Genomic DNA, 61,725 nt, shown 5'->3' with positions numbered 1-61,725 from the left:
CACACACATATAAATATACACACACACACACACATATAAATATACACACCATATATATCATAAAAATATACACACACACACATACATACATACATATATATATATATATATATATATATATATATATAATTGCACATTTCACAGTTTAGTTACATTAAACGTAACAGGTGAAATACAATTTTTTTTTTTCTGGATCATCACTCTATAGCTAATTACCTAAAATTATCATAGAATGGGGAAAACACACACACACACACACACATGTTACTTTATTGTTTGAAACTATGCATTGGGTTTCTATTGAGCAACTGTAGTTTTCCAGTGTTTATAACTTTTAGAGAGAAAATAAACACTTTAGTATTACTGCGCTATGACTTAAATGTATTTTTAAACGGACAGCCCTAAGCTCGTTCCCGTGAAATATCTATTTGAATATTTAAGAGTAGTTCCGATATCACTATCATATCACATTACAGTTCATGGCGCTCAATGCATCCTCTTTTCACCCACATGAAGTCTGATTATTTAAGATTTAAAGAAGATATACACCATGTATTCGTTGCGAAGTACTTAAACCGTTAGAAGTGTTGAATAGAAGTAGTTTGGTTGCAGTGTCCCACCGTTGCGAAGCCCAGCGAGTTGAGCTAAACAAAGGTTCATCCCAGTGTAACTCGTGGCGGATCTCTTTATCTCTCCCATTCGAGGCAATCCCGATGCGCGGGACAACTAACCTACTGCACGACATCTCTACAGTTTAGCACTCGGTAAAGTTCACCTACCTGTTAATCTTATGCGCAAAAGCCCTCCGTTCGCTGGGTAAAGTTGCCATCCCATCTAGACAGGGAGAGCTCCTTACAGTTTCCCTGTACTTTGGTAATATTATTGTGGAGTCGTAAGCTTCCTTGTGTCAGTTTGCGCATAATAGCGCCTCCTCGCGGCCTGGGGGCGAATGGCGCTGTTGACTAGCTCACCAAACCGGTTTCCAACGACGCTCCTGTCTCCGTCTCTGGGGATCTGCGATGGTTAACGTTTCTAGATAATTCAAGGTGATGAATGTACATAAAAGGGGAATAATGCCAACTCTGCAGACTACCAAGAACACCACAAGTCTACTTAAGTGTTAACAAGGCTTTCCATTTCTTTAATGCTGTTCAAAAACAGCATGTTAAAGAAATATTTAAATGTTTATTATTACGTTAAGTAATACAGCCAACTGTAGGTTCTTAATGCCAGGCGATATAATATAAAATTGAATATGAATATAAAATATATCACAATGGTTGGTTGGTTGAAATGAAAGTGGATTTGTGTGATTTTGCCTGAGGCGAGGAGCACGTTTTTTTTTTGTTACCGTTTTCTCTGGTTTCTCGTGGATGTTTTTGACGATGAGGAAACATAAACCCCGGAGTGGAGCAGGACCGGAGTGATTACAGAACGCTTTGAGTTGGGAGGAGAACATCTCTGTCGATCCGCTCCACTCAAACACGCTGATCCAGACCGGCCTTCGGTCTGTGTGTTACGTGTTAACATACAAGCGAAGCTTTGTTTTCGCTTCGCCTGATTGAGAAGAATCGAGGAATAGGAAGCAAGTAACCTATTTTTTGTCTGAAAAGTAAATTACTTCATGAAATGCTTGTTGAAGAACTGTTTGTATAGAAACAAATGCCACACTCACTCACAATCGTGATGTCCGCGCTATTTAGTTCACCCTAACAGAATTTAAAGTCAAGATTTTATGAAGTAAAAGCAAGGCCATATGCTAAGGACATTGCGATATTTAGCAATATATATTATGTGTTAATCGTGGTCATTTAGGACTACCTTTTCAGCACAGCATAACAAAGTTTTCAGAATAAAAAAATGCATTCTTGTGACAATCATTACTAATTTTTCATAGCCAAGAATTTAGCTCTTAAATATTTAGAGATATAATCCATCACAAAATAGCATTAAAGCGTTGGAGTGCTGCTGGTGCACTCATATAATGCAATTAGTACGATGTAGAGCTAAATCTATTTATCACAGCTATTTATGCATGTACATATCTTTCATTCATCCAATACCCTGTGATAATCCTGTGAAATTATTTTTATTCAAAGCACATGCATACATAAACGTCAATTTATAGTTAAACTGACCTATATGCATATCCATATACCTATTTTGCACATTGCTTGCACAACTGATGCATCCACTCCGGGCCTTTTGAACAATTTACAGTACTTTCTATCTGAGCCTTTTTTTCTAAATATTTTTGTTTTTATGTGTTTATATTTTTATATTGTCTTTACTCAGAGACCCATATTATTCTGTCCCTGTGTTTTATGTTTAATGCAGCAGTGCTTCAATTTCCCCCAGAGGATCACTGGAGTTATATTGCCTTATCTTTTTTATTGGCCCACACTTTGATGTGTGTTATATTGCTGTATGGCCACCAGAGAGCGATGTGCTCCAAAAGTGCCGGAGACTTAGTGCCTGAAAAGGCGGTGGCCAGGAAATAATGACTCAACCCTCCACCTTATTGTCTAGATGCAGCATTGACCAGAAGTAAAATATCACATAGCCAGATTTCATTAATATTTTCTGAATAATTCTACAAATAACCTAATACTGCAATAATATCGATATGCAAGCTCAGTATCATTTAGTTTAACAATAGGTCTGAAACAAAGCCATTGTTGCAATTCAGGATTCTTCAGATTTCATAGATAGTTCTTCTACTGTTAGGTGAACGGACATAGTCTGTAAAAACGCATAATATTACTTCAAATAGCAAGACATCTATGTTTATTTCCCATAAATCAAGTCCCACACCCGAAAGCAGATTACCAGAAGACATTTATTGACATTTTCCTTCACCCAAGGACACACATTTATCAAGTCTAGATCGAAGCCATCACTCCTCTCTCCTTCTCCTCGCTGTAACCTCTCCCCATCCCCCACGGTCGGTCAGTGAGGTATGACCATACAGTGCAGGCTGCCTCCTCCCTATAGCTCAGCTCAGCACCATGCCCCATTAATTCAGCACCAAGGAGAGCTGCTAGCGCAGGTACAACAAGCCAGCACTGACCTAAGGAATGACTCTGGTGGTGTGTCTGTGTGTGTGTCTTTTCCCGTTTGTTAAGCTCTCAGAGCGAACAAGGGCATTTCAGGAGACACGTCTGTCATGTATGTTGTGTGCTTTATATGTTTTTGTGCAGTCTATTCACCTCACAGCAGTCTGTTCTCCAGGGCTGATCCCATGCTAATGAAGATTAATGAATCTCTCTCCTCTCTTTGGCTTTCAAATACGAAAACCTGATGCTTGGTATCACAAGGAATAAATATAGATCTAAAAAAAAAAAAAACAGTGTTGTGAAGCTTTAGGGTTTTTTCTACGCAGCCTTACTGGGGATTTTCATGACATTTGTTAGGGAGTGTGTGTTACGCTGGGTCTGAAGGATGAGCAGCCTGTACCGATGGGAGTGGACTGGCTCTGAGATGTAATGGACCATCATTCGAGCAATTACATTAAGAGAATTACCGCATTGCGACTGTCATGCAAACCCAGTACATACATCCATGGCGTGTGCAATATACACGCATCCTTGAACTCTGAGGCACTCTTTTGGCAGTGATGGGATGCAACATGTGACATTCAGATGGAGAAATATAAATAGTTTTGCATTTTGAGTTGATTGCGTTCACTGTAGGCAGGCGGCGTTTCCATCATGTCTTTCTTTTCTTCCCTTTCCTTCTGCCTCTCCACGTCGAAGGCTTTCAGTTCCTCGACCAGCACTATTGTTTGGCTGCCCCTCCCCGCACGGGCAGGAGAGCACCCCCCATCCCTGCTGCATTACCAAAGAACAAAAGGGAGAGTGTCAGACGCCACCCTCTAGATCTCTTTCACGCCCCAGCCCCCACCTCGCTTCCAGCTGGGGCTGCCTTTTTTTCAGGGTCTCTCTGAACCCCAAGAGTCCTCCAAAATTGACACGCCCCTCCCCCTCTCCCCACTCTTCAGCTGCCCGTCATCCACCTGCTCTCTCTGCCACGCGCCTGTGCCCAGAGCACGCCCCCTTCCCCGTCCCACCCTCGCAGCCAGCTCCATTCAAATTGTTAACCACTTGCTTGCTATGGCCTTGCTCCAAGACATTACTTTTGCAGCTGTAAACCTTCTTTTTCTGATATGCAGTCCTCGGAGGGGGGGGGGGGGGGGGGGGTGATCATGTTTGCATGTGAAACGGTGTGTGATGAAGCAGTGTTACTCAACTGGTTTTACTTAAGGACACAGAATTTAGATTCAATATCATAACAACCCAAGACAATACAAAAATATAGTAGTATATAAAATATATAAGTAACAAATATATAAGTAACAAAAATCTCCTTATGAAATGCAATATGCTAAATATTGTATTCTATTTTTTGGCCAATGAATCACACTCAAAATATGAGTGCAGGGAGAAAGTTTGTAACCATAACTGTTCAAAAGCATACAAAAAAAACTTAACTTGTGATCTGTACTTCCTGCTGGCTGGAGTGTCTTAACATCCCATCTTTTTTTACGAAATCCAAAAAACTTGGACACTGGCGAGTTAACTGTTCTTGAGATCAGGTGGAGTGTCTTGCTTTCACCTGTCTTATCCTTCAGCATGATTTTGTGGGACAGTAGCAGCTACACACTGCATTGTCGTCATATTTTCCCCCGAAAAGATCATTACTGGTGCAGGATTATTTACAATATTATCATACGGTATATTGCGTACCTCTACCCTTGTGAAAAAGTACACTTTAGCATACTTTAAAGTACTTATTATGGAAATAATATACTTTTGAATTTCAGAGTGCTTTTTTGGCCTAATTAAGTAGAACTTAAGTGCATTTTTTATCTGTAATTTCATAATTAAGCATATTGTCTTTGAAATATTGTTAAAGTGTATTTTAGAATGTACTGACAAGCAATTATGGTAAACTAAAATATACTTTACTGGCATTTCTATTGAAACTGACATGTCATGTATTTAAATATATGTGTAATGACACATTTATAATGATGAAATTGCAATTTACTACATTTAAAATGTTAACACACTACATTTAAAATTATAAGGAAGTACTTTAGTCAACACATCGATTATTTTATCTGCAAGAACAGTTTTTAAAATATATACTTATATAAGATTTGAAATACAATACACATGTACATTTAATACAATTAAGTCTCTAGTCCAAGGGTAATCCAAAACCACATTAGGCCCCACTGACAAGTAACATTACGGCAAGAAAATGATGACAGAATGTAAATTTTTGGGTGAACTATCCCTTTAACATGACATAGGCTGAATAAAAAAAATAATAACAGTATTGTAAATGCATAAACAACAGCAGAAGTGTGATTTACCACCATAACACATGGAACAAACACTAGGCAAAATATTGAATTAGTATGTTGTCAAGACGCCGATGATTTGAAGCCAAAATATCATAGTTCTTTTAGTTTTATTGGGCACACAGCCTTTGACGTCAACAAAGTTAATAAGCCTAAGCATGCACGATTATATGCTTAGTTGCATTGTATTATTTGCGTTAGCATAGTTTTTCCTTGCTGTCCGTGACCGTATCAGACCTGTGACCCCTTTTTGCACTGTAATCCACTACTGCAATGAAGGACAGGACAGTATGAAAACTACATAGAGTGCTTGTAGACGCAGTGAGATCAGAACATTACGGGAAATGTTTGAAAATCAGTACACTTATTTTTGAACCGAATGATTTCAGAATGAGTCATTACGTCTGCAGTAAGATCACGGTTTGCTTCTTAAAGTCTGCAGCGGTAAGCGGTGATGCTGGCTCATGCGTGAGGAGGGGGCAGATGCTCATTTGATTGTGTTGCATCCTCCGAGTCATATTTGCTCTAGCCTCCCCCCCCACAGCGCCCTCCCGAGCCCTCAAGGGAACGGTGGAGAGGAGCGGCACTGGCCCGCATCTGTCACGGGGCAGCTGTTGGTCACTTAATGGAATTTGTCCTGTTGCTGATGGGCCAGGGGCAGTGGGAGGTTGGGCTAATGACTCCTGAATCTATCAAATCTTGCCAATTACTCAGAGATAGTGAAATCTATACTGCCATTTTAGCTTCTACTGTCACATTCTCTTTAAAAGCTGATTTGTATTAAACCGTGATTGATAATGTTTACGGTATGTGCACTGTAGTCACACATTCCTGTATTTAACTTCTAGAACATGAACTACTTTTGCTGTAATTTAGAGAAATTAATTTCTGGTTCCTGCCTATGCTTACTGAATTAAGATTCTGCTGAATTGACTACATTTTGCAGCATCACAGGAGTAAAGAAGACAATATTCAAACTTTCGATGTAATAAGTGGATAAATGGCAGAGCTTGAGTTTTCCATGTAGGTGCAAGCTCCAGAAATGGGATAAAAAATATTTCCAATAGCGTCAAAGACAAAAATCAATGGGAATTTATTTAATATAGATGGACACATTTATTTACCAAATAATATTATTGTATATTTCAGTATAATGTCTGTGTAGACTTTGTCAGATATAGGTATTAAATATATTAAGCAACTGATTAGTGATTTTGCACTTTACTGTCAGTTTAGAGAAAACAGTAAATAATTTTTATATATTTGAAGAATGAATCCCTATTTATAAATATTTATGTTGTTTTGTTTGTTTATTATAGGTTTTAAACATTTATTTCTGTAATATCTGGAACCAGACTTATTAATTTACTTATAGTAATTTTCTAACATTTTTTAGGTTCAATAAAAATTATGTATATATTTTTATATATATATGTATGCACACACACACAGTAATAAATAAATTACATTATCCTTTAATCTTACGGACATTTCATTTCTGTTAACTCTAAAACAAAATGCAATGGAGTGTAAACTTCAAAATACAGGTAAAACACCTGTAAAAAAATGATTTTTCAAGAATATATATACATACAGTACATACACTATACAGTATGCATATATATATATATATATATATATAAAAGAAAAATTAACAATTTAATATCAGTTCAGTTCAGTTCAGATTGTCAAAATTGGCACTGTTGTATGATTTTACAAAAAAGACACTGAAACCTGTAAATAAATAAAAAATAAAATCCATGTGCACGTGGCAGGCTGATGCAAGTATTAAAGTAATGGGTTCCTTTGCAATTAAGCCACCATAAGTGCCTTCTCTTGCCTTCATTCTAGGACATTGTGTTTTCAAAAGCTTTTGTCTGTAACTCTTTGACTGTAAGACAATAAGCATTAAGCCACTAAGCATTACTCTGATTTGCATGACTCTGATTTTTCCCCCCTGACCTGCAGGAAACACCAACCCCCACAGCCCTGCTCGCCATCCATGAGAGTTCAAACAGCCAAATCAATGAGAAGAAAGAGAAGTGGGCCCTGTTCCTCCCTTTGCATCTGTCAAGGAGCAGGAGAGGGAGGGGTTCACTCGTGGGATGGGGAAGGGAACAATATCAGTCCATCTGTCACAAACAGCCTCATCTCTGTTAAGATGAAATGTAGCTCCAAAGTAAATCAAACAACGTGTTACTCCAGCACATCTGAGCATTATTGATGGATTGAGCCATAAAACTGATCAAAGCCAATGGCATTCAATTTTCTGAGCACCCTGCACTGACCGGTCCACTTAAATGACTGTCAACCAGGGTCACGCAAAATAGCCGCATATATCATATGTGTGATTTAAGAAGGACACTTGGTGCGCTTTAAAATTTGAAGAGCCATTCTCGACTTTTACCTGATAAAACCTCGGTAGCATGTAACACACCCCAACGTGATGGTTTGTCTCATAAGTGGGATATTTACAGTCTCCCCTCCCCCTCCAAGGCCTCATCCTGCACTCTCAGTGGCAGGTACAGCTGCAATCTCAGTCATTCATATTTAATCCTAGCAGAGTTTCCGGCCAGACTAATGCGCTATTGATTGCAAGTCTCCCATTACAGTAGGGCGAGAGCAAAGTGGGAAGGGAAAGAGAAGGGAAAAGAATACCAAAGACCGAATGCAGGCACGAACGAGAAAGAAGAGGTGGTTCGGGAAAGACTATAAGTCAGACATGAGCGGGGGTAGCTAGCGATCTGACATTTAAGAAATATGACCATACTTTTAATAAATATAGAAAATGGATGGCGTATGTGCAGTGTTGTGGAGTTTTTCGCTCTCAAATCCTCAAACACAATTATTTTTAGGCCCGAAACAGTTGAGGAACCCCCAATTCCATTAAGGCCAGAGTCAGTCAGTCAACGGCGCATGTGTTGAATGCAAAAGCATGCGAATGCATTTAAGTGTAATTAAAGTCAAGTACATTGATATGTTAGAGAGGAGCTTTGCTTTCTTTAGCGCAAGCTACATCTAGATGTGCTCATTTATCTGTTATGAGAGAGAGCCTGAATGCTTGTGCAAGTGGAAGAGATGGAAAAGCGAATGAGAGAAAGAAAGAAAGAGGGCATTCTGGTGCTTTGTGTATTTAAGGTTTTCTCCCTGGATACTATCGCAGACGAGGCGAGATGAAAGATTAATAACTGAATCTCTATATTTAACAAGATCGGGTGTAAAACATGCTCCCTAGCAGACATGAGGCCTTCACTGCCACCCACAGCCACCGTCGTATGAACAAATGTATAGGCGAGGAACTGGGAAATATCTTCAATGTTTATGCACGCGTTTGTTGTGCCTCATGCGCTAACGTGTGCGTGCCAACACATGAATGCGTCGCATGGCAAGCTGAAGAGAATCAATAAGTAAAAAGATGACAAGAAAAGTCAGATTCTTCCTCCCACCAGCCTGTCTGCTCTAATAATAGCCCGGAGAAAAAACAGAAAAGCAGATGAGGAAAAACAAAGTGAGGGGGAGAAAATGCCAAATAATGTATGCGAGGCCGAATTAGGCCAATATCCATTACCTGAAAATGGCCCAGAACTATATGCGGAGAGGCTAGGAGCTGCCGTACCAACCCAACCACAACCCCCGCCCTCTTGCTCCCACAAGCCCATGCCACCCTGAGGGGCGGGGAGTGTTACCCTAGGGCTCAGAGCCCACTAAACGGTGGGAGCACAGGCCCAGCGTGCCCATCTCTCACTGTTCTAATCCAATCAGACTCAGCAGCTCTGACTCTCTCCTAAAAGCACAGCAAAATCACATCAGCCTCTCAAACGCAAAAAAAACACTCCACTACATGAAAGCTGCTGTGTCGTTTGTAATGCATGAGCGTTAGTAGGTTATATGTGGTAAATGAAAATGAGGTTGTAGACACAATGAAGGGAGATGGTGGACATGCAAAGAATTCTTTATTAATTATGAGTGTTTATTATAACCGCCTAATCTTGTAAGCATTCTTATCACACCTCATCATGAATGTGCTAAAGTGCTAAAGAGAAAGCCAACAAATATGTCCAAATCCCGTTTTCGTTTTGCAAATTGTTGCTTGTAAACTGGAAACCAGCTGCACTTAATGTAGTTTGATTATTATATTAAATTTCACAGAAAAGCATCACAGAACATACTTATACTTATGACTATATTTATAGTGACTCCAAAGTCTGAGGTAATGCTAGTGAAAATCATTCCTTAGATAGATAACAAATGTGTGAATAATATGCGTGACAATGTATTTGTACATGAATTTCAGAATTTCTCAGTATGCATAACATTAATGTAAATGTGAAAAAGTTTTGAGTCTTTCCTGTTTATGCTTTATTGGCAGCAGCACTCGAGCTACATGAACTTCGTCAGTTTGTGTCAAACCTGATGATCATGTTCTCCAGCACATGATGAACATCACAAATCTAGAAATAGAATCTGAAATATTTCCTATCCATTTTACATTATATAAGATTTCTTTGTGTTATATTCATCAAAATCTTAAAGCTTTGATTTTATAAGTTTAAATAAATTTTAAAAACACCTCAAATTTTCAAGTGGTCTCATACTTTTGGACCCCACATATTTAAGACGCACTTTGAGTAGTGCGATTTACAGCTTGCACATATTGTTGTAGGTGTCACCAAGTTACATATAAACTCAACAGCATTCTATGAGGACCCTTCATGAGATACTGTCATAACAAATGCCAAACAGCGTATTGACTATGATTATATGAGCCGTCACGCTCCGCATAGCTGGGTAATGAGATTCATCTTCATTATATGTTCTTACATCCCGAACTACTGCTTTCAGTACGTGAACAGAGGTCCAAATTATGCTGAAATGTTGTACTCAGGTCGAGTTACTATTAATTCATAAGACGTCTGTAAAAGAGGCAGAACTAATATTGAAGCACTGGAATAAATATTTGAGAATACTCAAGAGTATTCTACAGTGGTCATGATACTGATGATATTGAAATGAAATAGAAACCATTAAACTGGTTTCAGAACAGTACATGGTGAAGGATAGTAGTTTTTAATTTACATTTTACACATTTGCCTGATATTTTCATCTATAGTGACCTGTCATACATACATGGTATTCATTTAACTATAGTAATTTAGTTATTATTGTGAGTTAAAATTCCTAGCTCAAGAAGTACAGCATGGTGCAAACAATATTAATATATTACATCTAATTACTTAATAATGTATAGTATCTATTAGTATTAACTCACTAACTCTACATTTTTATATAGGGTAAAAGAATACATTAATTTAATTTAAAGGATTATATATGTATTTATTATATATTATAGTTAATGTCCCTAGCTCAAGTAGTATAGCATGGTGATAACAATATTAATATATTACATATTATTACATTTTTAAATTTATTTTAATTTGCATTATCATGGTTAAATTAATACAGGTTTATTTATTTTGTGTGTTAATATCACTAATTCTATTGTACAGCATAATGATAACAATATTAATGCAATATATTTATTATATTTTTACATAGTTTTTTAATTTTATTTTAATTCACACCTTTCGAAGTAGTAGCATGTTTCACATTGTATTTAAATTAAATAATATAAAAATATTTCAATTAAAAATATAGATCCAAAAAGCGAATACTAAAGTCGGATGGATGGTGTACAGTAATGTTTTACAGTATAATGTACAGTATACAGTATAATGTTGTACACGTATATTTTCATTTGCATATGGTAATGAAGACATTTTAAGGTAAGGAATAACATTACAAGCTTTATAGAAGCTATTTTAAAATACTGCCAATTGAAAATATGAATCCAGGAAAAATCTTCTTTAGCACAGACATTTGAGCCATTCTAATCCGTTACCTCAGACCATAATAAGGGGAATAACGCTAGCTGCAGCAATGGAACACATCTGTTTCACACAATCATAATCTCCTGCACTAGTGCTAAGTAGATTCAGTGCGATCATAACATGCTTTCTTCCCATAAATGTAAATCCACAATTTGCTAATGTAAAACAGACATTTTTGAGTTATTAGATAAAAAACAAGTGCATAGTTGCCCGTTTCATCCACCAGCGATCTCCACAACAGCCACGTTTGGATGGCCATAAAAAAGTGACTAAGATCAATGATCATTGAAAGAGCAATAGAGAGCCTTAGAGTCTCTTATGCTGTAATGCCATGAGGGACAAAAGCGCCAGTCTCTTAATCAGCTCTTCTGGAGGAGCTCCTGAACATTAAAAATCATCAGTGAAATTACTGAAAGGTTTTCAAGCAACTGCCATGCTTGATCCTCTGAATCAGGGTGGTGAATAGGTGCTTCAGATGATGCCCTCTTACCCACGGGCTGGACTCAGCTGCCCTGCTGCCAGCAAAGACCCCTAATGAGCCTCTGCAATTAAGCCGGTTTATTCACGCTAAGTGTGAACAGGGTGCGTGTGGAACCGTAGGCAGCTAACAGACCTGGGCTCTTTGTGCCACAAGTGGTGCTTTCACTCAGCTCACAAAGCAGAAAACAACACCCGCACCTTTAATGGCGAAGACTTTCCCCCTCACTCGGTCGCGACTTGACAGAGTGGGTGGGGTTAAGACAGAGTGACAGCGGGGCCCATCTCTATCCTCTTATTAACGCTTAACGAGTGCCTTCCTCATGCAATATTCATCGCCACTAATATCATCCAAGCTCTGAGCTGAGCTGGCTACTTATGTAAGGCAATTATGTAAAATATCAGACAGGGCCCACACTCAGAATCTGACTGGGGTAGAGATGCGGGACAAGAACCGAGAGGAGGAAGAACTGAAAGTGAAAGAGAGCATGACAGAGGAGGACGAAGGGCAGGATGTTTCGCAAGCCAGGGTTATTATACTAAAACTAAAACCAAAACCATTATGTTACTTGAAATAAAACAAACTTGAACTGAAATAGAATATAGAAAATGTATTTTATTTCAGCTAGTTGCCAAGGCAACATTTCTCATTTTCATTTAGTTTAATGTGATGTACTAAAATAACTAAGACTAAAACTGAAATAAAATGAATAAAAACTATATGTAAATGATAAAAACACACAACAAAATTACTAAATCTCTGAAGAAATATTCCATACTAAATTTTAAAACTTGTCATAATTTACTCACCCTCATTTCATTTCAAACCTGTATGACTTTCTTTCTTCTATGAAACACAAAAGAAGATATTTTGAAAAGTGTCAGTAACCAAACAGTTTTGGTTCCCATTGACTTTCATAGTATTTTTATTTCTATTCAGTGGGACCCGAACCCATTTGTTTACCAACATTTACTAAAACAACTTTTATGTTCCACAGAAAGACAGTCAGTCATACAGGATTCAAACAACATAATGAATGACAGAATGATCATTTTTGGATGGATTATTGCTTTGGCTAAAATTACAATGCAAATATACAAATCAAAATCTTAATAAATGATACTAAAATAACACTGGTCGCAGTCACATTGCCATCCACTCCAGAGCACCCGATTGAGTCAAGATTACCAGAGAATGCTTGGCCTTCACTGATGACCCGTAACCCAGAAATGCACAACGATCGGCGCTCTCGAGATGATCAATAGGTTAACGAGTTTGAACGCATCTGCCCACTCGCCCATCTCCAATGGTCTCCTAAGAACTCATCAGCCAAAATATATATAATTTTATATATTACTCAGAGTAGACACGTCGAGAAAATGCTGTTTTTCTGATCTGCATTATAGTGCATTTGCCCGCCAACGACAATACCACCCACTCTGTACCTCTCTGACTCCTGATGCCTGATACCTGTGCTGTGACTGTCTACAATCTGCATAATCACAGAGAACTTCTGCTGAAGACGCGCGCGCACATAGCGCTCCACTTCCACAAGGTCAACCAAGGCCGATGCGGATGTATGTGAGTTCCAGTGACCTGTGGTCTCCAGCGCGCACATAAACAGACTAAAATAAACACATCCTCTTGTGGGAATGACATCCCCCTCACACCTCATCGGCTAAAGCGTACATTTCCATAAGCCTACATGCTCTGCAACCATCTCCTCCAACTTCACCCATTGGAGACTCGCACCTATGAAAGTGCCAACGACATCCGCGTAACAGAGATACACCGAGCGCGCTCCCTCAGGTCAAGGGCCTGTGGGGGTCTGTGCAGAAATAGGTCATTTGTCACACATCAAGTCCTGGGGCAGGAGATGCATTATAGATGAGACCAAACAGCCCGTCTCAGTGAGCTCTACCCACTCCCTGAGACTGGAAACGGGGGGAAGGGAGCTTGAGATAACAACCGCTGCAATCAGTGTGTGTCGATGTATAATATCAGCTCCAATGAGCAACAATAAGCAGACATGTGCATTCATTCTCAAGTCTCTGATTTTAGGTGTCGCTGGGCATTATGTCAATGACATTATACAACAACATTAATAATGCATGACATCTATATGACATTGACAACCAAAATGATGTCTTAATCCATATTGTAAGCATTGGCCAGTGTGCGATTATGTAACATACGCATTCAACACACACCTGACATGATAATATGGTTGAATAAGTACGGGCAGGTATTCAAACAGTGGGCTGTGTTATGACCTTCACACAGTAATGCCTTCACACAGCCATTCTGCCTGTGAACAAACGCCGGACTCATTCACGGCATTCTTAGAAATGCAACGCGTCAGACTAAGAAGATGGAATTTGTAAAGAAGAGCTGCGTTGCAAGGACAAATAATCAAGAAAGGAAAAAAACTAGGCTTGAGTAAGGGGATGAGAGAGATAGAGTGAGGGGTAAAGAGAAGGAGAAAGCATGGCTCCTGTCTTTTTCTGCACCCATCTGTTCGGAGTGCAGGTGGAGCTCTATTCACTCAGCGCTGCATGTGTGTTGGAGGGGGGCAGGAAGAAAGGGAGGGCAAAAGGAAGAGTGGAGAGATGGTGGAGGGTGGAGGGACGGGGGGCTCTCGGTGATCTCTCCTGAAGGGGATAATGGGAGAGGAGCGCATTGCAATGGCTGCCATGTAGTACCCTCCCTGCACAATTAGCCAATCAGCAGCAAGCTCTGCCAGCCAGAAGGACACATAAAAGAAGAACATTGCAGCAGAGGCACAGAAGGAGCCTGCGAGGAGCTGGGAAATACACAACAGCAGAACCACAACACCCTCCCCTGGACACACCCTACTGGGGATCACTGCTTCTCTTTTTTTCTGAACCATCGCCCACGCCACACGGAGAGAAATCTCTCTCTCATCATCGTCCTGAAGAAAACCCCCTTCTCCTCATTTTCACACTGCTGAGGAAACCTACAATCGCACGGGCTGAGCTGTCCTGCCGAAGACTGTCGTTTTTTCCTTTTTCTTTTTTTTTTCTTTTCGTTTGGAAACTGACATTTGCGATTCTCGAGCCACGCCACGGCGTAATATCTGCAAGACGGCCTGAAGACCTGCGAATTGAAGGACCTAGATCACTATCATCTTTGTACATCAAGAATGGTTACTGTAAGTATATCCCTTTTTCGGTCTATCTCATGAAAAACAATAACAGCATCACCACAAAATCAATTTGAACACCCTCAAAACAGACAGCAAATATATAACAGTCATCTTAAAATATAGGGTATTTAAATACAAGCTAGCCAAAACATACACACAGCATTTGGTCAAACATACTGGCACATCTAATTCCGTAAACAAGATGAACGATTAGCCCAGGGTATAAGTAATGTGATACAGGCATGCAAGAGCATCGCTACAGACGAGCTCGCTTGGCTTTCTGAAGAGAATCAAAACAATGCTTTCTCCTGCCGTACGAGCCATTCGTCATAAATCGCAATACCCTTCGCAACATACATTTATTCCTACATCCGCTAATTAAACGCATTCAAGCGATAATTAGCCATTGTTAACAAAGAGCGCTGAGGAATTCCTCAGAAATAGCTGAGGTGCGGCGGAGGCAGAAGGGCGTAAGAAGGCACAAGCCTCGCTCGGAAAGGATGCTCGAGACTGAATCTCGGAGACAAAACACGATGCCTCGGAGGCTGAGAGCCCATCCAGAGCAAAGGCAAAGAAAAGGGTCGAGTCACTCAGAGGGGGAGGGGAGATATTATGCATCCGTTGGCTTGGATTGAATCAGGCAGGACGACATTCCTAAGGCTTGGGATGCTATATAAGAGACCGCGAGAGAGGAAAAGGCGAGAAGGCATGTGATGTATGGGAAAGGCTAAATATCACACATTTCTAGCGATATCTTAGCGAGTTGCGCCTTTTCCTTTTCCTCTCCAAAAAATATAAACACACCGAGAGTGTAAATAAGCAATAGGAGGGGAATACAAAGGCCTTGAGGGAAAGCGTTTTGGGCGTGTCTTCTCTAAAAGAAGACAGCGATGCTGGCACTCGCACAGAATCAACATCTCCACGTACACATGTCTGTGTGAAAACATTTACAGAACAGCTTATTTGAATACAAACAGGTATTTGAAACGGACCCGCGGGCGACCGTTTAAAATGTTAAGATTAATTAATGAAGTTAAATTCTTCAGGCCTGCTCTGCATGACGCGTAGTATTGTCAGGATGACCGTCTTTGTTTCTTGTCCGAAAGAGGTGATCATACTAAACGCCGGATTCGTTCTAATGGCGACTCGTTCAGTAATAATTCATTTGAACACTTTTGGAAAATTACACTAAACCTTTGGCAGCCACACAACATTTTGCGTTTGAGGTTAGAGGCCTCTGGTCCAGGCAAATATATTTATTCGTCTGCTGTGAAGGACAGCCTGCCTTGTTTTAGACTGACCTCAAACAAAAGGCGATACGAAACGACGCGCTTCTCTTTCATTTTAAGTCTCAGTCGATGGTGTGATGAATGAATGCGGGCCCTTCCTTCGGCGTGCTGTTCCGCAGTCCTCCGTGAGCACGAGCCTCTACCGCAGTGCCAAGCTCATAAAACCGTTGAGTCAGATAACCTTCTCCAGGCGCGAATACGCAATTCAAGGACAAGGACATCACAACGATACACACAGCAGCACAACACAACACAACACAACACAACCGTCTGAACACACGAGCTCGTCATTAATTGTTAATAAAGAGGTTTGCCAATTAAAGAATAAGACGGCGTTAAAAAAAATTATAATAATAATACGTTTGACAGTAACTTGTATACGGCCAGGCCGTTAATTGCGCACGTTAAAGGATCACCGGGCCTCGTCTATTGTGAATTTAACAATTGAACAGGAGCAGTACAGAAACTAATTTTACAGACAATAATAATCAAATTATAGCTGCTAAATATTACGACCAGGCCATTTAAATATGGATTTCGGTTAAGAAAAAGAAACTGCCAACTACCTAGAACGGAATATTATACAGTTGTTATATAATTAGCTAGAGACATTTCTTCGATGACATTATTTAAATGCACATTTTTTTATTATGTTTGCTATTATTGTAATTATTGTTATTTTTAAATGGTCTTGTAGAATAGAGTAAAAGTGAAGACAGTTGCAATGTTCATTGTTCCCGGAGAGTCCCGCAGCCTCTGGCCTCGACACAAAGCGCTACTGTTTACATTAATATTCATAGTGCTGCCATGGTCTCTGTAGAGGAGGAACGGGTGGCTCTTTTGTTCGCTCGTGTCAATACGTTTATTCAGCAAAAAGGAGCTCGGATTTGTGAATGCCCACAGAGCACACGCGCACTTGTCCAATCAAAGGACGAGAGGATAACGAGTTCAAACGATTCGATTAAACGTGTTTATTTGTGAAGACGACATCAAGAGCTTAATGCCCACTTGATAAAACGGAGCCCGCGGCACCAAGGCTATCTTGTAGGTAGTTGTGCATGTTGAGCCACTCCCGAATTCAGCACCCTGGATAGCGACCGAACAGGAATACCGGAATAGCCTACTGCATGCGCCTTTTTTTTTCTCCCGTTAAACGAAACGTTTCTGGCGTTCTTGCAGGCTTTTAATAATTTACATAAAATGGCAATAAATAAATACTTTTTAAATAAAATAACGCTATTTGGGGAAACACAAGAGAGACTTGTTGTATTCGCGTGATAAATCAATGATCTTTCGCGCTGCAGATTTTTCACGAGTGAAATTAACCCAATTCACCGACAAAAATAAATAACAAAGGAAAGGGTTTATCCGTTCAGTTTTGACTTGTGTCCTGTTGTTTTACAGCTGCCACTGTGATCCCTTAAGCTGCAGTGAGAGTGTGGCTAATGCCCTTTGTTTAGGATAATCCTGTAATCTGTTACTGAAACAGCCTATTGGCAATCCAACATTCCCTTTTCAGTCAGGAGGCCCGTCCAGACACGTACGTTTATGAATTACAAATGATAAAATTAAAGTCTGCATTAGGCGTCAGAAATGTCACGAGCACAGATTCATTTCCCAACGTTTACAGATAATGCTGGGAATCGCTACAATGGCAGTCTGCAAATTAATGTTTACATGTTACATACAGCTACACATTAGATCAGCCTGATGCTTTATTTGTTTACCTCGCCGGATCTTGTGCGAGGCTGTGTTTATTTTAAGAAAATGGCTCCCTCACTACACAGGGACATGAAGGAAGTGACGTGAGCCGATAGTCTTCACAGTCTGATTGCTTTTGATCTCATGCTGCTTTCAGGCCTGTTTTTTAAAAAGCTTTATCTGGCATGATGCGTTTAACATAGTAAATGTATTTTAATTTATTGTAATATTTTAAAGTCATCTACATTTTTATTGAAGTCAGTCTCATCAAGAAAATAAATGACGGTAGGTATACCATATGGCTTTTCTATAATATAGCTATGTTTTTTCTTACATTTGTATATTGTGACATTCAACAGGACAATTTTCTAAAACAAAAAGTTTGACAAGGCTTGACGGTCATTTCTGCAGACTCTAATTACAGACTCACTAAGAGGAATCTTTGCAGTCATTTATCCTTATCAGCGCGCTGGTGGGAAGGTAATAGGTTTTGCGTATGAGATGCAGGGCTCTTGTTTGCGTGTGAGTCTGGACCCTTGTGTAGGCGGTGCTGATGCAGTGCATTAAATATTAAGGGAGAACTCTCCTAGAAATAGAAAAGTACAGGCTGGGACGGGAATGTCAAAGCCCGCTCTGTGGCCACATTTTGTTTCGTAAGGCCTATTTTTAATAGCGTACATTCAGGGACAGTTGAGAAGGTGTGTGATGTTTAAGCAGTGCAGTGGAAGGAACTCCAGCAGTAAGCAGTCTCTCACCTGTCTCTGTGAGTCATGTATTTTGGGATGAAGTGCTCTTCCACCTCTACCTCTGCTGTGCTGGTGCCAGTATCTGGGCTGTAAGATAGTGTACGTGTCAGTCTGTGTGGCCGAAGAGCCTGTGCGTTGTGTAACTCACTACATTCATCGCTGAGGATGGGTGGCTTGCCATAGGGAGGTTTACTTCAGTTCACGAATCCCATTTGCCCTGATCCTGTCACTTTGTGTCAAGACTCACTCTGTTTGTGTCAACACGTAGACAGTGCTCGTTTGAGTAGGTTTGAGTATGATATTTCCCAGGCTATACAGGCTATGGGCTACTGCCCAAGCAAAATGTGCCATTTTATTGCCATTTGTGATCAAACGAACACTCTTTTCTTGGAAATTCCTGCTCGGGTGACAGTGAAATTGTCAGTTTTGCCTAGATCCATGTTTGCAGTGCTTTAATAACTCAGCTCTCTGAGCTTTCTCCTTGTCAGTGTCAATTTTCCAGAGATATAAATTCTGGCTGCCCCGAAAGCTTATTTTATTAATGCAAGACAAAAAGTGATTTTAACCGAGTGCTCGAACTTGCACATATACATGCGACGTTTGCTAAAAGTCAAGAAGCCAGCCAATAGCAACAGTCGTCAAGCTGCTGTTACCTGGGCAACCTGGTTAGAGGTAGGGCTCAAGGCAAGAATAAATCATTCCACCGAAGAGGCAGCATTACAGAGAGATGAGAGTAAGAGGCAATACTGAAGGGAGAACAAAGGATCAGACTTCCCGCACTACTATAAATTCTCCTGTGCAACTGAACGTAAATTTTTTAATAAAGTGCTTAATTAGATATCAGATACAATTTCATGTATTTCCAATTACATTCCTGGAAGGATCATAAAAACAAAGAGAGACACTTGTAGCATATCATTCTGCCTGTTGATCGTGGGACTCCAACAAAAAGATCACGGATGCATTGTTAATTAAGTTGGTGAGACACCCTGTTCCACCCCAGGGGCCGTTCTGGGGAAAGAGTGCTTTCAGTCAAATAAGGATGACTAATACATGAACATACATTACATATGCCAATTTGTAAATTCTGGAGAGTAGCAGCCTTGGGAAAAATACAAAGAAAAATAAAAATTACAAAAGAGATAAAAATGACAGATCGCTTATGGTACGGTGCAGAGCACTGGCTTTGAGAACTCCAGTCGTGCGTTGTGACAGAAAGGGACCGTTAAAGACTGAAGTAGCGTCTACAACCTGCATACATCTGCTCTTTGAAAATCCCCTATAGGCCAAATTAAGCATCATGCTGTGCTCCACAGCAACACGGATGATCCGAAGACCCAGACACACGCGCACACTCACGCTTTTCACATAAACAAGGTGCCAAAGCCATCTTCTGATCTTTATTTGTCTGAACCTCATTTTCTTAAAAAGAAATTAAAAAAAATTAGTGTTAGCATTTACGTGTACTTTCATGCCCATCCTCTTGGAGGCTTGTGATGTAACGCTGTTTGACCCTGGATAGCATAAAGGGGGCTGGGTAAGAGTGAAAGGACTCCGACTGCTATTGTCCTAATCGTCTTGTTTGTTCAGTGCATTCATCCAGCTTTGCCACTGTTCTCTGACATTCAACGTTCGTGTGCCCACTGCCCTCAAATCCTTAAGCTGGGCAAATGTCATATTTTCCATGTCAATACAGCATTGTTATAAAGGTAGAGGGCCGATAGCGAGGATGGAAGGGAGGGCGTGAGCGAGGGAGGGAGACGGGGCGCAGGAGCAAAGGCTAGGAAGGAGCCGAATGCCAATGACAGGATTAGGGGCCATATGGGCTGCAGGCACCATCTGTACTGTGGGAGAGACAGGGAGAGGGTTAATTATGGGGCAGCAGCCCATCCCTCCAATACATCTCCCCCCTCTAGTCTCTGCTGTACACTCACCCACTCACTGCACAATTACACCCCTACCTCAACAATACCGCTGCTTAGTCATACTGGCCTGCAAGACGCAAACACACATATGGTGGAAAAACACATCGTTCTGCCAAGGTCTCATGGCGAAACATGCAATAACTTGGTTGGGCGTCATAAAATGGCTTGAACGCATTTAAAATAGACTCTTGTTTATGATAAAAACAAGTTTACTTGCTTAAATTTTTTTTGTTGTTGTTGCTGTAATCGCTTACATAAAGGTCATCAGATTCAAATATGCCAATGTGTGTTGAAAAAAATTAAATGAAATGCTTTGTTATAGAGCCCATTATTTAATAAAAAGGGTTACAGACAGAAATAAATTATTTCTTCTCATTTATATAATTTAAATAAATTCTAAATAATGTAAAAACGAGTATTGGTAAAAAAGAGTATAAGGCTATATGGTGCTATAAATGTTTAGAAAAATGATTGTATTATATATGCAATATAACGTTAATTAAATTATATATTAAAACAATATATTAGTAAATAAGTAAAAAAAAAAAAGAACATTAGTAAAAAGACTAAGACTACATGGCAATACAAAAAAAATACAATATATATTATATTACATTATTAGTAATTAGTATTGGGGAAAAGGCTATAAGTCACTATAAATGTTAAGAAAAACAACAAAAAGTACATTATATTACATTATATTATTATGTATATAAAGTTGATTCAATTCTATATACATAAAAAGTATATTTGTGAATAAGTAATAAAAAAAAAAAGACAGATTACATAGCAATATAATTTGTTTGAAAAATATATAAAGTATATATTATATATGCAATTTAAAGGTAAATCAATAATAGATCACAAATAAAAAATAAATGAAATAATACAAATTTAAGTTCTAGATAAAACATGCCCATATATAAATGAGAAGTATTAATTGTATGTGTAATACTGTTGAACAGAAACAATCATACTAGAATATTCCAGAGTTTTCAGAAAATGAGTGTGTCACATTTCCATTAGCATGAATTGGTATTGTGCTTTTTATTTTATTTGCTTTGTTTGTTTTTTTTTTCATGGGGAATTTTGTGAGGACATGTGTTGGGGAGTTGTCAGGGACGCTGGACATCTTGTAATCTGTTTACTTGATTCGCTGGTTGCCAGAGGAGCAGTTTCCCCTTGAGAGAGAACACAAAGGAGAGATGGAAGAGAAGGAGGGGCCAATCTCTTTTTCTCAAAAAACCACATGTGCACAAACTGACACCATCAATCAAAGTCAGCCCCTTTCAACCAGAAACTCATAAATATACATATTTTATGAGAAAAATCTGTTCGCATCTCAAATACAACCAAGACGGCTTGGTGGGGGATTTTTAGGAAATATAGAAGGGAATATAAAAATGAGATGAATATTTGAACGTCAAAACAAATGCCTAATTGGACTTGATATTACATGACACGTCCCAAAGCGGAAAATGTTCTAAATACTGCTGTCTTGTGGAAAATCTCTGGCTAGAATAACAGCCCATGATATCAAATTTTCCTCATGACTCCCTGAGGGAGCTGGTCTCAAATCAGCACAGAGGGTGTCGATGGATCTGGGGGGGGGGTGAATGTGAGAGTGGGTTCGTGTTTCTGCTGTCAGGAGCAGAGTGAAGCTGAAGTAGCGTTTAATAAGGGAACCGGGTTTGGTTCGAGTGAAGTGCGCGTAAGAGACGTGGATTTCAAGGAAGGAGGGATGAGAGAGAGTGGGCGGATGTCTCGCCTTTTAGTGTGGCAGTGCTGTGACATATCTGCTTCGACTACACTTGAAAGTTTGCACTGCTGGGAGTTTTAGGACTGTCACAGCTGTCTTGATGCATGCTTCTTAATATTTCTATGAAAAGAAATCCTAAACTGCAGCTCGTTGTTTTGTGTGTGTGTGTGTGTGTGCGTGATGTAGGTGTCCTATGCCAGACCAAGCTCAGCTTCTATACGTGATGCCAACCTGTACGTGAGCGGGCTGCCCAAAACCATGAGTCAGAAAGACATGGAGCAGTTGTTTTCCCAGTATGGAAGGATCATCACTTCACGCATCCTGGTAGACCAGGTCACAGGTAAACGTTACCTCACTTCCACAAACTGCGTAGGCACCCTGGGGGAGGATTAAAAATCTAATTAAAGCTCTGGATGTGACGCAAAATAGCACAAAAAAAAAGCAATATGCTTCACAGTCAACATGAAACCAAAATGGACCCCCCTTTTTTTTTTTTTTACATTTTTAATGCACATTCCTGGCAGTTTTATTTTGATATTTTGAATAAGTTTAATTTCAGTCACAGTTTTAGTAATAATTTATGTACATGTTATTATTATTTTTTAAATATGACTATATCTTTTTTATTAATTTTGGTATGTTAGGTTAAACTAAATGAAAATGATAAATGTTTTCTTGGCAACTAGCTTAAATAAAAGTTTTTTATATTTTATATTTTAATTTAGATAGATAGGTAGATAGATAGATTGATAAACATTATGAGCAAAATCACAAATCCTTTGGCGATAAAGGGATTAAATGGATAAAATGAATTAAATAAAAAATACAAGGCAGATCAAATTAAAATTAAAACTACAACCTAATTAAAATTAAAGAATAAAAATGTCTATTTAAATATACAATTATGCATTATTCATCTGTGCATTTGAAAAAAAACATCTAAATGTCAAAAACCATTTGTCCTTTTTCACTGATATTAATAACATTGTGTTAATCAAAAGCCAACTTCCCAATGCATAAAATCAAATCCCGCTTCACTGAGAAATGTGTCACAGTATGGAAATAAAATGGTTTGCATTGAAAAGTTATCATTTTTGTCTGCTTTGTAAAGTAGATCATAAAGTACTAAAGTATCTAGTCTGGTTTACCCCTGTGACCACATAACTCACTTATCTGCCATTCATTTGTGTGACGGTGCTAACATTGCCTTGCTTTCTGTCTGGAGCAGGTATATCGCGCGGAGTAGGCTTCATTCGGTTCGACAAAAGAAATGAGGCCGAGGAAGCCATCAAAGGCCTGAATGGTCAAAAGCCGCTGGGCGCCGCCGAGCCCATCACCGTGAAGTTCGCCAACAACCCCAGTCAGAAGACGGGACAGGCCTTGCTTACCCAGCTTTACCAGACAGCTGCTCGCCGCTTCACAGGCCCTCTGCACCACCAGACTCAGCGCTTCAGGTACTGCTCCCACCTGCAGCCCTCACCCCTCACCCCTGCCACTCCCTACTCTTCCTCTGCCGTTTTTCACGTTCACGCCATCAGGGGGATTTAGACAAATCCCAGCGGGTCTAGCTGAGGCAGTGCGTAAATTTTTAAAAGAACTGCCCTGCTTAGAGATAAAACACTGCATGTGACTCAGTCATGGCATGTATGCATTCACAAGCATTCATCGCAGTACTCTCAATCCATCGCCTGAGGGCTCTGTAAGCACTGCATTGGGCGAGCCGCTGCCTACTGATTGGTGGATGCAGTGCCCAGTAAAGAGCTCCCCCTGGTGGCTGAAGTGGCTGCTTGAAAACGCTTTGCTCTTGTTGTTGGATCTTGCAACTAATATCTTCACCTCCGTCACTCTCCCTCTTGCATTGCAGACTCGACAATTTACTAAACGCCAGCTACGGAGTCAAGAGGTAATTTCTGAAAAAAGGTGTCCTTTCAAAAGCATCCATGCCTAAACAAGCTCAAACAAAGTACCCGGAATACCACCTGCTGACTTAAGCATTAACATTACAGATGAGATTTGAGAAAACACTTGTTTCAGTAGAGTAGCTTGATGTAGCTGATATCACAGCAGGACATTCTGGCATGGCTTTGTTGAACCTTTTTGTTCTTTTGGTTGATTCCTTGATTGAACTGATTTGTATGTATTTCTGTATTGAACTAACATTTTTTTTTTTTTCAGTTTTGGTTGCTTTAATGTCTTTTTTCCACCAGCATGGACATACAAGATTCCTTTTGCGTCTCCTCTGTTCGTTCCAATTTTCCGTTGATTTGTTTCTGATTTGCCTTCATCCCTCTCTAGGTTTCTGTTTTGCTAAGTATCGTGATTTTGTTGGACATTGTGAATTCTGTGTCCTATTTCAAACAGGGACTAGAGTTTGGCTTGGTCATCCTAGTTAATACAATAGTTGCCCATTTTCTTACCTACTTAAGGCTGTGGAGATCGAGTGTCTGGTCCTCAAAGAGACAAAAATTGCAGGAACATGTGGTAATAAGAAGCACGCTGTGCTGAACTTCAGAATGACACCCATGGTAGCTCTCCTTCTTTCCTCCCCAGATTCTCCCCCATAACCATTGACAGCATGACCAGTCTAGCCGGCGTCAACTTGACCGGACCCACCGGAGCCGGCTGGTGCATCTTCGTCTACAACCTGTCCCCAGAAGCCGACGAAAGCGTCCTGTGGCAGCTCTTCGGGCCATTCGGCGCCGTCACAAACGTCAAGGTCATCCGTGACTTCACCACCAACAAATGTAAGGGCTTTGGCTTTGTCACCATGACCAACTACGACGAGGCAGCCATGGCTATCGCCAGCCTCAACGGCTACCGCCTGGGCGACCGCGTGCTGCAGGTCTCCTTCAAGACCAGCAAGCAGCACAAGGCTTGAAGGAAGGCCTAGTCACTACTGCTCTTTAACATGCAGGGGGAGCTACTGAGCTCCCTGTACATTCACTCTACATGGGCCTGGACTGAGTCTCTCTCTAACACACATTCGACACACACACATACACACACACACACACACACGTTTAGTTGTTTTGAGCAAAAATACACGAGTAGAGTCATTTTTCTTTTCTCTTTACACAACATGCTAGTCCTTCCTAACATTTGCCTGCATTGAATTAGCAGAGTTGTGAGGCGGGGCTGAGGAAATCCATGAGGAGGGACAGTCTAATGAATGTGACAGAGAATGTCTGCAGAGATTTAATTTAATTCAGGCAAAGAAAGAGAACTGGTCAATGAAAGGAAAAAAGTAAATCAAATATGTGCAATTTACCCAAAATCTTGCCCTGGTAACTCTCCTGTCTGGCTTCAGAGGATGTAGTCACTTTTTTACACTTGGGCATTTTGAATCAGTGATTTTTTTAAAAAGAAAAATTATTAAAACAGTGTTCTCGTATATATATATATATTATGATATAACTATATATTCAACATTTAAGGTGGTTATAATAGCCAAATATGTAAGCATTTTATAGAACTTTGATTACGGTTTCCTGGCTCTACATTTGGTTGCAACCTTGCCTTATGGCACCACACACACCTTACTTGAGGTCCAACCCAACAGCCACTGAACAAACTGTGGATGGTAGTCACAAATCGAGAGGTCACTCGGGGGCCATCACAATCACTTCAGCACACTGAAAGACAACATTCATCACAGAGACACTCGCACATAAATGCACATGCACATACGCACCTCCACCGGAGGGCATAGCAAAACATCACAAAACATGGCAACCTAGAATCTCCTCATATCTTTCCACTCTGAGTTTTATATAGTTAGAATTTAGAATCAATTCCACCACATGCAGTTGTCTGTGTAACTAGGGGCATTTCGACAGTGTTCCCATGGCGATGGCATTTGGAATTCTTTTGAAAGTCTTTCAAACCAATTACGAAGGCCGACTGCAAAATCCAGAACCATATTAGATCATTTTAAAGAGGTTTGAATGGCTCGGGAATAGGAAAGACTGTGTGTCAGCTCTTTGAGCTGCCCATTTTATAGTGAATGAGCTGTTATGAAGGTCAGGGGCCACTGGGATTGGTCATCCTTGGTCTTCATAACTTCTTAGATACATTTAGCTCCATTCACTAAGCAGAATTGCATTATAATTCGTTTTCCCAAACAGGTTTTAGCAGCCCTTACATATCTAAACAGCTACATATCAAGCAAAAGCAAAAAAAACTAAAACAAATTTTGTGTACTCATGGCCCTTTAAAGCAAGTCGCAGCCATGAGCTACACAAAAATTCATCTTTTTTTTTTTTTTTATAAATACTCATCTCATAAATTAAAAATTCCCTAGATACATTAAAGACAATGCCCAAGCTGTCCACAGCCCTGTGATAAAACAAACGAAAACTGTTCCATGGGGAGAGACATTGCTGTAAAATCGCAAAACTTCACATTATATGAAGAAAAGAACTGAAAGTTGTAAATGTGTGTTCAAATCAAGTGACATTTTGCTTTTCTAAATAACGCTGTGTTAGCCAAAGAGGATAATGATCTCTTTGAAAGGATTACATTAGAGATTAATATATTTTTATATATACGGGGAAAAAAACAAGACCTTGTGCAACATTTTTACAGATTCTTAAATCGTGGAAATCTTTGGACACACCGCATGGCTTTTATTTTCAGAGTTTTCAACTTTGGGGAGAGAGGGCCAGTCTGCGGTGTAAGGGAGGGGATCGGAGGGTTGGGGACTAAGACTTACATGCAGTGAAACCATTTCATTTTCAAAAATACAACAAAACAAAAAAAGAGAAACATGTGAAACATTTAAAAAAAGAATCAGCAGATAGGTACATGTATGCATTACGCAGGAAAAACGACGTTACCGTTTCTCTAAAGTGATGAAAAAAATCAAGTGTTGCTTCAATGGCGGTGCAGTGAAGCTCGAAAAGGCATCACATCAAACACCCAGAGCATCTCATCTTGTATTGGCAAAAACAAAAAAGAAAAATCACCTTAACGCTTCAGCATGTTCAGTGCACCAAAAAAAGTTGCAAACTGACATAATATAACGTAGCTGCACTTATCAATGTAATCAATTCTCACACAATAATCCATAACAAATTATATTCGCCAGTATGTCAACACAACAAGCAAATGTCTATCATTGTACGGTCTAGATTTTTTTCGGTTTTGTTTAATTTCCGCTCCACATATCTTCTGTATTCCACCATCATATCGTTGACACCTAATTTTGCTCCTTTGCACAAGCACTAACCAACCAAGGGATCTTAGCTTTGTCACTGATGAAGGGAAAAAAGTGTGCACACACATATACACTTACACTTACACACAACACATATCAAAGTGTCTCTAAGCCTTCAACAGCATTCCCATTGTATCAAAACTGTGATACACCTTGAACTAACCCCTCTCAGTTTACGCCACATTAACATCGCAACACATTTTTCTTTCGCTAACGCAACTTATCCTGGAACTCATCGGTGGTGTGCCCTAGAGGGGACAAACATCCTAGACGTAAAGATTGGTCCACTCTCTAAAATGAGCGATGGGGTAGATACAGTGACCAGGGCAACCCTGTAGTGCACCTGGTGACCATAGGGAGGTTTTAGCATCATCCCTCTGAGTGTCCCAACGAACTCTTTAGCTACACCACTCCCCCATCCCCTCAGAGAGCCAATGACAATGGCAGGAAACAAACATAGGCTACTGCACCGCTTGAGCAACTACAATAATAATCATTAAAAAAAAAGACAAAAAAAACAAAACAACTTTCCTATGGAACAGTAAGTGCAATGTGCTTCGTTTTTATATTGACTGAGAACAAAATATATATATATTTTTTAAAAAAGAAATTAAACCTCACACTGAAATGGTTTGCAGAATAGGATCAAATGTAATGAACAACAACAAAATGAAAAAAGTGTTAACTAACAGATTCATTAGGAGAATCAAACAAGCACCAAGAGCTCTGGTCTCTAAAAATGTCCATTATCCCTTCCTCCGCCCCCTTATCAGTGCTCTGACCATGCAAGCTAAAACAAACAGCCATCTATGGTAGCGAAAAGAGCAATTCTAAAAGACCGTGAATGGAATACTGTCTAAAATTTCATCGGTTTTAGCCCATGTTGATTTCAGAATATCGTTTTTCCTGTAATTTATTGATTTACTTTACATATCAGAATCACACGTTAACTTAGCGTATTTGTGTTGTTGATGTTGCCATAGAGGACACACGTGGGTCGAATATTTTGTTTTGGTTCCTTTTATTGGGTACGATTTCTTATATCTGTTTCCATTATTTATAATTAGTTGCTGTTCTTACAGTGTATGCAGGTTTTAGAATTAGTTAGAATTATTTCTTTTCAATCAAAATGTGTTTAATTGTGTTTGTAAAAGTCTGTGGTAGCTTTTGTTGCAACATAAATAATTTAAACTGAAAAAAATATCAATATAGCGCCAATGAACTTGTATTATTTGGGCGACTTTAAGCTTGTAGTTTTAACTTATTGTTAACTTAAAAACTATTTATTATCATTATTATGATTATTATTATTGCCTCGTATGAAAGTATGTTTTGTGTATATTTATGGTTTATTTCATTATATTTGCAAGTTTAAATACTTTTCGTTTTGCCAAAATGTGGTTACACCTTTTTGTTTTTCTTTAAAGGGAACAAATAGATTTAAAAAAAATAAATAAAAAACAAAACAACAAAAAAAACTGCTTTAGAATTACAATTTGGAAAAGTTCTTCATAGGCAAAGAATGCACTGCTATATTAATTGAAGTGTATAAACATACATGCTGTGTGCTAGATGTTATGCCTTTAATGCCTGTGTTTTGTTTGTCTTGTTAAATGAAAACCTTTTGATTATTTAATCTAATCACAGTCTTGTTTTTCCAGCCACGTTCAGAACCCCATAGCGAGTCAGGGCCCGGGGCGAGGCCTGGGGCAGGTCGAGGCGCGGTCCGGTCTATGGTCTGGACCCGCAGCTAGGCCTTAGGCTCAGCATCCCTCGCCATGAAACCAACTGAGAGAGTGGTCTAGAAAATAAAACAGTCAGTGGGAGGGCTAGAGCGCAACGTTTAGCAGACGTGGGCGAAGAAAGCGCAGCGGGGGGAGACGGGCCAGGCGAGGCGCTGAGCTAGATAAAGGGGTCAGTGGTCACTCTGTTTCTCAACCAGTTGTATTTTGTGTCAATTAATTTAGGAGGGACACAGAGTTACTTAGCAACGTTCTTCTAAAACCATTTTCCAGGAATAACAGAACAATAACAGAATAAAACAAACGAACAACAATAATAAAAAAACAAAAGATCAAAAGCAGAACTCCTGATCTCAGTGTCTGTGTGTCACGAATAAAAAATCTCATACTTCCAAACACGAACAAACAAAGACAAACACATAACAAAGGGGAAAAAAATAATAAACCTTTCAGTTTAGTTTAGGATATTTATTACTGGGATTTCAGCTGAAGACGCTTGAGGATTTTTCATGGAATTGTTTAATTATTTGTACTTTACATGCCAGAAAAAAAAATAAAAGATATGAATCTCAGTGTTTTCTTTGTGCCTGCCTTTTTTTTTTTTGGAGCGGGATTGAGGGGTTTTGTAGACAAACATCACATGCATTCATTCAGGATAAAATGAAATGTCTTCATTTACTAAAATCATGGTCAGTTAAGAAACAGCTTATTCCTACAGTAAAGATGTGTAATTATGCACTACTCCAAGCTGTTTTGTAGTATGAATAGTGTCAGCAGTGTGTTCACTGAACACTCCAAAATGAAAAAAGTGCACTTCAAATAACCAGATGATGCACTTAATTAACTGTTGCAGTCATCCTTACATTACACAGCTGAGGGGAAGAGGCTATTAGAATTCATACACTACACAGTAGAGTAAATAGTATATAAGTGCATACTGAATAGAGCTGGGTAGATTACTTACAAATTGTAGTCCATTACTGATTCCAAATTGCATGACGAGTTAGTAACATTACACATTTCAGGTATAACTAGACTACTTTTGATTACGTTTTACCTAACTCGTCCATCACATTGATTTAAATGAGAATTTTGTACCATACTGATATAAAAATACAAACAGAAGGAAAATTCATTTGTTCCATTCATTGTTATTATTAACACGAAATGCATTAAAAATTACATTATGTCAAGGTTTCCCAAACTGGGGTGCATGAGTTTAATGAAAAGCTAGTAATTAATTAAACCTCAAATTAAAATAAATCATTGTAAAATAAAACTTACTAAAAAAGATAAAATATTTCATTTGTTTTTAAGCAATGTGTTATTGATTTAAAATATCAGTGGGTACTTCAAATAAATATATTAGGTGAAAGAGGTTCAGCTGACAAAAAAACTTTGAGAATTCCTGTATTAAAACTGGAAGACTTTCTGAATGCATATAAGCAGTAGGCTATTTTAGAGAGGAAAAGATGAAAATGAAGATTTAGCGAGAATCAAAAAATTATGAATGATTGCCATTGTGTGAATAATATGTAATCATGTAATAACTGTATAATCATAACTCTAGTCTGATTACAAATATTTGTAATATAATCTAATTACAAGTACTTCATTTTTGGAACCTGATTACATAATCCAGATTACTTGTAGTTACTACCCAGCACTGATATCGAATAGTGCATCATTTGGGGCACAACTGAGGTCTTTTTTCAACAAGCCACAACATTTTTTTTTTTAAATATAACGATTCATTTATTTCAACAGTGCTTAACTTTCACAGTTTTTCTTATGTATGAATGAAAGGGGAATTTATATAGCGCTTTATTGTGTATTGCTGTACACCCAAAGCGCTTTACAATCATGAGGGGGGGGGGGGGGGGTTTAAAACCATTTTCCAGGAATAACAGAACAATAACAGAATAAAACAAACGAACAACAATAATAAAAAAACAAAAGATCAAAAGCAGAACTCCTGATCTCAGTGTCTGTGTGTCACGAATAAAAAATCTCATACTTCCAAACACGAACAAACAAAGACAAACACATAACAAAGGGGAAAAAAATAATAAACCTTTCAGTTTAGTTTAGGATATTTATTACTGGGATTTCAGCTGAAGACGCTTGAGGATTTTTCATGGAATTGTTTAATTATTTGTACTTTACATGCCAGAAAAAAAAATAAAAGATATGAATCTCAGTGTTTTCTTTGTGCCTGCCTTTTTTTTTTTTGGAGCGGGATTGAGGGGTTTTGTAGACAAACATCACATGCATTCATTCAGGATAAAATGAAATGTCTTCATCCAATGTGATCATGGTCAGTTAAGAAACAGCTTATTCCTACAGTAAAGATGTGTAATTATGCACTACTCCAAGCTGTTTTGTAGTATGAATAGTGTCAGCAGTGTGTTCACTGAACACTCCAAAATGAAAAAAGTGCACTTCAAATAACCAGATGATGCACTTAATTAACTGTTGCAGTCATCCTTACATTACACAGCTGAGGGGAAGAGGCTATTAGAATTCATACACTACACAGTAGAGTAAATAGTATATAAGTGCATACTGAATAGAGCTGGGTAGATTACTTACAAATTGTAGTCCATTACTGATTCCAAATTGCATGACGAGTTAGTAACATTACACATTTCAGGTATAACTAGACTACTTTTGATTACGTTTTACCTAACTCGTCCATCACATTGATTTAAATGAGAATTTTGTACCATACTGATATAAAAATACAAACAGAAGGAAAATTCATTTGTTCCATTCATTGTTATTATTAACACGAAATGCATTAAAAATTACATTATGTCAAGGTTTCCCAAACTGGGGTGCATGAGTTTAATGAAAAGCTAGTAATTAATTAAACCTCAAATTAAAATAAATCATTGTAAAATAAAACACTTACTAAAAAAGATAAAATATTTCATTTGTTTTTAAGCAATGTGTTATTGATTTAAAATATCAGTGGGTACTTCAAATAAATATATTAGGTGAAAGAGGTTCAGCTGACAAAAAAACTTTGAGAATTCCTGTATTAAAACTGGAAGACTTTCTGAATGCATATAAGCAGTAGGCTATTTTAGAGAGGAAAAGATGAAAATGAAGATTTAGCGAGAATCAAAAAATTATGAATGATTGCCATTGTGTGAATAATATGTAATCATGTAATAACTGTATAAGCATAACTCTAGTCTGATTACAAATATTTGTAATATAATCTAATTACAAGTACTTCATTTTTGGAACCTGATTACATAATCCAGATTACTTGTAGTTACTACCCAGCACTGATATCGAATAGTGCATCATTTGGGACACAACTGAGGTCTTTTTTCAACAAGCCACAACATTTGTTTTTTAAATATAACGATTCATTTATTTCAACAGTGCTTAACTTTCACAGTTTTTCTTATGTATGAATGAATGGGGAATTTATATAGCGCTTTATTGTGTATTGCTGTACACCCAAAGCGCTTTACAATCATGAGGGGGGGGGGGGGGTCTCTCCTCAACCACCCCACCACCAGAGTGCAGCATCCACCTGGATGAGGCGACGGCAGCCACAGGACAACGGTGCCAGTGCGCTCACCACACCAGCTACAGGTGGAAAAGAGTGATAGAGCCAATTCAATGGATAGGGATTATTAGAAGGCCATGATTGACAAGGGCCAGTAGAGGGAATTTGGCCAGGACACCAGGGTTACACCACGGTGCCATGCGATTTTTAGTGACCACAGAGAGTCAGGACCTCGGTTTAACGTCTCATCTGAAGGATGGTGCTTTTTACAGTATAGTGTCCCCATCACTACACTGGGGCATTAGGACCCACACAGACCACAGGGTGAGCACCCCCTGCTGGTCTCACTAACACTTCTTCCAGCAGTAACCTAGTTTTCCCAGGGGGTCTTCTATCTCAACCCTGCTTGGCTTCAGTGGGCAACCAGTCTTGGGCCACAGGGTGATATGGCTTGACTGTTATGTAGCCAAACAGAAAGGGTTAATGCTGATGTGTTCATATACTAGACAGTAGAGTACACAGTGCATAGCATATAGTGTAAAATTTGAGACGCAACAATTTTTTTGAAGTTGCATTTATTTCAACACTATCCATGGAATGTAAAGAGATCAGATTTAACCCCAGTAAAAACAATAACAGAAAAACATTAGTTTACCAAACTTAATGCTCTCCCATCGTCCAGCCTCATTTAGCTGATCCAAAACTAATGGAAGAGGTTCTTAAACAGCCTGAACAGGAAATGAAGTTAATGTTCCCACAGAGCAACAACCTACAGACCAGGAGACAGAGGGGGGAGAAAAAGGTTAATATTGATTTGTGACCACACACAAGCATTTAATGTGTTTTGAAGAACATAATACACAATGAACTGCATTTTGGGGTCATAAATTGATGATAATGCAGTGTGCATCAGTATGAATGAAAAAGCTGATTTCAGGAAATTTGCAAGCTGGGCTAATCGTAATCTGAAAAAAGTCAGACTTTTAAGAACTCCAGTTCTTTTGTATATAACACCCGAGACATGCACACTTGTTCAAGGCAGCTAAAGGTTTTCCAAATTTGATATTAAACAGAATGCGAATGTTGTTGATCATTGGTGCATTCATTGGTGGAACAAATCAATATTAGATCAACATTATATACATAACTGTCTGCAGTATTAAACCACTGTTGTTTGTTGTAAGTTGCACTTATATAAAGGCTAACTGAATCTATTAACAAAACAGGCAGTAAACGGTCATCACTATGGCAAAACCCAGACCTCATTAAATTCAAAGTGTGAAAAATATGTAAAAACATTTTAGACCCTATGATAGTTGAATAATTAAGCCTTGTTTATTTTCTATTAAGAGTGTTTTAAACATCTAAAATAAAGTTTGCATTTATTTTGTGGCACACCATGCATCAAAAAGCGGAGCGTGGAGTCTAGAGCTCCACGTGGTCATGTGGTGAGAGGTCAGTGTTGGCTGGCTCTTGGCACACTGCAGGAGTGGTGAATTCCATTAGGTATTCACAGCGACTCGGCTCCGATGTCGAGGTCACCACAGTCTCCTTCCCACAAGTCAGTTTCACCTACCACACAAAGATACACTTAGCAGAAAGCTCCCAGCGTGAATGGCACAGTGGAAGTAATGAAAGAGCTGGTACTTACTGTAGTTGATCTGTTTGGACCTTGCCAGCACCCAGTGCCATGCTCGTATTTCATCAACAAGTACTTATTATTTTCAGGCCCTGACCAACTTCCCCATGTCCTGGAAACATGAGCATCTCTCATTAAAGACTGTCAATAACATAAAATAAAACACTAAAATAAATGTTAAATCAATAAATGCTAGAAGTGAATTAAGACATTGAGGCAGAACAACATTATAATGGATAGAATGACAAAAGGATATTCATTCTTTATAAAAGTCTTTACTGTTGCTATTGATCAATTTAATGCAGCTTTACAGAATAAAAGTATGAATTTCTTTTATACTCCAATTGGAAAGTGCCCAAAAACCTCTAAAACTAAACCACCTTGGTCTGGTTCAAGAAGTTTTTTTTTGTCCACAATGCCTCTTACCCAAGGTTGGTCTCTGAGCCACCATACTTGGGTTTCTGTGAAACCCGGTTGAAAGGACAGAGCCTGTAGATGTACCTAAAGGCAAACAGAACATAGAAATAAATCACAGCACAAAAATATCTTTCCAAAACAACAAACGCTGGTTTCACTTACTCGCCAGTGGTAAGTTCGTAGCACTGACTGTACAGGTAAGTGAATTCAGCATCAGGGCCGAAATCAAAGGACAGCTCTTTTTCAATATTTCTGCAACACAATCAAAGGGAAAACTCAACACAGTGCTCAGCAGCAGGGTCCCCACACACCAGCGTCAGAGAACTCTGCAGATGCATAGAATTCAAGGATGCAAGAACAGAAGGGTTTGCAAAAGTGATGCAACCATGAGCTGAACAAACACATCACACTCTGATATAGGCATACATGGACCAATGAGAATTTCAGGTGCATACGAGAAACCAGTTCACTACACTCCCACTCGATTTCAAACTCAACTTCTTTTGGCCGTTTTCTGGAAGACAGTAGAATTGAACAAACCTGATTTGATCATCCATCTCCCGAAGAGCTTTCTCAGCCTCCTCAAAGTCATCTCTGGCCTTCTGAGCAGCTGTGAACCAGAGAACGGTCGGGTTAGCATAAGGAAACAAAGAACAACTAGATGAAACGTATGAAGTACAACTGTATTTCTCTGTAACGTATCGATAAAAAGCCTCTGAAGGCAGTTGAACCAACCATCGATGAGGGCCTGGGTGTCTGCATCATAAGGTGGCATGGCATCCTCGTCTTCATGGCTCTTCTCTGGAGTCTTAATAGTGGGCGGCGCCTGCACAACACACAACCACACTCACATAAAGACATAATTTTTTACACCTGCACAGTACAGTGAACATGAGTTATAGCACACTTTGTTGTAAGACCTTTAACATTGTGCCTTAGGACATGAGTTAAAGGTTAAGGACTTTAAATGTCAAGTGGAGAAGTGTTAATGGAAGACTAAAAATGTCACTGTGGATCTAAACATCACTGAAGTTAACACTTGCTCAGGTTTTCTGTGTGATATACCTTATCATCGTCTTCATGATAATCATCCTCATCCTCGTCATCCTCGTCCTCTTCCTCAGAGATGTCGTCTTCTGGGTACGGCTCAGAGTCATTGTCTACAACTGGTTCCTTCACTTCATCTGGAGGCGTTTCCACTGGGGCAGGTTCCTCAGGCTGGGACTAAGAGAGAACGGAGGAACACATTCAAAATGCATGTTAATGGGCCATTTTGTGTTCAAGGATAGTGGAATTTAAAAAAATCATTAAATACACAGATTTGTTATTTTCACCAATGTCTGGGTGATTTTATTGGGAAGCAATAAACCTCAAATTAACAAAAATGTAATGTAAAAATGTAAATGTAGTTAAAAGACAATTAAAAGTAGAAAACTAATACAGCTACTTACACTACTAGACTCTTACATTGTTACAAAAGTTCAAATAAATGCTGATAAATGAGAATTCAGCTTTGCCATCACAGGAATTAATTACATTTTAAAATATATTGATATAGAAAACAGTTATTTTTAATTGCCCCACTCGTCACAATATGAATAACAAAATGTAGTTAACTGGCTACTTGTCATACTCAATGTTTTCATTTTCATTGTTAATTTTATTATAGTTTATCTAATAGTTATACATTTACTTGCATATTGATTGCTTTAAAGAAAATTAATAGGACAAAGTTTTACAACAGAGTTTAAAAAAAAAAAGAATTTACCAAAAGGAACTTCAGAAGACACTAAACATGACATGTCTGCTTCTTCTCTACTGACCTCTGAGTGGTACTTGTCTTTAATGTTGGGCCAAACACTCTCAAATGTTGACATGTCCACCTGCTCGGCTCCTCCCATCAGTCCCTGAATAAATCACAAAGCAGACAGCTAAATTAGTGGCAATTCATTCACTCACTGCATTTGGATGGGTGGCACATTTTGACTGAAATATGATTCAATTCAAAAATACCTGGGCCTCAGTTTCAGTAAGTGTGCCATCAGCATCTGCATCCAATTCAGCATGGGACTGAAGCTCAGAGACCGACACACTGACACACAGAGACAACAAGCCAGTTCATATTCATTCTCTATATGCAAAACAAGTTCATCAAACAACTGTGGTAAGTTGGAATCATTCAACAATCATGGTGAGTCATGGCTTCTTCTCCTGTTATTGGCACCTGCACTGCTTGCCACATGTATAGTGTAGATTTCTCTGTCAGCGGCAAGGGATTCACATGTGATAAATGCAGGAAATAGTTAGGCTGACAGAGAAGATTTCAGAACTAGAGACACGCATCCAAACTTTAATTGAGGATAGTAAGAATGTGAGGGCCTTATATATGGCTTTGGATGTGACTAGCTTAGCAAGTCCCATACATTGTTCGGTTCCAGTTACAGAGCCCCCGCAGAAAGGCGACTGGGTCACTGTGAGGCGGCATAGTCGCGGGACAAAGCACAGCTCTTGTGTTCCGATAAAAAATGTAAACAGGTTCTTCCCACTCAGTGACGCACCCACTGAGAAACCTGATGAAAGTGCTCTAGTTATTGGCAATTCTATTGTACGGAACGTAAAAATGGAGACACCAGCCACCATAGTTCAATGTTTAGCGGGACCCAGAGCGCCTGATATCTTGGCATATTTAAAAGTGCTGGCTAATGCTCAACTTAAATTCAGTAAGATTGTTATTCCCGTCGAAACTAATGATGTTCGACTTCTCCAGTCGGAGATCACTAAAAATAACGTTAGAGGTGTGTGACCTAGCAAGTACAATGTCAGACACTGTAATATGCATATAAGACTGTCGTCGCTTGATGGCTGCTCTGTCAATTCTTCATCATCAGTTAGGAATCTGGGTGTGCTATTTGATAGCAATCTTTCCTTTGAAAGCCACGTTTCAAGCATTTGAAAAAAAAAGCTTTTTTCAATCTTAAAAACATATCTAAATTACAACCTATGCTCTCAATGCAATATGTAGAAACGTTAAGTCATGCATTCATGACCTCAAGGTTAGATTATTGTAACGCTTTATTGGGTGGTTTTTCTGAACGCTTAAAGGAACACTCCACTATTTTTGAAAATAGGCTAATTTTCCAACTCCCCTAGAGTTAAACAGTTGAGTTTTACCATTTTCGAATCCATTCAGCCGATCTCCGGGTCTGGCGGTAGCACTTTTAGCTTAGCTTAGCATAGATAATTGAATCTGATTAGACTGTTAGCATCTCACTCAAAAACCAAAGAGTTTCTAAATTTTTCCTATTTAAAACTTGACTATTCTGTATGATATTACGCAGCGCCTGAAAATAGTCCCAGCTAGGTAACTTCCAATATGCCTATTTTCAGGCGCTGCGTAATATCATTGCGCCTGCTGCACCCATGGTATGGCAGCAAAGTTCCTTGATTATTACACCGGAATGAGAGTATAGTTCCTAGCCATATCGGCTTACAAAATCGCAACTTTTCATTTCCGTCGGTCTTAGTCAGACCCGGAGATCGGCTGAATGGATTTGAAAACGGTAAAACGCAACCATTTAACTCTAGGGGAGTTGGAAAATTAGCCTATTTTCAAAAATAGTGGAGTGTTCCTTTAATAAACAAATTCCAGCTGGTCCAAAATGCAGCAGCTAGAGTTCTTACTAGAACCAGGAAGTACGACCATATTAGCCCGGTTCTGTCAACTCTGCACTGGCTTCCTATTGAATATCGAATACATTTTAAAATCTTGCTAATTACTTATGAAGCCCTGAATGGTTTAGCTCCTCAGTACTTGAGTGAGCTCATATTGCATTATAGTCCTATAAGTCCACTGCGATCTCAAAACTCTGGCCATTTGATAATACCTAGAATATCAAAATCAACTGCGGGCGGCAGATCCTTTTCCTATTTAGCGCCCAAACTCTGGAACAGTCTTCTTGGTGTTGTTTGGGAGGCAAACACAATCTGTCTAGTTTAAAGTTTAAATCTAGATGAAAGACCCATCTGTTTAACCTGGCATATACATAACACACAAATCACTTTTGAATAATTCAGATCCGTTAAAGGATTGTTAGGCTGCATTCATTAGGTCAACCGGAACCGGGAACACTTATACACCCATAACCCTGATGTATTCGTTACATCATAAGAAGAATGGCATCTACGCTAATATTAGTCGGTTTCATTCTTATTCTGAGGTCACCCTAGCCACCAGATCCAGTCCATATCCAGTCCAGATGGGGGATCAGCATCTAGAGACGACCTCTACAGATGAACCCTAGAGACAAATCCCTTGTGAAGACGTCATCAACTAGACGGCCATCAGGACAAGACCATGAGAACCAGAGGAGTCCTCTGCACAATCTGACTCGTGTTGCAGCCTGGAATTAAACCACACCATGCTGGTTTCATCTGGCCAGAGGAGAACTGGCCCCCCGACTGAGCCTGGTTTCTCCCAAGGTTTTTTTCTCCATTTCTGTCACTGATGGAGTTTTGGTTCCTTGCCACTGCCGCCTTTAGCTTGCTTCATTGGGGACACTTAATTTCTGACAATATTGTCAACTTGATAGCACAAACACTATTCGAAGAGAACTGAACTGAGCTGGACGATGACATCACTGAATCAAAGATGAACTGACTTTAACAGAAAAATGTACGGTTTAATATTGTCCTCCTGCATTACCGACACACTGTTTCCCTGTTTAATACTGTAAAGCTGCTTTGACACAATCTGTGTTCTATAAAGCGCTATATAAATAAAGGTGACTTAACTTGACTTCCAGAGAAAGAGAGAGAGAGGGGAAAAAAAACAACAAAAAAAACATACTCATTGGCACTTACAAGCCATCTGCATTGTCATCCAGCTCCAAAAAGGCTTCTGCCATTTTGGCTTTGTCCTTCTCCAAACGAATAGCTGCCTTTTGCTCTGTAATGAAGTGAAAAAACAGATTCGATCTATATAAATGCCAAATCACTGATGAAATGAGCCAACCTGCAAACTAAACACCTCAAGGCAATTTTCATATAATTAATGTGTAAATGATTTTGCATATATATATATATATATGTATATGGCTTAAAGAGATATAACCTTGCTTTGATTCGGAATATAAACAGCTGCACTCACCTTCCCAGGCCTTGAGATGGCGCTCTTTAGCTTCCTTCTCAGGCTGCTCTGCTGTCTCTTTCACTGTCCTCAGCACTTCAACTTTCTCATCGAGCTGTTTCTTATTTTCCTGCATATCAGTCACTTTAATCTACAGAAGAGACACAGCATTTTACACTTTCCAAAACTTTAAAAACTGCAGCATATCCAAGCAATTATTCAATGCCAGAACTAGATGATTTCTGTTGCATGTGAGAGTCAAAAAAAAGCAAAGCAAATATGATGGCAGCATTTCATCATGCTTGAAAACTGACATTCGCTAAGATTTCTGCAACACTAGCAGCTGAACAAACAGAAACATACTGTATAACCGGGTATAAAATATGAAACCAAAGCATTCTGACATCCCTGATGAGTGGGTTCATACAAAGCAAATCTTACCTGCTTTTCTTGATGTCCTTTCTTGGCTTCCTCAATGAGGTGCTGTTTTAGGAGAAAGCCCTCTTTGGTGATCTCAGTCATCTTCTGCAGAACTTCCCTCTCTTTACGTCCTAGTTCCCTGAGAACCAAACAAATCTCATACACTTCAATGTGTTTACAGCCATTGCATCATAAGTAAAAACGGAAATTAAAACAATGAAACAAAACAAATTGTTACATTTTCTCTCAGTTCTATGTTGTCATAAAAACAAATGTTTTTTGCATTTATTTATACAAAAAAACCTACAGTTGAAGAACATGCATTTTCACATTTAAACAGCTAGAAGGTGTGTTATTTAATATTTTATAGACTTCCATAGATTGATAGTTTACACAGTCAAGATGATTAAAACTGACATTGATCTGCTGCCATCAAACATTTCACTTTTTTTTTTTAAACAGGGAATCTTGGCACAACATTGAGATGCGGCACAATGGCCAAAGACAGTTACATTTTCTCTCAGTTCTATGTTGTCATAAAAACAAATGTTTTTTGCATTTATTTATACAAAAAAACCTACAGTTGAAGAACATGCATTTTCACATTTAAAAAGCTAGAAGGTGTGTTATTTAATATTTTATAGACTTCCATAGATTGATAGTTTACACAGTCAAGATGATTAAAACTGACATTGATCTGCTGCTATCAAACATTTCACTTTTTTTTTTTAAACAGGGAATCTTGGCACAACATTGAGATGCGGCACAATGGCCAAAGACATCTGTCTGGTGCACATGTATGCAATGGAGCACAAGAATGCGTCCCGTGTGAACGTCTCTTAATGTGCTTCTCTCTGGAAAGTAATTACTTTGGATCAGAACTCACTTGCAGGTATTTTCACATTTGGCTCCACTGTTGTACTCATCAGTAGTATCGCAGCAATCTGTGGAGAGGAAAGATTTCAAATGCAATGCCATTCCATTCACAGAACACTGCTGTGGAGAAATGTCCAAATGCAGAGTCATCTTACCACAGATGCCATCATTAATACGGGAGGATGGGATAAACATGGTCCTGTAACCAGCATTGGTGCAATGGAAGCTGCCATTCGGACAAGCAGCAGTGCCTGAGGACAGACATAAACAACTGTTATGCACACCATCTCCATGATACCATCAAACTGTACCGTATCACCGCTTTCTACCGGTCATGGACTTAAGAAAGATAGCTTACACAAAATATTACAATTCTGAGATTTGTTGTACTCAATCTCTCATCGAACACAAAATATTTAGCAGAATGTCCAAGCTGTTTTGTTCAACACAATGAAAGAGAATGTGGAACAGAAACAGCCATAGTCTCCATTCACTTTTATTGAATGAAAAAAAGAGTAGCTTTTGTATTCTGTTAGATATCTTCCTTTGTGTTCCATGCAAGTCATAAGGGATTGAATTTTCATCTTTTGGAGAACCCTGTAGCTTATCCCTTTGCAAACTTTATCCACATATACTTTACACATGTTAAAGATTGATTTATTTATCTTAACCTATACAGATATTAGCCTTTATTTGTTCTGTTTTTAGCACATTTTTAACTGCACAAATACAGTTCTGTTCATGAGTGTCTCGCAAGCATGCCAAAACTTCCGTTTACCGGATTTGATGTGCTATTTATATACACGTGTTGATCAATGTTTATATGTGAATAAAAGTAAAAACTAAATTAAATCTGCTTTTTGACCACGTCTCTTCAGAAGACTTGTATTAAACCAATGGATTACTTCTACAATGTATTGTGAAAGTTTCGGTCGCATGAATTTTCAAAGGAAGAATACAAAAATCTCTCAGATTTAATTTTCAGTATGTTTTTCTTTTGTGTTTTGAAGATCAACTAATGTCTTACGGTTAGGAACAACATGAGGATGAGTAATTGATCACGATTTTTGGGTGAACTAACACTTTAAATGTACAAACTAGACTTTTCAGGAAAACGTTTCACTGCTAAATGACTTTGAACATAAATCAGAGGTGAAAAGCTTTCAATTAAAGACCGGTAAACTAATCCATCTTAAATTATAAACTAAATTAAAAAAAAAAAAGAGTTCTGTAAGTACCTGGCTCATCTGAACCATCTTTGCAGTCACAGTAGTCATCATTCACTCGGTCAAAAGGAATAGTCCGGGATCCATCGAGACAGGTGAAAGGCTTGTTCTCCACATAAAACTGTTTCTCTATTTATTTATTTAGACAAAATAAGAGTTAAACCAGTATAAGAGTATACAGAATATACAATAAATTATATGACTTGTATACTTGTCAGTGGCACTCCACGGGGCCCTTGAATTTCTACAGGTGTCCCCAAGCTGACAGCAAAGACCAAAGTCAACAGCAGGTGCACGCAGGTCATGATGCCTCAGGAAATGTAGGAACAAAATGCAAACTCCCACTAGAGGCGCGTGACCTTGGAGCAAACTAAACAAATGCATTGTTCAACTGAACATCACAGTATATCTAATCATTCATAAATATACATCTCATACCAAACGTTTACAAAAGGCTAAACTGATTCATATTTTTCTTCAGCCAAATGATGGTCGCAGATAAATCCGTCTATAAAATGTATTCGCATCCTAGTTAATTCAATCTGAAATGGCTTCCGCGCGCACGGCCAACCCAACATACTGAAATACTTACCGATCTGAAATGATAAGCAATACAGTATCACGATGGCAAGTATTATGTGTCAATAAACATCGCGTAAATTAAATGTGCGATTGTTTAATTAGTCAAAGAAATCAACAACAAAAAAAAAACCTTTGTAAAACAGAAACTCATTACTTACTTCCGTAGAGCGTTCTTGCGCCGTGTATTACGTCACCAAGATGAGCGGTGTTTTCCGATGATTGGTGGATTCAAGCGGAGGAAGGCGGCATTGTGGGTAATGCAGTCATTAAAAAAAACGGATGTGTTTTTTTTTTTTTACCTCTTTTCACTCGGTCAAAAGGAATAGTCCGGGATCCATCGAGACAGGTGAAAGGCTTGTTCTCCACATAAAACTGTTTCTCTATTTATTTATTTAGACAAAATAAGAGTTAAACCAGTATAAGAGTATACAGAATATACAATAAATTATATGACTTGTATACTTGTCAGTGGCACTCCACGGGGCCCTTGAATTTCTACAGGTGTCCCCAAGCTGACAGCAAAGACCAAAGTCAACAGCAGGTGCACGCAGGTCATGATGCCTCAGGAAATGTAGGAACAAAATGCAAACTCCCACTAGAGGCGCGTGACCTTGGAGCAAACTAAACGCACAATGCATTGTTCAACTGAACATCACAGTATATCTAATCATTCATAAATATACATCTCATACCAAACGTTTACAAAAGGCTAAACTGATTAATATTTTTCTTCAGCCAAATGATGGTCGCAGATAAATCCGTCTATAAAATGTATTCGCATCCTAGTTAATTCAATCTGAAATGGCTTCCGCGCGCACGGCCAACCCAACATACTGAAATACTTACCGATCTGAAATGATAAGCAATACAGTATCACGATGGCAAGTATTATGTGTCAATAAACATCGCGTAAATTAAATGTGCGATTGTTTAATTAGTCAAAGAAATCAACAACAAAAAAAAAACCTTTGTAAAACAGAAACTCATTACTTACTTCCGTAGAGCGTTCTTGCGCCGTGTATTACGTCACCAAGATGAGCGGTGTTTTCCGATGATTGGTGGATTCAAGCGGAGGAAGGCGGCATTGTGGGTAATGCAGTCATTAAAAAAAACGGATGTGTTTTTTTTTTTTTACCTCTTGCACAAAATCAATAATATGATTAATAATAAACCAGTTACCATATATTTAAGCAAAAGCGTCCCACCAGCATTTAAACACTGACTCAGCTCCTTCAAACACTGTGACAGGATTATATCCTATTACGCATATATAATTGTAAACATATTTAGCCTATATTATTACAAGTAAACAGTTACAATTCATTAAAAAGCCTGTGATTAAAACAATTTGTGTTCAAGTGACGCGTGAAAGGCGGACTTATTCGCGCTCTGCTAAACTTGTTACGGCACAAAAAGTTGTTCAAAAATGTTTGTAAGGATTTAAATGTATAATGTCTTTGGTAATTTACATCTGACGACTTTTTTACCTAAAGTTTCAGGACTTCAGGTAGCTAAGTAGCCAGTAAACTTTGACAAATTGGCTGTGGCCGTATGATTATCACACTGTTAACTGGATTTCCACACGACTATAACAAACCATAGACTGTATAAAAACAAAACTGCAGCTATTACAATACCTTTAAACAAAGCTTCACTGTATCTTTGTCTAAAGTGCTGTGAACAGCTTTGCATGGTTTGAAATTTGATACAAATGATAGCTATCGAAAAGAAGCTTTGTAAACAAACAGCATTATGAATGGTTTAAGCAGCACTGTATGATGAATAATCAGTGTTGGGTAAGTAATGTAATTGATTGCTTTTTGATTACTTTTCTACATTTTTAATGAATGTTTTCAACTGTTAATCATTTTGAAACATTTAAAGCAGGTAGGGTTAACCTTACAGTAGTACTCAACACTGATAACTGTCAGACTTTCAAAATCCTTCATTGCTTGAATTAAGATTATAATAATTTAATTTTAAAGCACAGCCACCTCAAAATCAGACTTTAGCACCTCTTTTTACTTTGAGATCATTCTGCGGTTAAATACTGATTTAAAATCATAACAAGATATAGTTTAATAGCTATGATAATGTTTTTGAAATAAAATCTTTGCATAGCTATGACAGGAATCACTGGCATCTAACAATGAAAAATAAAAAACAATTAAGTAGGCTATGCATAAACCCAAATAGGAAATAAAACAGTTATCAAATAAGCATGTGTCCTATTCTGTGTCCTAAACCCCTGAAACATTGGTGTCTCGTATTTCAGAGCAGTCAATGTAATTTGGGAAAGAAATCAATCAAATCTGTATGTGTGTGAAAATATTCAGATGTAATCCTTAACATTTTCAATATTATAATAGTATATCATAATTTAATTACACATTTTTTTCTCAGTAACTGTAACATATCATAGTTACATTTATTTTGTAATTAAATGGCATAATACCGTAACTTATGTAACTAGTTACTCCACAACACTGTGAATAATTGACTACTGAATTTTTGCTTTAATGCAGCCAGGTCAAAAGAAGAAAAGAGGAGGTCATGGGGATGGAACAGGAAGTTATATGCAGGTGAGAGAGAGAAAATACTGGATGTTATTCTATACATGATCAGTCCCTTATACAAGGGTTAGGGTTTGGTTGCTTACTTGCTTGCAATTATGCATAATTTGCTTTTATTACTAACATATGTAACAAATGTAATAAGCACATTTTAAAACAAAGCATTATCAAAACATTTAAACAATATGTTCATCTTATTCTTGTAAAAAGCACCTTACAATGCTAAACATATAGGGAAATGCAAGTTCTAGTGAAGGTGCCCAACTCTGCCCCCTTTCTCTAATTTAAAGACATTTTTATATTCTCTCTAATCTTTTCAAATATGATGACAGTGAGAATATTCTATTCTTAATTATATAGATTTTTTTAATTTAAAAATATCACAGGTCCTATACAGGACAGGTTCAGAGTGTATAAATGATTAAGCTACTAAAAATGTTAAATTCAACAATTGTGTTTTACAGAGCCGTTTGTGTCTAAATAAAGTCAGTATGTAGGGGTCAGTAAAGTGTCACCATTGAGCAAAATAGCCTCAACGCTACCATTTTGCTAAATACCACTTCATTCTCTAAGCAGATGATGCAAAATATTTTCAGTGTTTGCTGTCATGAGGTGTGTAATGATCATACACAGAAATCAGCCTGCTTACATCTATCAGTTATGAGATGGCACATGGAGGATAGTGCAATTATTAGAAAAAATCGTCCTTTATTTGTATTTTCAACACACTTTACAGTACTGAACAGTGAAAGAAAAAAATATACTGGTATATATTTAAATATTTGCTTTTTTATATATATAGCTGTTTGCTTATTAAATGCATTTTATTCACAAAATGACAACTTAGTTCTCTCGGAGGAAAACCTTTCATAAAAATAATATAATATAAAATAACTTGGGACACATTATACACATTACAGCAATATAATGTACAAATATTACAATCATTTTCCTGTGTTTTCTTTTTCATTTATATTATTACCATAACGTGTGAACAAGTAACATATTATTTAAAGCCCAGAGAAAAATTTCATTGGAGAGTCTCATGAGGCATGTAAAAGTACATTGTACTTCAAAGTACAAAGAAAAACTGTTCTCTGATGAAGCCACGTCATCTTTCTGACTGTTTCTTGGTCATTAACCTCACAGAAGTATTTAAAACCCTATTAAAAGCCATTACAGTCCAGATTATTGACACAGGGTAGCTGATGTTGTTCAGTGCTTTAGCAGAAAATGGCATTGAGGACCAAAGAGATGACATTTGGACCGAGCCATTTAAAGTGCTTACCCTGTGCCATGCTATACAACACTCTATACCATTCCCCCTGATATCAGCCATCTCACAACAACTTCCTACAGAAAAAATAAAGTGCTGGTAAAGACAAGTTTTAGAAATAACGAATGATTAGTCTGTTTTCCAATACAATTCAAATATTCACATTTAAAGGTGGTGAGAGGTTGACTAAAATCCCTCAAATGAATGGCAGGGAGATGACAGGAGAAAGAAAGGGGAAGGTGGAGGGTGCTTATGAAATTCCACAATTCAACTACAGTTCATTACAACTAAAAGTGATTCATTGTGACAGTGATTGATTCTGAGAGATCTCAAATGTACAATTCAACATTACAGTATATACAAAACAAGCAGTGATTTGTCTACTATTTATATTAGATAGTAGTTTTTTATTATTATTTTCAAACCATCAAACCAGAATGATACAAAAATAAAAACTGTACACAAACTGTTCAAAGAAAACACTTGTTTTTCCTTTTGATATCCAAAAAGAATGGCAGCAAGGAATTAATTTGAATAATTTCTTAATAAGAAACAATTGCTACAGTGTCGTGTTAAAATGGCAAATATTATTTGTTAGCGTAGTGCTCACAACATTAACAAAAAGCCACACAACAAAGCAATTTTAAGGTAAGACAGGCAAATGTATATGGGAATGTCATCAGTTCGCACAAACCGATCGTGTAACCTCAGGCTTTCATCCGGTGGTCCTCCAAATGAAAACTTATACCATGACATCCTCTAATCCTGTCACAGACAAATACAGTTATCACATACGTACTGGAATGACCTCAAGTTTCTGCTCTGACAGGCACGGGCTTGTGTAAAGCTAAGCTACTGACCAGCAGAAACTAGCTTGCCATCGTATTTCAAGAGGGATGCTCACAAACGCTGTCCCAAAATATAGCAACAATTGGTTCATTCAACTGAACTAAAAATCAATCAATCAATCTGAGAGAGGCAATATTGCAAATCTAACATCAACCTGAGAACTCACTCTCATTCTTACTTTCTATCTCTCTCGTTCTCCCTTTAAACGTTGGTGAAAAGTCAAATAGACACCACTAAAAGATGCTGGACATGAAATACGTTAGACAGAGGAACAGACAGTTTAGTTTAATGGTATGACCTGCTTTCTCTGTCTGTACTTCATTATAGTCACTTTGCCATGCAGAAAAAATACCCTACACCTCCAGATGGAGCTATTGTGTATTCACAGACATTTAGCAAGGCATATAGACATGAAACAAATAATCTGGGATGTAATGCCAACATCTTATTATTCCACAATATGACTACCCTGCAGTTGACATTAAGGCAAAAAAGCATCAAACTCAATATGGCTGCATGTGAATTGTTTTATCTGTCTTTCCATCTATCTAACCATCAACGTCTTTCTCTTTGAGATATGCCTCATCTTCTCTCACCATCCTCTCTTCTAGCCACCGATCAAGGCTTTTCCAACTTATCATTCCTTTGGCAAAACATAATGCAGTGTGTTGTGGTGTAGAGAATGTATTACCAGCATGAGTGGGTGAAGGTGAGAGAGTCTGTGTGAATGTGTGCTGCAATTGAGGAGACTGTTGCTTTTACAAATTTGGCAGGAATGGATATAACAAAACAAAACAAAACAAAAAGAAGGCAAAACATATGTCACATGGCTTATCCTCAGAAAGTGACTATCATTAATTATTCACATGGAAAGTGAGGGCAGTCCGTGAGCAGTGACGGTGATAAATCTAATCTAGGCCCTAAATGCTCGGTTGGATTGAAAGCGACCGAGGAAGACTGACAGATGAGAGCAGGAATTATCACAAAGACAATGTGAATGCTCCATGCCGGCACGAACCATATTCGATGGAGATAGATTGCTTAAAAATAGAAAGAGACAATCAAAAATGAAGACAAAAGCAGACACTCCTGTCCCACGATGCATTGCTTCACAACAGCTCCAGAGTTGAAGCTGGTGGTTCAGAAAGGCACACGGCCATCTTGCACTGGTAGCACTCCTGGGTAAAGGGTAAGAGGGGGTGGGACCCACTAGCAAATCATTTCCAACATACTCATCCCTCCACAGTCTTCTGGGCAACACGTGTTATCTTATTTTCTCCTGGCAGATGCAACTGTGTTCTCTCTATGACAGAAATTGGAAAAAGTCTCTCAGATTTCACTCAGCATGTGAATTCTGAGGATTTAAGTCCCTGTTCGAATGCTTTAAATACTGATTATTGACACTGATGCTCCTTTTTATGATGGCTTTTTCCCAAAGAGATTCCTTTCAGATCCAAGCCCCCTGAACACATACACAGACACACAGCCGTGTGTTTGCTTGTACTGTGTGGTATCGTTATTTTAGGTTAAAATTCTTGTACGTCTGTGAATGTGTGTATGCGTATGTGTAGAAATTCCAGAGTGCTACACTCACGTAATGGCCTTTTACAAACCTCACCGTGATTCTGTTTCGCCATCAAACCTCACCCTCGCTGCTGCTGGATGGACTCCAGCTTGCACTCGAAATCTACAGTTGCTGTGTTAAATACTTCTCTGATATCAATATTATTTTGTTCTCTTTTTGAAAAATCAAATCAAATGTCTTATTGGATTGGTACACAAGACTTATTCTGTTCATGGTCTAGCTATCAGAAACAGAAAAGTCCTATGTGAACGGAATAGGGACAGTTTTTGAGGGATGGACCCTACTTAGCCCCCTGGGCCAGACAGCTGTTCCTTGAATCTCGAGTATTATGTGTCATCGGTGGGAGAGGATGATTTCTCCTCCTCCTCCGTCTCCTCCACGGGGCTCTCATCAGACTGTCTCTCGTCTTCCTCCTCGACTACTGACTGAACCTGCAGTCGCCTCCGTCCCGACCTCTCAACCACGACCTCTGTCACCTCCTCCCCGTCCTCCATTTTTTCTTCTATCTCGTCCTCCTCAGCTTCATCCGCCTCCTCATCTTCTTTCTTTGCCTCTTGACCATGGCTGTCTATGTGGTTATGACTGGGAGCACCGTCCTGTCCTGTTTCTCCCTCCAGGGTGAGCTCAAACTGGAATTTGTTCGTGCAGGATTCAAGCTCATTATCTGGGCCGTCAGGCGGTGGCGATGGGCTCTGGGGAATAGTGCTTTGGTACCAGTCCCGGTTGTCCTCAAGGGTGTCCAAAATTTCCTGAGCATCAGGGTGGACCAAGTCCCCCCAGGTCTCCCACAGGGGATGCACAATATAATCAATAAATCCCACCTGAATAAGGAAACCCGACATACAGAGAGAGCATTTAGGAGCAGCTCATGTCAGAGAAGGTTGAGAACGTGTTTGCGTGGGTGTTTATATGTGTACCTGACTCTTTTCTACGGACGCAGTGTGTTTGTCACACATGGGGCTGATTTCCATCCCACGCTCTCGCTCTTTATCGCCCTGCCGGAAGAACTCCTCCATAATACGCTCAGTCCACTGCCTGTACACTGCCAGGGGCTTGGTTGGGTTACTAAGGTCAGCACAGTGCACCATGTTCCTCAGGACCTGCACACACACATACACACTTGTGAAAAATGTTTTTTTCTAGTATGCGCTTACAGACTCTCATCATAGTTTTTTGGTTTGTCGCTCAATAAAGACACACACACCTGTATTCGGTCATTATAATGGTCCAGCATCAGCACACCTGAACTTGTCACTTTCTTGGTCTCGACCATTGTCTTTAAATCTGCCAGCAAGCTCATATGCTTTGACATGTCTGTTGCCAGAACCTGAGAAGACAAAGAAATAAAAGTGTGTTTATTTCCATTTACACAGGAAATAACAATGTAGACCCTCAGGAATACAAAAAAAGGTACTGAGGTTCAGTGCAGTGCAGTCAGGGTCTAACCATGTCAATGACCAACTTGCGCAGACTCTGCCGTTGCCGTTTGGTGAGGTTCTGAAAGATGTCACAGTTCTCCTCATGCAGAAGCTTGAAACCTACAGCCAGGTGGTGGTTCTCCAGTACAGATTCATCGTTGTACATTAATGCCAGTTCAGAGTCTGTGAAAAAGAGCAGGCCAGGCTATTAGTAGATTTCAGGGTCTTCTTGGGGCCTTTACAGAAAAAAGTGAGGACGCTGTTGCTGATTTTGCCCGTTTTTTCCTAATATTTAGAGATAGCCTCAGATGCAGTATATTTTCATTCACAATAACAAGCATGTTTACGGTTTGTTACCATAGCAACAGCATGGCAAACACGTTGAACGCGCTTCTTGTGTAAAAAGTACCTATACACTTGAGAGGCAGCAAGACTGAAAGCTTGACGTACTGGCAACTACACATTGTTTAAGGCTATTTTATTAATTAGGATATTGTTTTTATATTTTTTGTCAAGTAAAACTAATATTTTCACCTTTAAACAATATACATTTTACTACTGGTATCTTCACTCATAACCCATTTTATTGCATACCATGGCAAACCTGATTACCAATATAATTATCTAGGGGTGGGAATCTTACCTCAATTCAAATTGATTCGTGAAGTCATTATTTGATTAAAAATCAATTCCGATTTTGAATCAAATTTTGATTTGATTTATGCATAGATTTGATTTTAGTTGACTGTTTTGTGTCACTTTTCCTATTTGACTGCAGTACAGAGTTTATATATTTTTTAAACAGTTTAATAGGTCTTGAAGAAAAAAGCTCACTGAATTAAATGTAAACCTTGAAATATATTGTTTTTTTCTTCCTATTTTAGTCAACCCAGTATTTTAAAACAAACGCCATTTAAGCTGACTGCAATCATTACACACATAACTAGAAGTCATCTGTAATAAAATATTTAGTACATAAATAAAATTCCTTAATACAAAAATAAAAACTTTTGCAAATGCAAATATAATAGAAAAATTATACGAAATTAAACGAGAATTGAATAATCAAATGTAAAAATAAAACACTGTATAGTCGTCCCTGTATGAATAACATATAAATTGATTCATAATAAAGATACAAAAGTGATTTAGTCAAAAGCAGTGAATGATTTTGTTTTTATTTATTTATTTTAAATGAACATTAATGTAACAGATGGCAACAGTTTATTAGGCTGCTTACACTTTAAGAATAAATGCGCAGATCTAATATAGTGTTCACATTCACATATGACATAATAGACTGTGTTTATGTGAATACTCCATACAATTTGCATTTTGACATAATTATGTGTGTATTTGACCATTTAAGCGCAATAAGCTGTGAAAGAGAACCGAATTCAGGATTGCATGCCTCTGAGAGGCAGAATTTGTGCTCGCACTTCAGCTGTGTGTCTGTCAGTGCGAGTGCTGCATTGAGTCCTTTTGCAACTTACTGTGATTAATAACACTAATGTGTCAATAACTTTTGACAGTGCAGCAAAGTTAAAGAAATGTAACACTTTAGAAAATCGATTTTTGAAATTTTTGGATCGATGTGAATCGCCAGAAGATAGAATCACAATTCGTATGTGAATTGATTTTTCCCCCACCCCTATAATTATCTAGCTGACTAACAGACTAACAAATTATGCCTATGATTTGTACTGCTGTTAACCAGTTCTCAAGATGCCATCATCATTATTTTTACAATGTACTTACTGGTGTTGATGAGGAACTGGTTGGAAACTCCAGGGTGGTCTACATCATGAATGGCAGCAGCGAACAATGCAGCCAGGATTTCAAGATCAGTGAAAACGGCCTGGTGGGAAGATGCCGTAGTATGATGGTCATTATGTGAAGTGTCAGTGCTGACTTTCAAATCTGATTTCAGATTATGAAGCTTTTTGCTTTTGAATGGGCACTGGCTGTCCCATGCTGGCATACTCACGTCCAGTGCCGGTGTGGAGAGCAGCACATGTGTTGACTGTGTGACATCAGCGGCATGCAGGCTGTTATGATAGGCCACGTTGGCATGATAGTGGTCTTCCAGTGTCATCACATAGGTGATAAATGTGTCCACTGGGATCCGAAATGTCTTTAATAGATCCCTTTCCTGTAACGCATTGCAGTTCGTTGACAGAACATAAATAGTGGAAGTAAAACAAACTATCATGAATCAATATAAGGTTTGCTGTTATAACTAGTATTGCTGGGTATCAATACAGATTTCCTGATTCGGTTAGATTCAGATTCATAAGTTCTTATTTTGATTCTAGTATCAGTTTGATTTTATTCAATTCAGCTGGATACATTTCAGTTGTAATATCAGTTATGCTTACATACAGTATTAAGGAAATTATTTCTCTGCTAATGCTTATTACGTTTTTGTTTTGTTTTGTTTTTTTATTGCATCACATTCAAAACAGACTGCATGAACTCAGAGGGGAACACTGATACTCAAACATTACGGAAATATACGTTTTAAAAATGAAAAACGATGTAGTTGAGGGAGTTAATTCAGCAGAGCACAGTGGTGTGTGCAGGACAGGAAGTGCAAGCACATTTCCACACAGCCACTGAAAATAGGCAATGAGTAAAAGATTGATTTGGGGATTTTATGAATCGATATTGTGACTGCTCAAACTGAGATAATTGGAAAATCTATATTTTTACCCACCCCTAGTAACGAGCATACAAAAACCACATAGACATCGTTGCATCTGACATATTTCAAAAGTACAGAACAACAGGAACATTTATAGCAAAAACCAATGACCACACACCTGGAAGATAGCAAACATCGTGCAACTTAGAGGTCTGTTATTGGAGTACTCAGCCACATGGAAGATATTAAGGCCCCACTTGTTTAAGTCATTCAGCTCCTGTAAAGATAGAGTAAATTAAATCATCAAATCCATTTGGCAAACTGACTTTTTTATACCAATAACTAGTAGTAATGGTGCAGGATTGGGTGTTGGAAAAGTTCTGAGATAGAGTATGTATGCATTGTGCCTGTACCCTGGCCAGTGCGTCCTCCTGCTCGGTTTTTACCCCGAAGCGGGGCAGGGCTGCGCTAGTGAGGCTCGAGCTATGTGTAAGCTTCTTGACACCACTGATGTGAGACATTGGTTTTTCTTGCTCCCGGAGTGTAGGAGAGGGAATCTCCACCTCATTCTGTTTGTCTGAGACACAACCAATGCATGAACGTTTAACAGATGACAGCTAATTTCAAATCAGTAAGCATAGAGTGTTTCAGAGCAGTAAAATGTACTCCAGTAAAACATACGGCAATGTTGAAACTAAGGTTTTGCGCTTCTGAAAATAGAAGTACAGAGCAGAGCGTGCGCACTCACCTAGGAAGGTAGTGGAGATGTATTCAGACACCTGATTCCCCGAGCGGCTCATCTCAGACAGATGAGAGAGTTCCCTGTTTAACATCCTCTTGAACTAGAGATCAGAAAAGGGAAAGATGGGGATAGATAAACAGGGAAAAGGAGAGAGTCATAAGTACACAGCAGATGGTAACAATGCAGAAAAATAAAAAATTCAATCTATCTGATAAGAAACTAGTATGATAAACAGACACTACGTATATGTTATTACATGATAAGATGTCAAATACATTGTATTAAATGGATAGTTCACCCAAAAATAAATAAATAAAAATTGAATAAGAAGAAAATTGGGTTCCAAACAACACTGGACCCCACTGACTTTCATTGTGCAGACAGAAACATTTTTCAAAATGATGGTGAGTAAATTATGACAAAATTTTCATTTTTGGGTGACTTTAAAACGTACTTTTTCTGTATTATTCAGATGTTTACTCTTGCTTTTTGCAGATAGAGATAAGACGTATATTGAAAATGTCTGAATGTCACCTAAAAATCCCATGGTTTTGGTACTGCAAAGTCATATGCAGTTTGTACTTATACAGTGTGCAGATATTTAAATGCAAATAAACCTAAGGCATTTCTAATGTTATAGCTTTAACATTGTATGGTTAGAGGAAGGGCTTGTTTTTAATTAAAATCTAATTAAGTGTTGGTCATCGGGGGAGAGCATTGAGGAGTAGTTTTCTTAAATCTCTGCAAACCATTGCTCTATCAAATAGGAGGAGAAACGTCTTTGTAACGTCTTTGTATAAGAACCAAATTTGTGCTTTAAATGAATGAAATTGTGCAAGTTCAACAGATAACACAACACAAGTACACAGTCACACAGCAAGACTCCGATAAGACCCCTGGTCTGTCCCACTGACTGGTCTTTCACACATTACAATCTCCATGGAAACCAGCAGGTTTCCTTAGCAACTGCCTCCTCACAGTCCCTCCTGCAGCATGAAGGGAGCGAGGCGATGGGTTGGGTGACAATCTGAGAGAGTAGGCAGGTGTCTGTCTCTGACCTCCTCCAAGGTCAACACTCTCTGTATCACTCTCCATCTCCCGCTCTCCTCCATTCTGTCTTTATCTCTCTCTAAGCCCACATTTTCGTTTCCTGTCTGTCTTTATTTCCGTACTCCACATTCTCTCTATTTTTCTAATGCTATATAATCACCCTCTGCAGTCATATTTTTCCATTGATTGTGTTTCTATTCTTTCTCTTTCATGGTCTGCATGTAATTCCCTTCCTATATTACATGGATGTGCGTGTATCAGACATATGCAAATGCATTTCTATTACATGCATCATCATTGTTGTTAAAACATCTTTAGCAAGCAAAATATAATGATTTTAAAGACACACATAATGCACAATTTCTAATCAACAACACAATAAGAGAAATACAAATCAATGTTAAGTGTAATTTTTATATAAGTCCAAGCCAATTTTCTGTCACAGCTATCAACCCACTCACTGTAAACCTGAATCTTCCTGAATTTTCCCTCAGGGATCAATACATAATGTCTATCTATCTCACACAGTCAAGCTGTGAGTTTACATAAAGATTCATTTACAAAATCAACTTTCCTGTGCAAGTGCATATTACATACTGTACCAAGGCTCTGTTTGTACTGTGCTGAGTCATTATTAAAACATTCACAGAGTGCCAACTGTTTTTAGCATGCATCCTCTGGAGGACCAAGATGATACCAGATCATGTGGAAAGGAAATCAGACAACATGAATACAAATAGATGTTACTAGGGGAGTCTGATAGTATCTGTTGCCTTTATTTACCAAGACTGAGATTGATGGTTGAGTTTGATAAGGTGCGGACAAAAAATGGCAACAGCATATTTATTTACATTTAAATCTTTGAAGGTAAATGTATTGTGGTTGTACCAATTTTTTTAAGACACTGAATTAATTAATAAACCACTTTAAATAGTAATAATAAAATTATTTAAAAAAAATTATACTTCTGCATTTTAATGGGCTAATGTTAACAGGTCCAATAAGCAACATAGATGAAACATATTTGACATTCAACAGTTAACCAGAGAAAGCGTCCTAGCCCAAGATGTGGAAATGTGGGAGAGTCACTAATTGTGTCCCAATGTTTTAAATTGTATCTGGCAACAACAAACCTTTAGTTCAGCCCATGATCAATTTAAGGTTTGTTGTTGTCAGATAGAATTAAAAACATTGGGACACAAACAGCCACATTTCAATATCATCAATATCCATATCAAACCTTCCAACAGTACACAAATCTTGGATGAAGGGACTATGCAGAAAAAAGCTAGTTCTACACTACAAAATATTAACCAATGAAGCCAGTTCCCAGGCCAGCCTGAGACAGAGCAATGGAGAGAAGGCTTAAGGGAAGGAGGGAGGAAGTGGTAAGAATGGGGTTGAGACATCCTTAGACACAAGCCCACTGTACAGGTTCTGTCCATCTCTAGGCACGGAAACAACATAAGCCAAGAGCTACAGCGGGAGCCATTTTCTCCCTGCCTCTCAAAGTGACACTGAATAAGTGCATAAGTTCAGAGCTCGGGTTTAAAATCACACTTGAGGTATGGAGACTGGTACAAATTTGGATGCACCCAACATGCAACAAACATCAGTCTTATCACATGTAGTCTGTTCCAGAAGCAATAGAGCTCCATCACCTAAGCAACTTTTCTTTTTACCCTGTCCTAGTTACATCTCCACATTTCTATTTATCACTCTGCTGAACAAACAGCCTTACCCCTGGGATCTGACCAACTGTTTGCTAACAGATATTTAGTGACATTTTTCTGTTCATGCTGGCCCTACCTGGTCCCACCAGCCAATCAGCCAGGGTTTGGAGCAGGTCTCACAGAATAGATCCATGAAGGGGGTTCTACGCTCGGTGTCCTCACCACCCCCATCCAGCACCCCATCAGCAGCTGCCCCGAGCTCCAGCTCTGACCCTCCTCTCCCCTGCAGGGGGCTGTAGCTGGAGGAGTGGGCCAGCCGGTAGCCTCCAGGTACAGGTGAGGGGCATGAAGAGGGTGACGGGTCAATGGCCTCCACTACACCCATGCTGAGGGTGACAGATGGCGTGGACCGCTGGCAAAGGCAAGAGGCGCGGAAGTGCACAGGGGCCGAAGCACGGCGGGTGCCCCAGCGACATGTGGGCGTGGTCAGGGTGTGGGCAGAGAGGCCACAGCCTAACAGGCCGGGATGCTCCAGAGTGACGGCTGCCCCCAAGAGGCAGGGAGCAAGCGGTGGTGAAAATCCAGCAGCGAGCACTCGCTAACACTGTCTCTCTACATGCGGTAAGCAGTACGAAAACCAGGCCCTCCTGAAAACCACCAAGCAGGCTCCACAGCGATCTGCAGGCAAGTGTCCCCTGTGAACGGCCCGCTAGGAGCCGCCCAGATCCACAGGCCAAAGGGACTACATCTCATCCCAGCAGCTGAGTAGAGCTGACCCCGATCCAACAGAAGGGGGAGAGAGCAGCAAAGAGTGGAATGGACAAAGATGGAGATTCAAAGAGACGGGACCGTCTGAAGGACACAGAGAGGATGCGGACGGAAAGGGGACAGAGGAATTACGGGAGATAGGGAGAAAGATGAAGATGAGCAAATAGCTAACGGTGACTGACTGAGGGATGACAGGAGAAGGAAGGGAAACAACAACACAGGTAACAGAAGGAAACAGATGAAAGGAGACAGAAAGGACGACAGAAACGAGGAGACACAGAAACACCAAAAGAGATGGGGCCTTTAGTCAAAAGTCAAACTACAAAAGAGCAGTGGTCTGGAAAAACATCCTTTCTCTCTGTCCCTGCATCGACTCCCCTCCCCCACCGCAGAGCTCCAGGACCCGGGCCCAGCGTTCCCAGCGAGTTCAGAGCGCACAGTCCATGGAGCACAATAACAGTCCTCTCAGCACAATGCAGTTCTCTTCAGCAGCCCCGCTGTTTAATCCACATGCGGCATCAGACTCGCCGATGCAGCTCAGCTGATGCTCTGCCTCTCGCTCTGTTTCCCTGGATGCTGTAGACAGATCTCGCAAGCTAATCAGCTGCTGAGGCAGGAGGCGGGTGCTTGGGTGTGTGTGCTAGTGGCGTGTGTACGTGTGCACGCACCCTGAGAGCGCATGTGCGGCAGACGGCATGTTAGAGTGTGGAAAAATGGAGAAACGTCTGTACGTGTGTGTGTGCGTGTGTGAGAGAGAGATGTATTGAATAGTCTGACAAAAAGGAGGGGAGGGAATCTAGGCTTTAGTATTTACACTAATCTCTGCATGAACGATTCTGCTTTGGTGCATACGGGTGTGAATATGTGTGTTTATGTGTGTTATCTACTTCAGCATACAAGCTCTGCCTCAATCATCCAAGAGATCTTCCATTCACACACAAATGCTGCTTACTTCTCATACTGACATCTGTCTTATCAGGTATATAGCAAAACACAAAAAGCCCGTATTATGGTGCATGGACACAACCATACAAAAACGGCACATCCAAAGTCTTCATGGTACTGTCTCTTTAAGCAGGCAAGCTATGGAAGAGAGCAACCGATTTTTCATTGGCCAGCATCTAAATCACATGCCTCATGGCCACAGTGAAGAGCCAATGGTTAAACTGGCAGGGTAGACCTTGCTGCAGCTCGATAGCAACGAAGGTTACAGCAGAAACACTGGCATCAGGACCAAACTGCAGCCCCCTCCTCCCTTCCCTCATGTCCTCCTTATCCACAAACCCCCTATTTTCTCCCTCTCTCTCCATCTCTCCTACACTTCTCAAACCAGAGCATTGTGTAGGACAAGGCTGGCAGAGTTTCATGCAAAAGCTTTTTTTATCAGTGTTTACGGATGATAATTAAAAATACATTGAAGAACATCACTCAGGCGGGACCATATCAGACAAACTGGCACACAACCTGCTCAAGAATTTTTCTCCGCATACACATATTGTCCTTCATGCGTGATAATCCACAGAATGGGAGATCTTGAAACCGCTTCTTGTTGAAATCGAATTTGTCATGTTAAGTATTTTGTAAAATGTAAAGGAAATTATAAACAATGAATGGGAGACTTATCATAGTGTAATGGGTATCATAGTGTAATAGGCTGTGTACACAAAAGTGCCTTTGAGAAGGTGAGACAGAGAGAGGAAGAAAGTTCTACATCCTGCAAGTTTAAGTTCCAACCAGCTCCAACTCACTTGCCTGGAAGATTCTAGTGCATCTGAAGACCTTGATTAGATGGTTCAGGTGTGTTTAATTAGGGTTGAAGCTAAACTCCGCAGGACAGTGGCCCTCAGGAACAGGTTTGGACACCCCTGTTCTACAGAAACAAAACTAGGCAGCACAAATGCAACAGCAAGTGATTGAAGAAACACCTTGTTGGAAGCCATTTCGCTAACAGAGCGGTGGGTCTGAATGGTCTCCAGCTGGTCCAAACACCAGTCAAGTTCCTCCAGAGTCTCCCGAGCCAGCTGCTGGTATGTCTCATCTGCACAGGACATAAGACACAGCAATCAGCTCCACATCACGACATTACTGTCATATGCATTTAATGCTGACTGTGGGACACAGCGAGAACCCCGTTTGTGAACAGTGGGGATGTTGTTTCCTGACAGGAGGAAGTAAAGAATTGTCTGAGTGATGTCTTCATAGAAAAAAATTCCAAGCATGAATATTTCAAGAACTTCATATGGAGAGATCAAATGCCTCATAAATAATAGAGCCTTTCCCTCATAAGAATGAATAATCATATTTTTTCAAACCAGAGGAAAAAGAGAATTATAGGAAGAAGTCTATGGCTGTTAACTTGCCAAAATCATGTGATATAAACTGATTTATAAACTTATAAAAATATCAAAGAACCTCAGTGAACATTTAGGATGAATTAGAACAACAAGCCAGGTTCATCAGTGTCTAACTTCTGATCTCAGTTTACATGCAAACCAATAACCTGGCAGTAAAAGAAAACCATGTTTACAAGACATTAAAAAAAAAATCAGGTTATTCCCTGTTATTGACATCAAAACCTAATCAAGCTTGTCTCTGACTGAGTATTCCATTTATTATGTGAGTTATTGCATAACGCAAAACTGAATACTGAATATTGCAAAATGTAAGCAGGAAACTTGGACTCATATTCTCCTTTCGTGCAGTTTCTACAGATGCAGCATTTTGACTGTGCCACTTCTACTTAGGCTGCATGAGATGAGACCACATTTTATAATTACTTGGGTAAAAAAAAAGATTTGGGGTGCACAATATGTTTTCTCCTCCCCAAACTGAATTGTTTGCTCAGGCCGGATGTGCTCAATCCACAGTAAGAACACTTTCCTGTCACACTGTCAGACAAGTACACTTCAATAAGCCAAAAGAACGCAGGTTATGGTGTTTGGATGCAAGTTGAAATTGGGGTAATGGGCAAAAATGTACCTGTTTGATTGGCTCATGCTTAAGCCATTAACGACAAAGAAAAATTGGTTTAACGGGTTTAATGGTTTAACGGCTTATGAAGCATAATCGAGTTAAGGACAGGTATGTAAATGCACTCAGCGAGGTCCAATCTATCCCATAATTGGGCTATGGGCTGTCTCGTTCTACACCAGACTTATTAAACCATTTCTATTTCGGACCTCATTTTGTGCACATAATTAATGTTGCACTATAATATAAGAACATAAGTCATAAGCACACAATTCTTTAGAATGTCATTGTAGCGTATAGCATTATGACTTGTCCTTACATAAATTACTGCAATACGCAACCTGCCCAATAGAAGGGAGTATCTACATACTTTTGGCCATGTAATGTATATAAGAAGATCTGATGAGAGCTCGAGTTGAAGTTATATTTATATATATAACTGTATAACTACTTATTTTATCATAACTAATTTATTTAGAAAAGTTCAACATGTGGTGCACCTTCACTGCTGATTTGCTTTGGAGTTCCTAATCTGAACTAGCGGCTGAGGGCTGTTATTTGGCTAGTTAAAGCATCTGGTTAGGTTCCAGACCTGTTTCCCATATGGCTTCACTATTTCTGATGCTGTAATGCATTTTACTGGCAACAGTGCCTACAAGAGGAAGTGTATGCGTAATGTGAGAGACACTGTGTGGGAGATAGAAAGCTCACCAGTGACTAAGTTACAGTACAGTAAACACACCTGAGAGCGTTGCTGGGGGAACCGTGGGTTGGCTGGTCACTGGTGACCTCCTGTGGACAAAAAGATAATTACATCAGTGACAGTGGTGAAGATTGCCCTCTACTGGCATACATACAATTAGCATTGCCTACTGGGAGGAGGGCTGCACTTGTTATGAACTGAGCAATATGAATATAAAAATATTACTAAAAATATCATTTATTTTTTAAAAATATTATATAACTATTACAGTATAAAAATTACATATATATAATTTATTTTTAAATATATAAAAATTACAGTATAAAAATCACACACAGACACACACACACACACACACACACACACACACACACACATATATATAT

At 39.0% G+C, this 61,725-nt stretch overlaps 3 protein-coding genes and 1 long non-coding RNA gene across 12 annotated transcripts in view; 1 reads left to right on the top strand and 3 right to left on the bottom strand.

Annotated features, from left to right (window-relative positions):
* Positions 1 to 22,227: 22,227 nt before the first annotated feature.
* LOC107596819 (ELAV-like protein 3) lies at positions 22,228 to 28,114 on the top strand. 6 transcript variants are annotated; one of them, XM_016287662.1, is made up of 4 exons: positions 22,229 to 22,660; positions 23,546 to 23,774; positions 24,185 to 24,223; positions 24,871 to 28,114. In XM_016287662.1, the coding sequence occupies exons 1-4, from the start codon at positions 22,579 to 22,581 to the stop codon at positions 25,196 to 25,198; spliced, it is 678 nt and encodes a 225-aa protein (XP_016143148.1). In that variant the 5' UTR covers positions 22,229 to 22,578; the 3' UTR covers positions 25,199 to 28,114. The 6 variants fall into 6 exon arrangements, with proteins under 6 accessions (XP_016143149.1, XP_016143148.1, XP_016143146.1 ...); XM_016287660.1 differs by having other exon boundaries at positions 24,850 to 28,114; XM_016287661.1 differs by having other exon boundaries at positions 22,230 to 22,660; positions 23,549 to 23,774; positions 24,850 to 28,114.
* Positions 28,115 to 33,361: 5,247 nt separating this feature from the next.
* Positions 33,362 to 43,321, bottom strand: prkcsh (PRKCSH beta subunit of glucosidase II). Of its 3 annotated transcripts, none has more exons than XM_016287648.1 (18): positions 43,247 to 43,321; positions 42,718 to 42,865; positions 42,519 to 42,635; positions 41,436 to 41,531; positions 41,291 to 41,348; positions 40,426 to 40,543; positions 40,006 to 40,135; positions 39,720 to 39,804; positions 36,873 to 36,951; positions 36,683 to 36,766; positions 35,925 to 36,083; positions 35,595 to 35,685; positions 35,400 to 35,469; positions 35,022 to 35,111; positions 34,869 to 34,943; positions 34,455 to 34,554; positions 34,202 to 34,375; positions 33,362 to 33,572 (listed from the first exon to the last, which is right to left on the bottom strand). In XM_016287648.1, exons 2-17 carry the CDS (start codon positions 42,809 to 42,811, stop codon positions 34,229 to 34,231), a joined length of 1,593 nt encoding a protein of 530 aa, XP_016143134.1. In that variant the 5' UTR covers positions 42,812 to 42,865; positions 43,247 to 43,321; the 3' UTR covers positions 33,362 to 33,572; positions 34,202 to 34,228. The 3 variants fall into 3 exon arrangements, with proteins under 3 accessions (XP_016143134.1, XP_016143135.1, XP_016143136.1); XM_016287649.1 differs by having other exon boundaries at positions 42,718 to 42,876; positions 43,247 to 43,315; XM_016287650.1 differs by lacking the exon at positions 43,247 to 43,321 and adding an exon at positions 43,099 to 43,226 and having other exon boundaries at positions 42,718 to 42,876.
* A 71-nt stretch (positions 43,322 to 43,392) lies between these two features.
* LOC107596830 (uncharacterized) lies at positions 43,393 to 44,157 on the bottom strand. Of its 2 annotated transcripts, none has more exons than XR_001610408.1 (3): positions 44,083 to 44,157; positions 43,551 to 43,698; positions 43,393 to 43,468 (listed from the first exon to the last, which is right to left on the bottom strand). It is a non-coding gene; the product is annotated as an uncharacterized lncRNA (long non-coding RNA). The 2 variants fall into 2 exon arrangements; XR_001610409.1 differs by having other exon boundaries at positions 43,551 to 43,709; positions 44,083 to 44,151.
* A 2,464-nt stretch (positions 44,158 to 46,621) lies between these two features.
* Positions 46,622 to 61,725, bottom strand: part of pde4a (phosphodiesterase 4A, cAMP-specific) — a 45,546-nt gene continuing 30,442 nt past the window's right edge. The window contains exons 5-15 of the mRNA XM_016287637.1: positions 61,379 to 61,428; positions 59,592 to 59,704; positions 54,182 to 54,275; positions 53,847 to 54,010; positions 53,612 to 53,710; positions 52,777 to 52,941; positions 52,548 to 52,647; positions 50,818 to 50,972; positions 50,576 to 50,698; positions 50,289 to 50,471; positions 46,622 to 50,192 (exon numbers count right to left, since the gene is read on the bottom strand). Of these exons, the coding sequence (XP_016143123.1) occupies positions 49,698 to 50,192; positions 50,289 to 50,471; positions 50,576 to 50,698; positions 50,818 to 50,972; positions 52,548 to 52,647; positions 52,777 to 52,941; positions 53,612 to 53,710; positions 53,847 to 54,010; positions 54,182 to 54,275; positions 59,592 to 59,704; positions 61,379 to 61,428 (1,741 nt within the window). The 3' untranslated portion in view covers positions 46,622 to 49,697. The remainder of the gene's footprint in view (positions 50,193 to 50,288; positions 50,472 to 50,575; positions 50,699 to 50,817; positions 50,973 to 52,547; positions 52,648 to 52,776; positions 52,942 to 53,611; positions 53,711 to 53,846; positions 54,011 to 54,181; positions 54,276 to 59,591; positions 59,705 to 61,378; positions 61,429 to 61,725) is intronic.

Source organism: Sinocyclocheilus grahami, unplaced genomic scaffold (genome assembly GCF_001515645.1).
Source record: "Sinocyclocheilus grahami isolate Dianchi unplaced genomic scaffold, SAMN03320097.WGS_v1.1 scaffold223.1, whole genome shotgun sequence".
In the NCBI taxonomy this organism is placed as follows: Eukaryota; Metazoa; Chordata; class Actinopteri; order Cypriniformes; family Cyprinidae; genus Sinocyclocheilus; species Sinocyclocheilus grahami.
This window is presented reverse-complemented; position numbering and strand designations above follow the sequence as displayed.

Excerpts from the sequence above, each read along its gene's own strand:
- LOC107596819 (XM_016287660.1), top strand. The coding sequence starts at position 22,579 with ATGAGTCAGAAAGACATGGAGCAGTTGTTTTCCCAGTATGGAAGGATC. Across the intron at positions 22,661-23,545 it reads CCTGGTAGACCAGGTCACAG|CAGGTATATCGCGCGGAGTA; the intron begins GTAAACGTTACC and ends TTCTGTCTGGAG. Across the intron at positions 24,224-24,849 it reads GCCAGCTACGGAGTCAAGAG|CTCTCCTTCTTTCCTCCCCA; the intron begins GTAATTTCTGAA and ends CACCCATGGTAG.
- prkcsh (XM_016287648.1), bottom strand. The coding sequence starts at position 42,811 with ATGACCTGCGTGCACCTGCTGTTGACTTTGGTCTTTGCTGTCAGCTTG. Across the intron at positions 40,544-41,290 it reads AAATGTGAAAATACCTGCAA|GGAACTAGGACGTAAAGAGA; the intron begins GTGAGTTCTGAT and ends TTTGGTTCTCAG. Across the intron at positions 35,686-35,924 it reads ATCATGAAGACGATGATAAG|GCGCCGCCCACTATTAAGAC; the intron begins GTATATCACACA and ends TGTGTTGTGCAG.